This window comes from Eleutherodactylus coqui, chromosome 11 (assembly GCF_035609145.1).
Source record: "Eleutherodactylus coqui strain aEleCoq1 chromosome 11, aEleCoq1.hap1, whole genome shotgun sequence".
NCBI classification, from domain to species: Eukaryota; Metazoa; Chordata; class Amphibia; order Anura; family Eleutherodactylidae; genus Eleutherodactylus; species Eleutherodactylus coqui.
In genome coordinates, this window is record NC_089847.1 from 77,964,545 (window position 1) to 78,019,148 (window position 54,604).

A 54,604-nucleotide genomic window follows, 5' to 3' on the forward strand; every position below is an offset into this window, starting at 1 on the left:
GAGATGTCCCGCGCCGAAACGGGTTTTTTTTTTTTTTAAACCCCCCCCCCCGTTCGGCGCGAGACAACCCCGATGCAGGGGTTAAAAAACCCACCCGCACAGCGCTTACCTGAATCCCGGCGGTCCGGCGTCTTCATACTCACCTGCTGAAGATGGCCGCCGGGATCCTCTGTCTTCATGGACCGCAGGGCTTCTGTGCGGTCCATTGCCGATTCCAGCCTCCTGATTGGCTGGAATCGGCACGTGACGGGGCGGAGCTACACGGAGCTACACGGAGCCCCATAGAGAAGAGGAGAAGACCCGGACTGCGCAAGCGCGGCTAATTTGGCCATCGGAGGGCGAAAATTAGTCGGCACCATGGAGACGAGGACGCCAGCAACGGAGCAGGTAAGTATAAAACTTTTTATAACTTCTGTATGGCTCATAATTAATGCACAATGTACATTACAAAGTGCATTATTATGGCCATGCAGAAGTGTATAGACCCACTTGCTGCCTCGGGACAACCCCTTTAACACAGAGACTTCTGTATAGTACTTCGGGTCCCCAGGACTTAACAATAAACTTCTTACAAAAGGTAATGCACGTACAATTCACTTTAGAACGTTAGCAGGCTAGAGCTCAGAGGTAGGGAGGAAACACAGGATAAATATAGTCCAACAGTTCACGTTATCTGTATTTCACCGGTCCTGGATTGGGAGCACTCCAGAGGAGGAAGGGGGAAGGGGTCACTCTGCAGACTCTCTGGCAGACAATTATTAAAGAAGGCTTAGCCAATAAACACCCCACATGGCAGGCATGTGGGTGTCACAATAAAGTACCTCTGTGCGGTGATCCTAACTATGGGTGGCCGCACAGGAAAAGCCTGTAGTGTGAACTGGTACCTTGATTAGAACTTTGGTAGGGCTCTCTCTACCGATGGGACTCCTTCACATCCACACTCCAAACAATACAGGATATCGCTCCTCTTCCTCCATCTTTCACCTACATGGAAGCTAAAGGTGCTTCCATTTGGCTCTGTGTTAGCACTCTCTCCCCTTGAAGATGGACTTCTTCTCCCACTCTCAAGCACTCACATTTATAGGCTCACCTGTACCACATGACAAGACAAACTGATACATCTACATGCAGGCAATGATTTTATTACTGTTAACCTCTCAAGCACCGCAGCTGTGCAACACACACACTGGATATGACAGGACAAGCTTTGCACAGTGCATCTACATAGGACAAATATATATGACATTTATGGAGGGGTCCAGGATGGTGTTCTGGGCCACTAAACGGGTTCAGCGGCTATCCCCTGGATTTAGCAGGAAATACCGCCCATAGCCTCCTATGAAGACCCGCTGTTTCCTGCACACGAGCAGAAATTTCAATTCGTGGCAAAAAAATCGCACCATGCTCCATTCTGTGTGGATTTCCGTACTGACGGCTTCCATTGATGGCCTAGCCACAGAGCGGCTTTATTTGTTCTGCGCATGCGCGCCAGCACGACAGCTGGGCTCCTGCAGTACAGAAGAAGATGAATCTGGACAGGTGAGCAGGGTCACCAGCTGGGCACTGGGTCAAATTCTGCTGCGGGATCCTGCAGGACCCTGTAGTGTGCAGGAGGCCTTACATTTCTCTGGTCCATTTTTGGATGGTACTTACGACCACATACTGGAAACACCGCACAAGACCTGCTGTTTTAAAGATGCCCTGACCCAGCTAGCTAGCCATCACAATTTGTCCATTGTCAAAGTTGCTCTGACCCTTTCGTGTGCCCATTTTTCTAGCTTCTAACACATCAAATTCAGGAACTGACTGGTATATTCCACCGTTTTCCAACTGCCATTGTAATGAGATAATGAGTGCTATTCTTCTCACCTGTTAGTGGTTTTAATTTTATGACTGATCAGTATATATGCAAAACTCATAAATGTGACTATATTATTTGCTTATGATTTTCAGGTAGATAAAAAGCATGTGTTTATAAGCAAAGGCAGCTGCTGCTCAGAGTCAGGAGTTAAGCACACATGAGTTTATCACACAGCCAAGGTTGCCATGTAGCCTTAGCCTTACAGGCAAGTCCAGGTTTAGTCTTCGGTGTTTCATTCATCATCTGGAGAAAACATTGAAGTAGGTATAGTCTTCAAACATTCTTTAACCCCTTCCGACAGTGCAATTAATGTACTGCACAATAGTTTGCCTCACAAAGATACAGCAGTGCTCAGTGTATCACTCCACCATTTGTGGTTGGGGTATTGGCACTCGTGACAAATGTCACTGGTGCCAATCACGTGACCATCTCTTTTGACCGGAGGAGAGGCATTGTCTATCCCCTCACGCCAATAAACAACCACAAACAGCGGAGTAATACACTCAATGCCACCGCTATCAGTCTTCTTGAGACAGGCTATAGCAGTTTATAGCAGTTTAGCCTTGGCACCATACATTTCTGGCATTGTGACCACAGGAGCACAAGTACTTGTGCCAACATGATCTGTTACAATGTTTTTGCTAGCAATGCCTGCAGGCATATGAACTCTCTATATACATTAGCTGCAGAGGAATCCAAAATACATGTCATTCCATTAGCAGGTCTTCTTTCCTTAAGGAGAGCACCTAGAAGGTGTGTGAGGAGACACCTAGGAAGCTGAGTGAGGATGCTTATAGGGCCATATACCTGGGAAATATATGCAAATAAGGAAGATGGAACAATGCCTCTGCAGCGCCACCTTTTGGAAACCTACTGCACACTGATGAGAAGCAAAAACCCCGAAACACCTGTCTGTGTATGGTTTTTTGGCTTGGGTTTTTAATTCCCAATCATTGCTACGAAGATTTGTTTAAAGGGTCTGACATTGATTTGTAGTAATACTGCCATCAAATAGGTGGCGCTTTAGAGGTATTGTTCCATCTTCGTTATTTGCATCCCATTAGCAGACACACTCCTACGTTGTTTAAATGGGAAAAGGGGAAATGTAGATATACATATAGCAACCACAATGCTCCTGCTGTCAGCCAAAATGTACCTATAACAAAGACAACTGAAAACTCCCCAAATCAGCTACAGCCAATGTTTTGTGGTGGTTTATTGCCATAATATTGTGGGGAAAATGACACAAATTCTCTTTTACCATGGCCTATAATTTGTGTTCTATGGTTTTTCTTTCTTCCACATCAATTAAAATAGACAAGGCTTAGTGCTCTTGACTTGCAGTGCTATTGTCCTGGGTTAAAATCTATCCAAGGGCAAGAACTGCATGGAGTTTGTGTGTTCTACCCGTTTTTCTGTAGGTTTCCTTCCCAAAATACATACTTATATATAAGATTGGAATTTATATTGTGATCGCCAATAGCAGGAACCAATGTAAGTGAAAGCACAGGAGCGATCATCGCTGGGACGGCTAGCGGGAGCTTTAGTGCCCGACGGTTGTCCTGTCTGCAAGGGCCTTTCAATGTGAGTTGGATAACAATCAGACTACATTTTATATGTAATCAATGCAAATATCTAGATAATTCCAACAAATTTACATACTTTTTTTGAAACTGTGTATGTGACAATTACCTAATGTCCATGTTTTTCTCAATGGCGGTTTTATTTCTTTATTTTATAATTATTTTGCCCTTACTGTAATAGAAATCACCTCTCCATGCACATGGTGAACTTGTGGTGGGTAGTGTTGCTTGTCTTGATTGGCTGGGAGATAAAATCATCCTGACTTTTACCAAACCGGATAGGGTAATTCTGAACCAATGTTTGGCGAAAATCACGGGAAAATTGTATTTCCCATAATGCTTACTACAGGGGTCAGAGTGCAGGACACCTTGCTGATATCACCAAATGTGTCCTCCATCTTGCATATGAGCAGCAATTTCATTGGACGCCTGTATCACATGACCTAATCATCTATAACATAGGCCAGTGGCTGCTCACCATGGTAGTGAATACCGGCTAGGGAGCCGCAGCTCCCCTGCCGGTATTCACTCAGCAGTGCTGATCCCAAGTGCACACTGTGACGTCAGTGTGCACCTGGGATCCTTCTCCCCTGTCATCTCCTCCTTGGTTCCGTGAGAGCAGAGGGGAGGAGGCATCTGGACGCACACACTGACGTCACAGTGCGCACCAGGGATCATCGCCACTAACAGCGCCGAGCAGAGAAGCAGCAGCGCTTCGATGAGGAGTAGGTAAGTATATGGGTCTCCGGGGGAAGCGATTACTACTGGGGCTGATATAGGGGATACTATTAGTAATAGTGACCCCCACAATGGCCTCAGCAGTAATATTGACCACCACAGTGGTCTCCGCAGCAACACTGACCCCCACAGTAGTCTCCGCAGCAGCCACGTGTAAACATACCCCAGCAGTAATAGTGTCCCGCACAAGAGCCCTAGCAACAATAGTGTCCCTCACAATGGTGCCAGCAGTAATAGTGACCCCATCAGTGGCCCCAGCAGTAATAGTGACCCCCCACTACGTCCACAGCAGTAATAGTGACCTCCACAGCCGCCCCAGTAGTAATAGTGACCCCCACAGCAGCCTCAGTAGTAATAGTGATCCCCACAGCAGCCCCAGTATTAATTGTGACCTACACAGTAGCCCCAGCAGTAATAGTGACCCCGCACAGCAGCCCCAGTAGTAATAGTGACCCCCACAGTGGGCCCAGTAGTAATAGTGACCCCCACAGCGGCCTGGGTATTCCAGTTCTCGCATTCCGTTTATTAATTTAGTTGCCCTTCTTTGAAGCCCCTCAAGCACAGCAGCAAATCTGAGGAGGCAGAGCTGCAGGGGAAGAGAGAAAGCTGTAGCCTGGTACAATGATGACGCAGGAAGAGTATCTTCTTGAACCAATGAGCCTCAGACTATCCCAAACTCCCTGTAGGTACTGTAGCTAAACTGTAATCATACATCACAACTGTTTTCTAATGCAGCACAGCTAAAAAGCAGCCAAGCAACATTTTATGCAACTACGGTTGGAATAGAACTAGTTTATCAATGATTTTATGCTGAAATCCTAAAGAACATAATTTGGGAGGGAGAGTATGGACTCATTGCTTCTACTAGGTAGTTGTGCCAAGAATTGGACTAGTTTAAATTTCACAACATCGCAAATTACATGAGGATTTAATCATAAAAATAGTATTGTGTCGGAAGGGGTAGACTTTTTATAGCTTTTTTGTAACTTGTATATGATATGCGCTACATCCACAAGTTTTGCATGTGAATTCTGGAACAGTTTGTACGCATACGTACTAGTTTATTACACTCATTCTATTAACTCCTCTGATTCAACTGCAGAAATATTAAGAGTGTACAGACATTTTTTGTAGTCAGGTACATTGCTGTATTAATGACAGTTATGGAGAGTTCTCTTAGGTGGCACACAGGTAGAAGGATGCAGTGAAAGTGACATAGGTTAAGGAGAGAAAGCGGCAATCACAGGGTGTGGTGGAGATAGGTGTGAAATGTGCAAGCTGCTAACAGGGTCATTATGGTATTAGAGAGCTGGCATCTGTTAACAAGATTGTGTCTGCGGTAATCAGGGAGGAGATACCTGTCAGACAAGTGCAGGATACTTATAATAGGATGACTGTGAGATGAAAGGCCTAAGAACTGCATGCATGCACAGTAAAGTCAAATGCAAATACTATGCCAGTCTCTTCAATGCATTTACTCACAGTTGTGTCATTACTGAAGCTATTGTCCAGGGTGCAAAAGAACAAAACTGTACACACAGATGGTTAATGTCAACTTGTTCCTATTTAGCTCTAGTTATTGGGCTAGATACAACCGACAATCTCCAAATTTGATTTGTAGTGTTGGATTTGGTGGCCATAGACAGAGGTTTGTGCTACAATGCGCTGATCAACTAAGTAGTTATTCATTCATCTCATCTCTGTGGCCAGAACAAGGGATACAGTTGCACAAAAAATACTTAGGATCTTTTACCCCAAGGCCTTAAATTGATAGCTGTTGATGAATGAAACTACTGCATAACTGTATTAGTTGTTCATTTCTATAGGCTTGGGATAGAAATGTCACATAAACATACAAAGGCCACAAACTGGACAAGATAGATTTCAGAGAGGTTGACAAAGACACAGCAGGGCAGGAGGGGAGAGCTCTAATAAGTGATTGGCAGTAGAAACAGCTGAGTGCTGGATTATGAACTAGCTAATCGGATTCTCTTTCCACCTCGGACTCTTCCTGCTCCCTTGTCTGATACTGGGAACCTGCAGGTCTCTGTCTCTCTCACCCCCCCAAATCCAACCCCTCTAGGGGTAATACAAAGGGGCTCTTGAATCCCCTTTTCCCTGATCCCATCTTCAGGATGGTCCTCTTCAAGACTAAATTTACCTTTCAGAAGCGGGTTAAACTAGCTCAAACTCTATGGCTTCTATCATGGATCAGTGTTCTGATAGGGTGTGTGACCTTTGGATTGGGGATCTTCCTGAAGGTGCAACTATGGATACACAACGAGGTGATGGACAACACTGTGGCCCATGCAGTTCCCAACACAGTTATAACAGCTGGAATTGTTGGAGCCATTCTTGGTTTGTTGGCAGGGAAAATCAGTCAAGATTCGCTTGATATGGCAAAATATCCACGCTGGAAGTCTTACATGCTACCTTACTTTTTCATATCTATGCTGAGCTGTTTGCTTTGTGTAGCTGCTTTGCTACTCAGTGTCATATTGAGAGGAAGTCTGGAGGAATCTCTGAAGTTAGGTTTAAGAAATGGGATCAGGTTCTACAAGGACACTGACACTCCAGGCCGTTGCTACCAGAAGAGGACAATGGACAAATTACAAATGGACTTCCAATGCTGTGGTAACAACCACTATAAAGATTGGTTCGAGGTGCAATGGATCAGCAATCGCTACCTGGACTTCTCCTCCAAAGAAGTTAAAGAGTGAGTCACAATTTCATTAAAGTTAAACTTTACTATTTTCAGCAGTAGAAAAGTGGTATATATAATGTGGTTGTCCTAAAAAATACAATTTACCAAAAAATGACTGCCTCTTTCCAATGGACAGTTGTGTCATTAATGAAGCTATTGTTCAGGGCACAAAGGAGCAAAATGGTACAGACAGATGGTTAATGTCAACGTTTTCCTATTTAGCTCTAGTTATTGGGCTAGTTCCAACTGACAATCTCCTAATTTGATTGAGATGCAGGGCTTATTTATCTGCAGAGCTGTTGAAAATAGAATACTTTGAATACTTCTCAACAGGTTGCACTAGAAACAGCTATAAAAAGTGATAAAATATTGTGCTTTTCGGCCAATATAACTGATGAGCAGAGCAAGAATATTGGTAGGTGTATCTGTTACATGTATATTTGCCTTCCTTATGAAATTTGTAACCACACTGACTTTCAAAGTTCCTCATTTTACTGTTAATTCCATTAGAAGCGTCGTTTGCCAGGAACACCAAGTCTGCTTTGTCTGGCAGCATTAGACATGTAAATTCAGCCCTGTTATTTCAATATAAGTTAGATCTGAAGCACTCTGACATTTGAGAGCATGTCAATTTTAACCATGTCTGTTACTAAAATTTGCAAATGAGGAAGTGGAAAAATGGCTAGCCTGACTATCTGGCAGAAGAACTATTGTGCAATTAGTCAATATTTGCAGACTGTTGCTGTAGGAACTAAGGCAGAAATTGAACACACATAATTTGCTTTCATTTTATGCTGTTCCCCCTTTCAACTCCCTTTATCTTTTTCTTCATTGTGCAGCCGCATTAAGAGCAATGTGGATGGCAGATACCTGATGGACAGTGTCCCATTTAGCTGTTGTAACCCCAGCTCTCCCAGACCTTGTATCCAATTGCAGATCACCAATAACTCAGCCCATTACAGCTACAACTACCAGTCAGATGAACTAAATATTTGGGTGAAGGGCTGCCGGGAAGTCTTATTAAGCTACTACACTGGAATTATGGCCACAAATGGGGCGTGTGTAACTTTATTTTTCCTTATACAGGTAAGGACAAACTTTTCAGGAGCATATATGAATGTCGAAACAATATTTCCTTACAGTGAAATACATTCCCAAAGGTAGATACAGAATTTCACACTATAATATAAACTAGATGGCACTATATGCAACAGAAAGGGACGAGTTTATTTCTATCCTCTTGTCTGTTTTACTTTTTCTTGCTCAGATAGCGACATCTAGTTTTAGGGTATGTTCACAGATAGTGAAAATGCTGTGGAAATTCCGAATTTTGGCAAAAGAAACAAGAGTCAAAATCTGCACCAGGTTGAGGTGGGGCGGTCCTTCATCTGACGGGCGGACATGCTTTCTCGACTCGGCTTGCGTTCTGGCTGAAACTGGATTTGGCCTGAGGCTGGAACGCGAGTCCCCTGTTAACTATGTTCCCACCCCGACTAAAAGGTTGCATATGTGTGATTCACTTCGCTATCTAAACCCATTCTATATTCCCCAGCCTTACCCCCCTCCCTCACACCCCCTCCTTCCGTCCTTAATGTCTTTGTCTGTTTCGTTCTAACTTTGTTAAGTAAAGTTTTAAGGTAATGTTACTCGGTTAGACTGCACGGGCTTGGGGATACCAACCCGAGCCAGTAATATCTTGCTCTTCATACGAGTTTATTGAACTACTTGTATGTATACTCAGTATTATATTAGTGATGAAAATCTTAATAAAAACAGATTTGAAAAAAAAATATAAAAATCTGCACCAGATACTATTGTATCTTGTCACCACCAGAAGTAGTGGTGGAGACAAGATTGACAGGCCATTGATGGCCCCTGTTCCTGATTGGCTGCACAGCTGCCTCCCCTTTCTCGGCCTCACAGGTCCTGGCACTCACCACTCCAGTCTCCAATGAGAGTGTCCCACTGCCTTTCAGACAAGCCGCAGATGTGAGTGTGCCGCTGCCATCTGCTCCTGCCTCCGCTCTGACTGTAGCCGCGGGCTGTGTCCTCCCAGCAGCGCTGCTGTGACTGCATCTCCCCTTACCATCTCCCCTTACCGGCCCCGCTGTCACTCTCGTCTCAGCGCCAGTCACCCACCTCCACTCCCCGTACCTGCCACCCCACTGTAACTCTCCTCCGGTGGCAATCTCCCACCTCCGCTACCCTTACCGACCCCACTGTCAGTCTCCTCGGCGGCAGTCTCCCACCTCCGCTTCCCTTACTGGCCACCCCACGGTCAGTTTTCCCGGCGGCAGTCTTCCACCTCCACTCCCCTTACCGGCCACCCCGCTGTCACTCTCGTCCCAGCGGCAGTCTCCTACCTCCGCTCCCAGAGTGGGCAATGATTTATTGCTGCGATAGAGGGTTACGGTTAGGGTTAGTTTCTGTGTAAGGCTTACATTATTTGCTGTGTATACTTTGAAGTTACTGCAGCCATACGGCTAATAATGTAAGCCTAACACTGAAAATAACCCTAACCCTAAACCTCCATACCCAGTCTTTGGGGGCATACCCTAGCCCTTAACTGTCAGTGTAGGTCTCCACCCATTATTGTGGTGGTGACAAGAGTAGTACCTCTGTACTATTGGTGCGGATTTTGTCTTTGAATCAACTGTGGATACGCAGTCACGGCGTTCTGCCTCACCTCTGAAGTCTTTGCGCTGTCAGAGCTCCCTTTTGCTTGGCACCCTCTAGTTAGCGCAGCTGGTCAAGTGATGCGGAAGTGCCATCAGCTGTCCACTGGCGTGGCGCTTACTAGAGGTTGCTGGGTACCAGGTGAAGGGGTGTGCTGACAGAATAAAGACTTCAGAGATGAGGAGGGAATTCTATGGTTGCTGAAATCAGCTGTACAAACGTAGCTGATTTTGAGACAAAATCCTCTTTGTTTTTTTTAACCAGAATTATGCAGAAAATTCACAGCATTTTCGTTATGTGTGAACATACCCTTAACGTTTGCAGTGATTAGAGGTAACATTAATTTGTATTTTTTATTATGTGACACTTAAAATGGGCCACTCCTGACATTACTAGCTTCAGTAAATGCTTGCACTGCTTATGAAGTAACCATTCTGGAGTATCGCTGTTTTACACTGTTCCACTTTTCCTCATTATTTATGACTAATTTGAGAACTGGAAGCAATCACTCCCCTTGTCAATCAGGTGTGTCACTACACAATATTGCAGTGTCAGCACTTATTGGACAATATAAGATTGTGTAAGAAGACACACCCAACTGGTAATGGCCTATTGTCAATGTATTCATACATTTCTAGGAGGAATAGCAGAGGAACAGCACAACACAGAGTTTTAAGAACAGCTGTTCCACAATTGTTACTTCATGAAAAATTTATTTTGACAAAAAATACACTCTTTCAAAAAAAAAAAAATCCAGCCCCTAGAAGGAGATGTCGTTTTGCTACAAAACTTGGCATGCAGTCCCATCTCTGGCAAATATGAAATGATTAAAATTGTGGTGTGATTAGATGAACGGTCTTGCCACCAGAGGCCCTGAAAGTGGTTCCACCGTTGGCCTATAAAAAGGTTCTCAGAGGTTACTTGTATGTAATGACCTCTTTTTCCACTTGTGTAGAGCCTGTTGACGACGCAGAGAAGAGATTTCACCCCGTTATCAGAGTTTGAGAGGGGCACTTTATTGTTATGTGAGAAGCTGGATGATTGTATCAACGAATTGCCTGCCATCTGGGCCGTTCTGACTAGACTGTTATGTGTTGGGACCAGTGGATGCATGAGGGTACGCAGACATGGTGACAGGATTCAGGCCCTTGACAGACCACCAGTAGCGAGAATCATCTTACCAGCATGAGCAGCTCCAACTGTTTCGTTGTCCGCCACCTTGAGACAGGTGGCACCATCGTTACAGGCCCCTTTTACACTTGCCCACTGTTGCTTCTGTTTCCGGTGGTGTCGTGAATGACGAAACTGGACTGCTATAGAATTGAACTGGGCTATCTTCAGTGACGAATCCAGGTTTAATTTGGGCCGAAGACAGACGAGTTCGTGTCTGGAGACCTAGGGGAGAGCGCCTAAATCCTGCCATTGCTCTGGAGCCGCACACTGCCTCAACTGCTGTTGTGATAGTCTGGGGAGCAATCGTATATGGCAGTCGATTTCCCCTACTAGTGGTTCGAGGGATAATGATATCCTGCAGCCACATGTGTTCCCCTCATGGCAGGGCTTCCAAAAGACATTTTCCAGAAGACATTACCATGCTTCTGTGGGCTGCCCAGTTGCCAGATTTAACGCCAATAGAACCTGTTGAGGACCATCTGGGACACCACCTTCAACAGGCTATGAATTTGCATGAGCTAGAGGCTCAGTTACAGCAAATGTGGACCAACATGCTGCTGGATACCATACGGAACCTGTATTCCTCCGTACCCGCCTGTATCACACCTTGTATCTAAGCTAGAGGTGGTACAGCAGGATACTAGAGCCTGCATGCCCAACCGTATCACAGCTAAAAGATAATTTACTGTGGAAAACTGAACACTTGAAGGGAGACTTGAGCACCGTGTTGGGCCGCCTCTAGCTTGGATGCAAGATGTTCCGTATGCTGTCCTGCAGCATATCGGTCCATATTTGCTGTAACTGAGCCTCTAGATCGTGCAAAATTGAAACCTGTGGAAGGTGGTGTCCCAAGCGATGTGAGCCTGGTCGCCTTGTGTCCATGTCCTCATAGATCCACTGGTCCCAACACCTCCCAACAGTCTGGTTAGAATGACCTAGGTGGTGAGAAATTCATCGATCTGACCATGCAGCTTCTAGCATTCCAATAATGCTCCCCCTCTCAAACTCTGTGAAATCTCTTCAATTGCATCATAGAAGCGTCTAGTGGTCAACAAGGTCTACACAAGCAGAAAAAGAGGTCCACTAGTCACAAATAGTCTTTTTATAGGCCAAGAGTGGAACCACTTTTAGGGCCTCAGGTAACAAGACTGTTCTGTATATCTGCCTGAAATGTAACTGCATGACCTGCTTTGCAGCAAATTGACAACTTCTAGGTGCTGGATTTTTTTAAAACAAAGAGTGTATTTTCTATAACAAAAGTAGCATATTGAGAAAAAAATTGGGACAACTTGGGCTATGTTCACATTTGCAGTTGTGGCTTGCAGTAAATTTTGTCAGACCTGTCTAGAAGAATAAAGCTGCATGCAATGGGCTTTGTCAACTCCTGGAGGTATACAGCATTGTGCTATGGCTTCCATCATAAATGGAAGCCATCCTGCAGATGTGAACAGAACCTTAGGCATGCTGCAGATTTAGGATCTGCAGCGCATTTCAAATATGCTGCAGAGTATGTGCAGACATTTTCCACAGCATTTATAGGCTGTAAGAAGGTGGCCTAAGGGTGCAGTCCCAATTGCAAGTTTTGATGGTGTTTTTATGTAGTGGATTTGCATTGTGAAATCCAGAACGGGCGTCCGGTTCCGCAGCAAATACTGTCCACACCCTGCTATGGGAAAGTAATTTTTCCTGTACACAAACGGAAACCAATTGCAACTTGCAGGGGGAAAATCGCAGCAATCTCCATTTTTGCGCGGATTCCGTGCGGACGGTTTCCATTAAAGTCAATGGAAGCCGTCCAATCCGCGGCTTCTCAGCAATTGACATAGCGGAAAGGTTATGGATTCCGCGTCATCGCCTAAAGCAGGAGTTTAAAAAAACTGTTCTGTGAATGTCCGACGGCGAGCCCTGCGGGCCATCCGTAGTGCAAATGAAAAAAAAAGAAAGGCAGGTATGTGCAGACGCCACTGCTGCCAGGGCCGGATTACACTACGGGATTCTGCATGCAGAATCCAACCCGCCCGTGTGCAGGCAGCCTAACAGAGAAAGCATAAAGGACATAAACCACTTCTCTTTTTTGAATACACTCATGGTTTTGGCTTCAAAAAACGCATTTAAAAATCTGAACAAAACCTAAATATGAGACCGCACACAAAAGCTGCAGAGCCAATGTTCTGTTCGTCAGGACTGGAAAATCACCAATGGTCACTAGCTATTTAGTGTAACGTTCTTGCCATAAAACTCCCCGGATATCAACTTCCTGCCCTTCTGTGAACATGATTTTTCAGCTCAAGTTAGATATTGATTACCAGTGTGTTGGTGAACATGGCAATGATCAGATTAAGGATAAATTTACAGTGCATTGCAGGAATCATGTGCTAAGAGTTACTTGGCAGCATTGTTGAAAAGTTTACTTGGATTGAGCAATCACTCCCCCATCTGTAATGTCTACAGAAACCACATCCTACAGATTTAGGACTTTGTCCAAAATGTCACTTTATCCGTTTAAAAAGAAAACCAACAACACACAAACACACATAAATTAAAGAAATCAACCTACAAAATACAGCGTACCAATTATTTTGCTGAGTATAATAAAAAAAAAATTGTGATCTCGGGTTTTCAGGCTGTTAGCTTGCTAAGGGCTTATTCACACCGGCATATATCGGCCAGGTTTTCACGCCCGGCTGATATACGCTACCCCTCTGATGCATTGGCTTACAATGCATCAGTGCACAGGAGTGTACTTCTGCGGCGCTTTCACGCTGGCGGCAGCTTCACAGATTCCAATGGGAGCCTATGCTAGCTGCCGGAGAAGGGAGTTGGGAGGGAGTTTAGCAGTGCTCAACTCCCTCCCCCTTCTTCTCTCCACCCCTTGCAATGGGAGGAGTGAGATGTAGGTGGAGCTAAGCTCCACCCCTCCCACTGCTGGCTGCAGACAAGGGGCAGGGCTTATCCCCACCCCCTCACATTGCAAACAACCCAGAAGGGAGGATAGAGGAGGTGAGCCGGCAAGGGGGAGAGAAGGGGGAATGTCTCCCCAGGCCTCACGGCATTGCAGCCTTGGCGTATATGTAGCGGGCCCTTTGCTGTGCAGTCGTTTATACAGCGCCAGCGGGCACGCGTAAACCGCCTACGGCTGTGTAAATGGGCCCTAAGGGGGTATTCATATGGGAGATGTTCCCATGCAAGTTCTATCCGATTCTCAGAACCCATCTATTTGAATAGGTTCATTCATAAGCGATTTTTCACCTGGATCGATAGTCTGAGCTTGAGCTGTTGCTTCATGTTCTATTTTTGAATCAGCCATTATTTTCTATAGGAGCATTAAAAAAAAGCATCATACCTGTATTCTATGTGAATTGCGCACATTTTGTAATGCCAACATGCATCATACATGCATAGAAATCACTGTGAAATCGCAGGGAAAACTATTAGTTTTTCACCGACCTACATCACACTCGTCCACGTGAAAACAGCTTAAGGCCTTATTCACATGGCTCTGTATACGCAGCTGGTTTAGCTGCGTCAAAAAATCGTGACCAGCTGAAGCATTGGTTTCTAATGTATTCATTAAGATGAGCGATTCTTGAAAAGATAGGTCTTGTCCTATCTTTTGCCAAGATACGCTGGAAGCTCCCATGGACTTCTATAGGAGATGAAAAAGAGAGGGAGGGGGAATTTAGCTACCTTCAACGCTGGGAAAAGATTACAACTGGCTCTATTTAAAGGAGTTCTGTCATTAGAAAATAAAAATCAATACTCACCTATTCCTACCCAGCCAGTCTTCTTACCACATCTTCTCCTGGCTCTTTCAGTCCCCCGGATCACATCACCTCCAGCTGGCAGGATCCTCTTCTTCCTGTGACATTATGGATATTCTCGGCAGTCTCTTTCCTGCAGGTCAGTGTACGCTATCCCATGCTATTGCCGTGAGATAGCGCGCATGCGCAGTCATGGCAATGGCCCAACATTGGATTCAGCATTACCTGCCAGGCAGTGAACGCTACATCACTAATGACGTAGCGTACACTGACCTGCAGGAAAGAGACTGCCGAGAATGTCCGTAATGTCATAGGAAGAAGAGTATCCAGCCCGCTGTAGGTGACATGACCCGGGGGACTGAAGGAGCCAGGAGAAGATCAGCATGGGGAAGACGCGTTAAGGAGACTGCCTGGGGAGGAATAGGTCAAGTACTGTTTTTTTTTTCCTAATGACAGGACCCCTTTAAGCATTTGAAGTCATACAGAGGATCTCTGCCGATCAAGGGATTTCTGCGCTGCAGGGTCTATAGGTTTACAGGGGAGAGCAATGACAAGTATTCTCGCTCTCCTGTACTCACACTGCTGCTCCTCACGCTCTGCAGTAGCTGTAGCACAGTGTCAGGTTTGCTGAGAGCTCCTTTAATTTAGCAAGTAGCTCAGCCTCCCTGTGACCTGGAGACGTCACCCACCAGGCATTAGTTCTACTTTCCCCCTGTAACAATAGGTGGCACACATCCAGGCTAAAGAGAAGTTCATGAAACGGTATTGCAAGTACATGTTGTTCCAATCAATTGAATGATTGGCCAAATAGAGCAAGTGTCCTTTCACTAACGTACAAGTTCCAACACTTATTCCAGTTAGGAAGGCTGTGCAAACATCCTGGGACAAATACTGGCTATTGCCATGCACAGCACTAGTCTGCCAGCTCTGTGAGTTAGGAAGAACACTTAAAGAGAAATATCGGAGTCCTAGGCTATAGTCATACAGGCAAGTGCAATTGGTCAGTGAAAAACTGACCAATATCACTGAGTATACATGCGTTTCACATCAGTTTTCGCATTTTTATTGTACGAGTCATCCATTTTTCAAGCACGTAAAAAAAAAAAAAAAAGAAAATAAAAAACTGGTCCAGCTGCTGTCATTTAAAATTCCCATGGACATAAATAGGTCCGTAAAAAAAAAAAAAAGGGGAGGCGCACGCATGGCATGCATGGGTGGTTCTAGTCCAAGAATTGCACCAGATTAGAACGTGTTCGGAATCTTTTTCACATGGACCATTCGTCCATGGAGAGACGGGAGAAAAAAAATACATGCAATGATTTAATGAGTGAGTTCTGTCCGTTTCAAACCCTCAGACGTTAAACATCACCCATTCGATAACACTCTACTGGTACACTACCATTATGATACCGAGGGTTCTAACTCTACTCCTTGTATACACTGAACATTATTGTATAGAATGTCTATTGGTTATCATGTCTGCGTCTCTCTTTTGCAGGTGTCTGTCCTAGTAAGCATACGTTTACTCCAAACATCCATGGATAAGATTACTGGTGTGGAGGACGTGGAGACCGATTCGGAAGGATTTCTTCTGGAGAAAGGTGTAGGGGAGACCATCAATAGTAGTCTGGAGAAAACCAAAGCCCTCTTCAAGTCCGGTTCTGGGGAGGCAGGAGGCGGAGAGGCAGCCAGCTAAAGGGAGGTGTAGGCGGGGCAGAGTTTGTATAGACTGTAGAGATAACCCAAGGCTGCTTGTATAATTACTTATCCCATGTACAGAAGACCCTCTTATGTCTGCACCAGCCCCCCCCCGAGATGTGGGAGGTATAACATTGTATGTGAAGGGTTATAAGGAGGTGTCCACCAAAATGTAGATGCAACAGAGATGAACATAATAAAAAATGACTGCAATACAGTGTGTTGTGCAGTGGAGGGTTGTGACGACCACAGACGGCAGACAATTCCTCTCATGAGGATTAGCAATGGAAATGAAACCTCCAAGGGGGTAGAAGGAAAAAGAAAAAAAAAAAAAAAAGGTTGAAAGTTTCCACAGCAAATCTGTATCCTTCTCCCCTCTATAGGATCTGTTCATTGTAGTATTTACAAAAAGGCAACGTGCAAACTGTAAACCACGTAAAATGTGATGTGTGAATCTGACCTCAAACACATATGCAGCGCAATATGCTAGCATGCATGCTGGAAATAAATAAAAGCCAAAGATTATATGTTGTAAAATGTTTATTTGTTGGGTTAACCCACAAATCCCACATAAAGTTATAAAGACTCTGAAAAAAAAGTGATAAAACACACATGTATACAAAAGTAACATGGAACAAGAAGGCTTTGGAGAACATATATGTTTAAATAACATTAATATTGCATGCATGACAAGTGTCCTCATTTTATTCCTAATTCAGATGGAGAGCATTATTAAAACATGGTTTGCTGAGAAGGTGCCACCAAGACATACCCCTTAACAGTAGCAGCTGTAGGTTGTCCTAGTGCCCCTGCACCCACTAGACATCCACCAAATAGTGGACGGTACTGAAGAGCATCACACGTGGGAAATCAGATGCCAAATCATGGCAGGCAACAATCGCTGAGGAGTGAGATTACTACATGGGACACACTTGATAGGGGTTGTCTCACGATTAACTTTAATTACCTATCCCATAGGATAAGTGATAGAGCCTAAGCAGTACTGGGGAGGGTCTCACATCAACTGCTTCTGCACCCCCTATAGTGAGGAGGCGGTAGCACAGTGCCACTCCCATTCATTCTCAACGGAACTGCCAGAGATAGGCGAGCGCTTGTACTCTGCCATTTCTGTTAGCCCCCCCTGAAATGAGCGGAGCAGTGAAACGCATGCGACACCGCCAGTTCATTCAATCTTACATCACTGAGAGAGACCCCTGTTGCTGGGATTGATCAGACTTATTACCTATTCTACGGAGAGGTGATAAAAATCAATTGTGAGACAACCCCTTTAAGTTCAGTATCAGCCACTATTTCAGGGGGATCATACAGTAAATGCAATTTAATCCACTACTTTGTGTAAATCATGGCGTCTTAGAGATGCCTTAACTTATAGCAGATCTATGAGGTAACAGACTTCCTTTACCATTACATATCCCTTTTTAAAATATAACAGGTTGAGACTCAATATAATCCCCTTCCTCCCCATTTTCTTCTGTCAGCATGGCATCAGAACGTAGTTCAGTTTATGGAAACAAGGCATATGAGGTCACATCAGGACAAGCAAGGAAACCACTTAAAGGGGTTGTTAGGATGAGGACGCAAGCTGTTCATGATGTATCCAAAAGGACAGGTCATCAATACTTTTTTACCCCAAGAACCCTTTTATTAATAATCATTTAAACCATAAAATCAAAAACTTCTCCATAAAAGACAAAAAAAAAAAAAAAAGAGGATTAAAAAAATAGAAATGATTGTAACACATAAAAACCGCAAGAGACATTCATTAAAACTACTCTGGCAAGGGACATTTTCCAATATCTCCCAACAACTAAATGTGATGGATGGGTGTGGGCATCAACATATTCTATGGACTGACCCATGTGAAACAGTGATATGTACTGTATATACAGCCTTCAATGTTGTTTTGCTCATTGTCACACTATCCCTTTTTTATAGCAGTACCGGCTCATAGTGTATAAAGTACTTTTACAAGCTGTGAAGTCTGCATTATTTTTTGCTACAACCCTCCATACCATGTCAGAACACTAGAAAGTCATCAAAAGTTTGTACGGAGCCGTAATAAGGCCTCCATAGAAGTACACAGGGCGCCCATTATACCTATATATGCCTCAAACTTCATACAAAGGTTTTATTGTTGGATTAATGCACGATCAGCATATTCTAGTCAATGACCAACCATGCAGCCTCTGCAAAAAGCAAGTGGAGGCGATACTTTGTTCTAACCATTGGCAGTGGTAACAAAAATTGAATCCCTCACCAGACACTGATGGCATAGAACAGTGTCATGTTCCGAAAGTGTAGCGAGAGCCCTCCTTAAAATGAAAACCCTAAAAGCATTTACCTAGACATTGTGAATATCTTCAGCATCTCCTTTAGTGGTAGAGTCAGGGTACATTTACACGGGATGACTGTGGGCGTTTATGGGCCTTACAGCCGCCGCAGTGATTATCGCCCATTGAACGAAAGCGGAAGGTGCCAGAGATCTCTTCCGGCCACCCGCCTCCATTCACAAACAGGCAGTCATTCATAAATGGACTGCCTGTTTAAACGGGCCGATAGTCACTTGGTTTATAGCTCAGCTAAATCTGAGTGACAAGGATAAGTGAGAGATTCTTGGTCACTTGTCTGGTCTCCTGTAAACACAGGAACCGACAACAGTCACCCGTAATCGCTAATTTCAGCCATTACTCAGGCGACTATTGACCTGCGTAAAAGAACCTTTACGGTCCATGTATAAATCTCTCCCTGTACAGGGATGTTATGAAGAAATTCGGCTCTTCTAGATGATGTGAAATGCTGAGAGAGTCTAATAGAAACAATACAGTAATTAATATTCCCAGTGAGCATTTTAGTGTAAACAACTGGTATGTACAACTTCCGTTGCCCGTATTTTCACCCCTTCAGCACATTCCAGGAAGCCCCATTTTAAATTGTGACAGTAGCTATATAGCTTGTCCAATAATAGTTTTGGACAATAATATTTGGATATTGATTGTAGTTCATGTGAGGATCATATTGAAAACCTTCCAGAAATACATTGGAGTGCCTTGCTGCCTTCCATGCGCTGGCTCAGCTCTATCTGATGTTCTCTTTTAGAATTTGGGCCTGATGTAGTTCTGGGTTCTCTGCAGTCCTTGATGTCTCGACTCTCTCTTGCAATAGTTGAAGTTGGCCTCACGCTGTTCCATGGTCTTGATGCCGCTGATACACCGGCTCTTCCCCTGTTTTTTGAATTTGAGCCTCTTGCTGTTCCAAGGTCTCTGCAGCACTTGATGTCCTAGCTCTTTCCTGCTCATTCTTAAAGGGGCTTTTCTGGCAGGACCGTCTGGCAGTGCCAGGATGCACTGGAGTTCGAGCAAAAGCCGCTGCTCCGACCTCGTGTTGTGGCTGGTGCTTGAAATTGCATATGCAGCGCTCATTGAGATCAATGGGAGCTGCGCCTGCAATTATGAGCACCAGTCGCTACACAGGGATCGGAGCAGCCCAAGTCATTGGTCACATTGTTCGCTTATCTCACTCACAGTAAGTTTACTTTCAGCTGGGCCTGTCCGATGGATTTCCTTTTCCTTTGGAGGCATTCCAGGTCCACCACTCTGGATCACAAAGCATCTTATTTTGCCATAGATTATACAATAGGCTCGTATGTTGCACATCGCAACCAATCATCATTCCTTAGTAAAATAAAGCTGTGATGTGATTGGGTGCTATAAGCAACAAAGAGTTGAAACCACCCCAGTTTTTTTAGTCGGATCTGGAAGAGTATGAGTACCAAGTTTGCTTGAGATTCATCAAGGCATGGAGGAGCCTATAAAGAACAAACCAATAATACAAATTTTCACATAAATATAATTAGTTGATATTTGGGGATCTGAGAGAAATAATCACATAAGAGTCCATGAAGCACTGATCCTCCTGTTACAGTGACAGCTTGTAGAGCGGACATTTGTATAAAACACAGTCCCGCATTCCGGCTTACATTACACTAGAATTTTGGGGTCCGATCCCTTCCCCTGCTTCTCCAGTAAGTCTTCTTGCTTGAGCTTAGGTTTTTCAGTTCTTGTGTGCCACACCCAGATCTGTGATGGCAAGAACAGAAGTTATATACAGGATATCAGTAGAAGTACCATTTATATTGATACACCTCTCCTAAGGAAAGACTGAGACCACACAGATTTAGTACCGGTGATTAGGGTGTAGATATATTCAATATAGCAACTTGTCTATACCAAACGGGCAGATAGGCTGTGCCTGGTTCCTGCTCACTGAAACTAATGGGAAGTCTAAGAAAACTAAAGCACCATAACTGATAGGCAGGATCATGGTTAATATGGACTTTCAACTACTCCAATTCATCATGCCAGATGTCACACGCAGAATGCGATGAGTTAAAGGGGTTATCTGTTAGTAGAAAAATGTCAGTCAAGAATTAGAAAGCAGCGTACATATTAAATAACTGAGATATGTCCAAGTCACAAATCCTGCCCCCCTTCCACCCATTCAATCATTTAACTCCTGGCTTAATTTCTTCTTGAACTTGGGGCATTTAAAAGCCATCAAGGGTCTAGTTAACTCTGTTTTTTTGGTTACTGCATTAATAAACTCCATGCTCAGAAGATCTGCAGCCCATCACTTCTATGGAATCATAGCTTAGAGGGAGTTTGTCAACATAGTCATGGCTGCCAAAGGACTTCCAGTGCTTGCTAGGGTACTTATACACATGCTATCATATATCTTTGTGTCCTTTCATAGATTCTTGATTTCAGGGAAAGTGAATTCAACTGCGGTATGCAGATCAGATGACAAGCGCCATGAGGTCAGTCCCAATCTTGGTAAGGGCTTCTTGTCTAGCTTGCTAACCCTTTCCAATGACAGCGCCAGCTTTTTCTGATGATAGCTGCAGTACATGCCCAGCACATCTGTGAGGTTGTTGGCCAACGGCAGGAAATGTACCACGCATGCACCAGGCTGGGAATGAATGGAAACCAGTGGTGGCAGAAAAGGCCAGTTCTGCCATGCAGTGTAAAGGTGGAGGGATTAGGTGCTTGGCGGAATCGGATCACCTTCGTGGTACTAGCCACCTAATTTGCATCTCTCAAAGTTCATTTGCTCTGCAATCAAGAGGCTATGAAAAAAAACGTGTCCACGTGCTCAAAAGTAACCCATTAAGAGCTAGAAATGTCGGTAGGCATAAATCTGCTAACAGACTCCCTTTAACACAACTGTTACCAATTGACATTCCAGTTAGTTTAAAACATCACAGCTAGAGTTAATAATTAAAAAATATATTGGCCTAAGGAGTCAATGGTTGTTCCTCTAAGTGCACATACAAACCTTAGTGCAATTATCTGCTTTGGGCTCCAATTCCTCAACAGCCACCAATGGCGCCAGAAGGCTGCTCTCCAGAAAGCCTCTCTCTGCTGTTAGGTCAAATTGTGCCTTTGGATGACTTAGAAGTAGTTGTAAGGAAACTGCAAAGCCAGCCATGTCTATGGGGAATGGTCTGTGTGTCTTCCAGGCTGTATGAAAGCCTACTACTTTGCCTCCAGTGACCAGAGGACCTTCATATCGAAGACCTCCAACCAGCCCAACTGGCCAGACAGATACTTTCTGTGTGTTACGCATCTATAAAAGAAGAGAGAAGAAAGGTCACATAACTGTCTGGCAACAGAAACAAAATCTATTTTCTATATAAGCAGGTAAGAGAGAGATGCGAGTTAACCCCCTTCCCCCTGCAGACAGTTTTGGTCTTCCTGACCAGGCCCCATTTTTCAAATCTAATATCGGATATCAAATCTGTCACTTCAAGTGGTAACTTTGGAATGCTTTCACTTATCAAAGTGATTCGGACAATCTTTGTGAAAAATTGTACTTTAGGTCAGTGGTGAGTTTTGGTCAAAATGTTTTGATTTAACTAAATAATCCTAAAATTTACAGAAAAAGTTGCCATTTTTAAACTTACGATTAACCATCTTCCAAGCAGAAAAATTCTATCATGCAAAACAGCCAATAAATAATGCGCTGTAGGTTGGTACCATTTTAAAAACATCATTTTTTATTTATTTTAGACGTCAAAAAGTGTGTAAATATTGGGGCAATTTTTCTAATTTTTAAGAAAATATCCAAAAATCTGGTGACTCTTGAGGTGTTTCAGAGCAACTAATGCAAAGGGGAGGATACATTTTAACATTTGATTTTTCTTGCAAATCTTTGATTTTAGTCATTTTTTTCTGTAACACAACAGAAGCTATCAGAAAAAAATTAAATATTTATTACCCTGAATTTGCAGTCTTTAAAAATATTTCACACGTGGCCATAGTGTGCAACATGATTCAAACACAGGCCTCAGAAATCAAGGAGCACCTCGTGGATTTTGGGTCTCCCTTTTAATGGGCCAATATTTCTTCGATATTCTCAGAAAGCCATAATTTTTCTATTTTTCCCATCTAGGACGCTGTGTGAGGGCTTGCTTTTTTTGCAGGAAAAGATGGGGTTTTCATTGGTATCATTTTGAGGTGCAGAAACATTTTTCATTGCATTTTTAAACAGACAAGCCATCAAAAAACAAAAACGCAATTCTTTTTTTAGAATCTGTTCCCCGTGCAGTGTTAGTGCTAGGTTATCCTTATTCTGCAGGTCAGTGCATTTGCAGCAATACCAAATTTATACACACACACACAAACAAAAAAAAAATAAAAAAAATCAAGCAAGCATGCAAAAGGAGTTCGTTTTTTTTCAATTCAAACTTTCTACATGTGATTGTAACATTGATACAAGTAAGGGATTAGAATATCAGAGCAAAATCATAATTTATTGTAAAAAAACTGAACTAAAGGAAGGCTCTAGCACCCTGTTGTACCGCCTCTCGCTTGGATACAAGATGTGATACGGGCAGGCATGGAGGCTTTAGTACCCTGTTGTACAGCCTCTAGCTTGGATAAAAGATGTGATATGGGCAGGCATGGAGGCTCTAGTACCCTGTTGTACCGCCTCTAGCTTGGATACAAGATGTGATATAGACAGGCATGGAGTCTCTTGTACCGCCTCTAGCTTGGATACAAGATATGATATAGGCAGGCATGGAGGCTCTTGTACCCTGTTGTACCAGCTCTAGCTTGGATACAATATGTGATTTAGGCGGGCATGGGGGGGGGGGCAATACAGGTTTTGTATAGTATCCTGTGACATATCGCTCCATATTAGCTGTAACTGCACCTCTAGATTGGGCAGACTTGTAGGCTGTCAAGGTTGGCATCCCAGATGGTCCTATACATGTTCTATTGCTGATAAATTTGGTGAACAGGCAAGTCATAAAAGTGTGACATTGTTGTGGAGGCTTCCTGCGATCCCCTTGTGTGTGCGACCGAACATTATCCTACTGGAAAATGCCATGAGAGGAACTCATGTGGCTGCAGGATGTCCTGAACATATCACTGAGCTGTCATTGTTCCTCATACCACTACTAGGGGTGACCAATTGTTGTATGCGATGGCCCCCCCCAGACCATCACACTAGCAGTGAGGTGGGAAGGGAAACGTGCCACTTCACAAAAAGGCAGGTTTGAGGTACATACCCCAAGCTCTCCAGCCACGAACACGGCCATCGTCAGTATGCAAACTAAACCCGATTCGTCACTGAAGACAATAAAGTATTGTGGTTCATGACACCACTGCAAAAGCAAGCGATGGTGGATGTCAAAGCCAGTAGACATAATGGTGCTGTAAGACCAAATGTCCTTCAGGCACATGCCTGGAAGTGGTTCCAACAGACACAGGGGCCTCTAACAATAGCGACACCCATCTCTGGATTGCGGACAATGAAACAGTTGGAGCTGCTTGCGCTTGTCGAGCAATCAGATGATCCTCCCTGCTGGTGGTCTCCTGACGACATCCTGAGCCTGGTCGCCTAACGTGCATGACCTCAGACATCTACTGGTCCTGACACCTCCTAACAGTCTGGCTAGATAGGCACGCGTGGCAATTCATCGATACAACATCCAACTTTTAGTATTCCAATAATGCATTCCCACCCCACCCCCCCCCCAATTAAATTCTCTTAACTGAGCGATATCTCTTCAATTGCCTTGTAGGAGGTGTCTAGTGGTCAACAAGCTCTACACTAGTGGAAAAATAGGTTCACCACACACAAGTAGCCTCTGAGAGCCTTTTTATAGGCCATGGGGAGGAACCTCTTTTAGGGCTTCATGTGGCAAGACCGTTCATCTAATCACACCACAACTCTAATCATTTGTATATCTGTCTGAGATGTAACTGTATGCCAAGTTTTGCAACAAAAAGACAACTCCTCCTAGGCGACTGATATTTTTTAACTCTTTCCATCCATCTAACACACACACACACACACACACACACACACACACACACACACACACACACAAACTCCCCCCTCCCCTACCACTTTTGCCAATGTAAGCATTTTTCACAGAATTTTATCTTGCATTGCCATATTTAGAGGCATACACCTTTTCTATTTTTTCATCTGCTGAGCTGTACAAGGGCTTGATTTTTGTGGACAAGTTGACGTTTTCATTTGGATGAATGTGACTTTCTGATCATTCTTTATTGTGCGTTTTGGAGCTGAGGTGTACACAAAATCATAACGGACAGGGTTTTTTTTTGCATGCTGTTGATTATGCAGTATAAATTATATATTATTCTTATTCTGTGGATTATTATGATTCCAACCATACCAAGTATATACATACACATTATATATAATCAGTAGGGGCTCAGCTTCCGAGTTCCCTGTGATCAGTGCAGCACATGTACGGTACAATGCGGGAACTGCTGGCCCACTGCGCCATACATGTTGGGTCGGGTGTCGCAAAGGGACTAATAAATATCCGATTTGGGAAGGAGTGGGGGAGGGGTGTGGGGGCTGACTGCAGGGACCCCAACCAAATCACAAGAATGGGGGTCCTGTGTAAGCCCAAACGGATGCAGTAGTGGTCATGTAAGCAAGTTGTAAACCAATAATTTCTATGGGACTGAAAAAGCTAAGTACAGCACTTGTCAAGCACCATCACTCCCATAGAGACGAAGGGAGCGGCACTGTGCAAGCTTGACCATCACACTCCATTCATTCGGGTGTACATGGGATCCCATTCTCATGATCGGTGGGGGTCCCAGTTGCTGCCCCCCCATTGATCAGACACTTCTCATCTATCTTGTTAATAGAGAATGAATTTTAAACTTGGCACAACCCCTTTTCTCATTAGAAATGTCCCTGGTTCTGGCAAACTGGGTGTCATCGACAATGGCTTCCATACCATTTGGAGATGCTATGCAGTCATCTAGCCATCACAATTTGGCCCTTGTTAGAAGTCGTTCAGATGTTTACTTTGCCCATTTTTTCTACTACCAGAACATCAACTTCCAGAAGTGACTATTCACTTGCTGCCTGGTATGCCATGCTAATCAAGGCTTGTAGTAAATGTACTGTATTAGTAAATACATTTGGAAGATCAGGGGATTTTTAATTTTCAGCATTACAAGGGAAAAAAAATAAAAAAAATAAAATTTAAAATCGAAAAGGATCGGCTCACGACTCACCTCCTTAAAGATATTAATACTGTATGTGTTGTCATCATCAGCAAAGTATACAACCCCTTGGTCCTTGGCCGATCTGTTCTCACGCAGCCAACGTAAAGCTTCATTTCTCTGCTCCACTCCCCGTGGCTTCAACCAGTTGGGGTCCGAGTCCTTCAGTTTCATTGGTGGTGGGGTCAGCATATGTAGATGGGTATACTGTAATTCGCTCTTGGCCAACAGATCAGCCACTAAAGTAGTGCGCTCTGCTGCGTCCTCCACCAGAATCCAATGAAGAGCAGGGACAAGAAGCAAAGTCTGGGACAAGCGAGTGAGTTCAGCCCGCTGATGAGGTCTGATCAGGACAAATAAAAAGCCCAATAGTTACTATTATTCAGTAAAGTGCTAATGCATTCTTATGTACAGATAAAGCTCCTATCAATGTGCAAATTAGTTCACAAGTTGTTCGTATACAAATGACTGACTTTACACAAGACAACTTCTAATCAAATTAGCAACTATCACTAGAATGCAAGTGATCACTCACCACCCTGTTGGTGGCCATGTTTACACAAAATGACTGTTTGCAATCGCTCTTTTGAGGGATTATTCAGATGAGAGTCAAAGCCACCTTAACACTATATAATCGTTAGACAGTACAAACTTATGGGCCATTTACATGGGAAGATTATTACTTAAAATTTGTTCAAATGAATTTGAGAGATAATCGTGCAGTATGAATACACAAGAAAAAAAACAAACAAAAAGGCTCACTTTTCATTCAGAGGTTATTGCTGACTTTCAGTCACAAAAAAAAACAACAAAAAAACAAACAGAAAAAAAAAAAAAAACGCTGGATGGCGGGCTTGGCGTTCAGTGTAAGTTCTACCCACTCAGCATTTCACATAGAAGATGAAGTGCAGAGCAAGAATCCCGCGATCCAGTGAGAAGTCTATTCGGGTAAATTCTATGCATGAGCGCTAATGTTCTTAGCGGTGACGTCAGCACTCGTGCAGTCATTTACCCAACTGTCGGCCCCTGTAAAAGTGCCACTGGACATAACAGTCTTGAAATGCACCAGATTTATCATAGTGTTTATGCTGGATGATAACTCTAGCATATCTTTAGACTGTCTGGTCCACTTTTACACCACTCATTAGCTGGTTATTAGTTTAACAACAATTTTATGTCAAAATTATTATTCTGCATTTTTGGTGAAAAAAAAGATGTATTTCTGTCACTTTCAAATGAAGCCACACTCCTTTTTATGACTTTTCAAACAGCCAGGGATTTGAGCTCCAGGGGGATAATTTGCACATTTCCAACGCATTCTGGGAAGAGTCACTGTGAGCGGGACGATCGCTGGGTTTAGCCAGGTCTAGCTGCTTGGAAGAGTCCACCAGAATTTTTACACTTTATAAAGGCCCATTTACACGGATCGATGATCGCTCAGGACAGTTTGAGTGACAGCTTTGAGCGATCATTTTGCATAAACTATTAAGTAGCTACTCAGCTACTTAAGAGCAATTAAGTGTGCAAATGAAGCCTTCACTGAAGGCAGTTAATAGCCCGGGGGCTCTTATCTGCTTTCAGTTCTTTTGTTCTCCAGCGGGAAACAATGCTATCAGCACTACCAGCGGAGAACTGCTGATAAGAGTGAAGGAAGATTTTTAGGTTGGACTGAATTTAACGATCAGCTAGCATTTAGACACAATGATTATCGCTCAAACTATCGCTTTTTAGCAATTTTTGAGCGATCATCGCTCAGTTTAAATGGGCCCTAACAGCTTACATGTTAAATATTATTACGAGAATTCTTGGATGTGGACATCAACTGACTGTATGCAACATGGAGGGGAAAAGTAGCCATAAGGTGAGCTGCAACGTATGCTATATGTTTACAGACCTACCAGAGGAAAAGCCAAACTTCACCTGCCAGAAATACAAGCTCGTGTCTCTACTGGAGGAAAAGGTGCAAAGTCTTCAGGAGAGAATAGTTACATGGAAACTCAATAAGGAAGATGAGAATTTCCTTGATAGAGCAGGAGGATCAGGAGTCACTCAGTCCCATACTGCTCAGGAACCTGTACCAGGCTCTCATGACTGAACAACAAAAGAAGTACATCAAGAAATTACTTTTCCACAAAGAACTGTGTAGTAAGAACCTAGAATCCTCTTAGATAGAGGAAAAGAAGTGTTGTGAAGAGAGAAAAAAAAAAAAAAGGAGAGAAGGAGAGTGGTGGCTGTGGGGGATTCCCTATGTACATGTGATGTGCTGCAATATAGCAGAAAACTCGGTGAGAACAGAATTGTATATGGTCTATCTAAAATCTGCAATGCACTAAAGCAGAAATCATTGAACCACGATATAGCGAAGGATCACTGTATAGCTAAAGAATATAATACGGTGTCCAGAAACTACAGGGCAAGTGACAGAAAAGCTGATAATGAATTGAGATTTGCAAGAGAGGCCAAAATCAATAGAAAAGCATTTTGGGGGTACGTCAAAAGCAAAAGGAAAGTCAAATGTGCTATAGGATGTTTACGGGATGAAAATGGTGAATTGCTTCAAAATGATATTGAGAAGGCTGAAATTTTACATTTCTGTTTTGTATCCGTTTTCTCGCAGAAAGTAAATTTAACATCAACTGATCTTCCTTCTGATATTGAAGGAATAAAAGACTGCACTCTACCTATAAGCAGACAGATGGTGATGGAACACTTGGCTAACAAATGAATTTAAGTCTCAAGGTCCAGATGAATACCATCCTAGGATACTAAAGAAAGCAGTGGAAGTAATTGCTGAACCACTCGCCATAATCTTCGAAAATTCCTGGAGAACAGGAGAAGTCCCAGAAGATTGGAAAAGGGCAAATGTTGTTCTCATCTTCAAAAAAACGTAAGAAGGTGGATTCAGGAAACTGCAGGCCTGTGAGCCTGACTTCTATCTTCGGAAAGATCTTTGAACAAATTATTAAACACCATGTATGCAAGTACCAGGATGAGAGTGGATTAATGAATCAAAGCCAGCATGGGTTTGTAACAAACAAGTCATGCCAGACTAATCCAATTTCCTTCTATGACAGAATCATCGACTGGGTCAATCAGGGAAATGCAGTGGATATAGTATATCTTGATTTTAGTAAAGCATTTCACAAAGTATCTCATACCATACTGACTGAAAAATGCCCAAATATGGGATCGTCAAGGCAACTGTCAGGTGGTTTCACAACTGCATTAGTGATTGTAATCAAATAGTGGTCATAAATGGCAGCACATCCAATTGGAAGAATGTGTCAAGTGGGGTACCACAAAGCTCTGTCCTAGGCCCAGTGTTGTTCAACTTTTTTAAATAAATGATCTAAGTGAGGAAATTGAGGGGAAACCGATCAAATTTGTTGACGACACAAAGCTAGGAGAAATAGCCAACACTAGAGAAAAGAAAAAAAAAAAAAAGATTCAGAAAGATCTAAATAAGCTAATAGTGAACCATGACTAACAAAAAAGTATTTAACAGGAAAAAATGAAAAACATACAAAAATGGGAGGATTAGGGCTAAGCAGCACATGCGAAAAAAACTTGGTTATACTAATAGATCACAGACTGAACATGAGCCAACAGTGTGATGCAGCAGCAAAAAGGGCAAACACAATTCTGGGATGTATTAAGAGAAGTCTTAATAGCGGTCTACATATATCTGAAGGGCTGTCACAGTGCAGAGGGATCAGCCCTATTCTCATTTACACAAGGAAAGACTAGAAGCAATGGGATGAAACTGAAAGGGAGGAGACACAGATTAGATATTAGAAAAAAAACTTTCTGACAGTGAGGGTGATCAATGAGTGAAACAGGTTACCATGGGAGGTGGTGAGTTCTACTTCAATGGAAGTGTTCAAACAGAGACTAGACAGATATAGGTTATGAATGATTTAGTGATCCTGCATTGAGTATGGGGTTGGACCCGTTGACCCTGGAAGTCCCTTCCAACTCTATCATTCTAAGGGTAGTTCCACACGGGCGATTTTGTTCCCCGCAATTTTTGAACGTCAGCGATGCTTTTTTTCCCCAGAATAATCTTGCATCACACTGCTGCCGCCTGCGATAAAAAAAAACAAAAAACGCACACAATTTTTTACTGTGTAAGTCAATAGGACTTTCTAATGTTTAAAAGAAAGAAGAAAAATAAAGATGCTCCATAGGGAAACATGGTAAATTTAAAAGAAAAAAAAATGCGTTACAGAAGATAGAGCATGCCACGATTTTTTGTTCTAGCAACAGTGAAAATATCGCTAATGGGAAGGAAACCATTGAAAATCATTGGTTTCATAAATCTACTGTTTAACTCACTGTCACATCGCGCCAAAAAGCGTGCGATTTTATCGCTTGTGTGAAACCAACTTAAGTGTCAAAAAACAAGTTGTAGCGCAAAGCATATCAAACAGTTTTCTGGCACAATTTGTGTCAGAAAACTGGTTAATTTTCAATAATCAGGTTATTTCAGAAGGGTTGTTGATCCAGGGATTTATTCTGATTGCCACATTTGGAGTCAGGAAGCAATTTTTCCCCAAAATGAGGAAAATTAGCTTCAACCTCATGGAGGGTTTTGTTTTTGCTTTTCTCAAGATCAACACTGCAGAATAACAGACTGTACTGGATGAACAAATGTCTTTTTCAACCTTATTTAGGCCGCCTGCAGACGAGCGGGTCGGATCCGGTGGCGAGAATTCTCGCTGCGGGACCCGACCCGAGCGCCTGCAGGGATGAGCGCGTACTCACCCGCGCCCGGCGGCCCCGGCTCTTTCATGTGCCGGCTGCCGGCGCATGCGCAGACCGGAGCCGCCGACTGCGTGAGTGACGTTTCTGTGCAAGGCTCTGCGAGCCCCGCACAAAAATAGGACATGCCGTGGTTTGTTTGCAGCGCAAGCTTTCGCGCGGCCAAACCGCGGCCGTCTGTATAGGATTGCGTTTGTTAACGCAATCCTATGCAGACTTCCAGCGGCGGAAATCCCGTGGGAAATCCCGCCGCGGGATTTCCGCTCGTCTGCAGGCGGCCTTACAGTCACTATGTAAATCTTTCCAGAAACACTGCAGGAAAAAAAACAAAAAAAAAAAACAAAACAAACACAACTGCATTTCACATTACTTTGCCCATTAGGGCTCATGCCCACGGCCGTGACGGACTCCGCTAGTTGAAATTTCGCAGCAGAGTCCGCCAAAACCTCCATACTTACCACTCAGAAACCTCCGTACGCGTCCCACATGGAGGGCCGGCGCATGCTCAGTACAGCGCATGAAGCGCCAGCAGTGTCAGATGACATGGTGGGCGGGGCTGCGTATTCACACGATACTTCCGCTATTTCTGTGGTATTTAGAACATGCCGCGGTATATTTCACGCTGCAGAATTCCACAGTGGAATTCCGCAGCGTGAACATTGAGCTATTAGGTTCAATAGAATTTAATAGCTGCGGACAACGCCGGGGAAATCCGGCCGTGGGCATTAGCCCATAACTGAGAAACCTTAAGTAATGGAGACTAAGGCCTCCCTCACACAGACGTTTTTTTACAGCGTTTAGTGTTGTTTTTCAGCACAGCTCTAAATGCTGCACACCGCTCCCATTCATTTCAATGGGGCTGTTCACACAAGCGTCAAAACGCAGTCTTCAACCCTGCGCTTTGACAGGGATGCATGTTCTATTCCTTGGCCATTTTCAGCCGTGCGTCGCCCATTGGTGCCGCGTTTTGGGCAGCATGAAACGCAGCACTAGTTGCACTACCAACCGATGCTGATGCTGTCTGGGTCCCTGGCGTTGCTTTCCAGTGCTCTGGCCACTTGTCAGGGGATCTTTTGCTAGTGACTGGGTTTGAAGACCCCGCCTCCAGCAAGAGATTGCTCTGATTGGCTAATCCAGTGCCAATCACAGTCAGCGCTGGATACACCAATCACAGCCATTCAAGGAATGAATGGCTCGCGGCTCATCCAATCAGAGCAATCTCTTGCTTGAGGCATAGTCTTGAAATCCCGTTACCAGCAAGAGATGCTCTGCAGGCACAGACAAGTGCCTGAAAGCCTGCAGAGGCGGTGGATGTCGCCTACTAGGCGAGTATTTGATTTTTTTACAGCTGTGCTGTAAACGCTGCCAAAATGATGGCATAGTGCATGCCAGCGCTGCTGCGCTGCTGATATTGCAGTAAACACAGCATTTAACCCCTTAATGACATGGCCTATTTTGGCGTTGAGGACCAAGCGATTTTTGGTATTTTTCCATCTCCATTTTTTATAAGCCATAACTTTTTTATTTTTCCGTTGACGCGGAAAAACTTTATTTTTTTATGTACGGAGCTTTATGGGGGCTTATTTTTTGAGACACAAGCTGTAGTTTTTATTGGTACCATTTTGGGGAATGTACAGCTTTTTTGATCACTTTTATTGCATTTTTTGGGAGGCAAAATGCTAAAAATCAGCATTTTGCCTCTGTTTTTTAGCGTTTTTTTAAACGCTTTTTGCCGTACAAAATAAAAAGCGTGTTCAACTTTTTGTGCACGTCATTATGGATGCGTCAATTCCAAATATGTGGGTTTTTAATTTTTTTATGCTAATATTTTTTTAAAAAGCACAAAAAAAAGGGTTTTTTTTTTCACATTTTGTTTTACATTTTTCAAATCTTTTTTTTTAACTTCATTTGAGTCCCTCTGAGGGACTTACAACACTTTACCTATGATCGCTGTGATAAGGCATGGCAGAGCTACTGCCATGCCTTATCGCTTATACAGCGATCATAGGCTATGGCAGTACAGGACGCCAGTATCCGGCATCCTGTTGCCATGGCGACAGGCTGGGCTCTCGCGATAATATCGCAAGAGCCGGCCGGAGGCACAGAGGGAGGGCGCTCCCTCTGTGAGCTCTTTCCCTGGTGCAATCTACTTAGATCGCGGCAGGGAAGGGGTTAACGGGGGGGGGGGGGGGGGACGCATCTCCGATGCCGCCCTCCCCCCGCTGTTGCAGTGGAACGCCGGCTGTGACTGACAGCCGGCTCCTGCTGCAGGATAGCGCGAGGTCAGTCATGATCTCGCGCTATCCCGATGATGTACCGGTACTTTCTGTTGCGGGAAGTACCAGGCTCCCAGGACGTACCGGTACGTCCTGGGGAGGGAAGGGGTTAAAGACGCTGCGTTTACTGCAAACGCCTGTGTGAAGGAGGCTTAAGCCCTTATTTACACAAGTGTGTCATTTTGGTTATTGAAAAGCTGACTGCTTTCAATCTGTGTTGCATCGGTATGCGTTGTGTGTTAGTTTCTCTTTTTCGTGTGTCATCTGTGTCCCAATTTTGTCACTTTTGTACTAAACCTCTGAAACCCCACAGGAAGTTCATGTGACCATACAGATGCTATTTATCTTTTAGGGCATAGAAAGCGTTTTCGGTTCTCTCTGGTTCTTCTGGAACCTGCAGCTAGCCGTGGACTCTGTTCTGTTGGCCTAGCTCATCTCTTGGAGAGCAACGTCAGAAGCTGTAGGCGGAAGAAGAGGCTATAGGTTCATCCTACAGTCTCAGTATGGGAATGCTAAGGCCACTTCAACCCCCTAATACTCTGACGTACGGCAGCATCCCCACAGATTTTCTGCCTTCAGCTGCCTCTCCAAACCATATTGTTGAATGCGTAGTGTTTTTTGTGCACGCATTGGCATATTTTACTGTACTTTTCCATGCACCAAATGAAATGGCTAATTTGTCTAACGAGTTCCAGATGTGTTCTTTTTCCTGCGCAATTACTCAGTGTTTAAATACATTTGCTAGCGTATATTGCAGGCATCTGGGCATACCCATTGACTTCTATGGGGACTTTATGTATGCTCTGCTTTCCTGCACACCACAGTGGGTTTTCTTTGAGCAACTGAAATGTGGAGGAAAAATAAGCACATGTGAACGACCCATTGACATCTAAGGGTTCTATTCTCTGGATATTCCGTGCGCGCAAATACCTTACCTTCCTGAACACCAATAAGAGACACTGTATTTTTCCTGAGGACCGCCGCAGCCTTCAGTAAGAACACATACTGCCACAGTTTCCAATGCTGCCCTAATCTAGCTTGCTGTAATGCTCCCTTCACCCCATGTCCAAGTGACCCAGACGGAGCTCGGATATAGTATACCTGGCCCCTTAGAGATCATGACACTCGCTCCAAGTACCTACATGAACATGGTTGTGATGGGTGGCCTGGCTGTGTAGCTTACCTGGTGTGTGTTGGGGTGACCACGTATATAACAGGCATGTTCTCTACACCACGATGGTGCGGGGCTTTCCTTCTGCGAACATCGTTGATGGGGTTCATCTGATGTGTGCAGTCACACTGCTGGCCTACAGAGAATCAGAAGAAAAGAAGGCAATTTATAAAGACGCTTTCCTTTTCTACTAGGACAGTCTAACCTGAACTAATAATGTTGTTCTAAGGGCGCGATCACACGGGCGTAGTTGCGTCACATTTTTGTGTGCGCAATACATAGAGAATAGGATCCATTGATTTCAATGGGTTTGTTCACATGAACGTATATTTACACACAATGTGTGATCATGTAAAATAATACATGGCATGTCCTATCCTGGTGCGTGGTACACACCGTAGCAGCACACTGAAATCAACGGGCACGCGTAAATACGCAGGAAATCTGCATATCTGCTGCGTGTTTACACGCTAAATCAATGTGATTTTGTGTGGGGTTTTCTATGAGCGTAAATACGCAGTGCATTTGCGCACACAAACACACCAGAGTAGGAAAAATATAGAGGCATAAGCGATTTGCAGTCACGTAAATACACACCATGTTTATGCAGCCGAAATGCGTTTAATACTTTCCAATCCACTGTCTGACGTCTGAAGACATTATGATTTAAGGCTATACAGCTCCGATGTTGGAAGACGTCCGTCGGGGTTCTCTTACTGTATATTGCCAGCCTCTCTGCTGTCAGAGCCTATCCAACGTGTCACCTCATGCAGTACTGGCTTTAGCCAGCAGATAGCGCCGTTGTATAACAGCAGAAAAAGAGTAAGCCCCCTAGGAAAACCAGAATACAAATTGGATTGGAAAGGGTTAAACCTATGTAATCGGCCCTTGGGCTGTATACACTTCTGTGTCCAATGCAGATCCAGCACAAAACGCCAAACAAACTGCACGCCATCATGCTGGGGAAAGGGTCAGGCAACATGACAGCAGCCCGATGATCCCATAACAGATAGTGGAGTCCACAAGGCGCCGTTCGTTACAGTCACATGACAGATCCATCCCTGACTGGTAATCTGTTTTCTAGTTCCTATGAATGAACATGCAGATGTATATGAAGCATAAGAGAGACCTAAAATAATACTCTAAATGTGGATGACATTATGAGGCCACAATCAGGTTGGCCCCTTTCACATCAGTCTTGTGCCTCCATTGAGCCTTTACATTCCATCCTGTATTTTGGAGCAAAGAAACGGAATTAAAACAGAAATAAAACGTATCAGTTAATTCTCCACTGATTTCAGTGGGTTTTCAAAAAAATGAAAGCTTTCAGTTTGCTTCACTGGAACAAATAGCACAGCAGACTGCGTTAGCTACATGCACATGACTGCAAAACCTGCGTGGGTTTTGTGTGTTCGAGACACACAAAATGTGCGCGAATATGAACTCCATTCTTTTGATTGGGGTCATACAGATGAATGACGTTTCCCTCACTCAATGCTGCGAGGGGAGAAAAGAGAATGCGATTGCTGCTTGTCCTATTTTTTTCACATTCTTTGGAATGCGTCGCCCATTGACTGCAATGGGACCTTAAAGACATCACATGGCACTTGCATGCTGTACGATGCGCACTTGGGCGCGATGTGATGTGCCGTTTCCTATTGGAATCAATGAGAAGCACTTGCGATCCTCTACTGTGCGTGAATCATGCGTTGGAGGATCACAATCTCATTGAAGCAATGAGGGGCATTTTTTGACTTAGAAACGTCTTGCATCCAAGAGTAAAACACACGTTTACCGGTGCGATATCTGGACGAGTTTCTCAGCCCAATATTGCACTGACCCGTGTGAATTTAGCCCGAGGCCAAGTTCTATCCAGCTGTTCCATTGTGGAGCCGCTAAACGAAAAGAGAGCAAAACTAAAAAACAGAAGCAAATGGATGGCTTTCAATTTTCACTGACACAAACGTTAAGAAAACGAAATCATTACAATGTGATTTGGCTCCGTTTTTTAAAGTGCAAACAATAGCGCAGAAATCTGAACTTTAGTTCCAGTTTGAAAAATGGCTTGGAGACAGAAAATGCAGAAGCGGATGGAAACTAAGAGGTCTTCGTACCCATACAGTTAATGGGCTGGAAAACGGAAACATTTTTTTTTCTGTTTTGCTGTTCGAACGACACGGCGGCTAAACAGAAGGCAAAACGCGAGGCTGAAAAGGCCCGTATTTGTTATGGGGGAAAAACCTGGAACAGAGCGAACTGAAAGTATTCTGGGGTGTTTTGCAAACCCATTGAAATCATTAAGAAAAACAAAAAAACGAAGTGTTTCTTGCAGTTTTAATTCCATTTCTCTGCAAAACCCCGGTGTGAGAGCCGGCCTAGTTATGGGTATGAGCAGCGAGCACACACGTGGCACGGCCGAGCGCGGTGCTGCCCCCTGTCTGACTCTAGAGCGGGTGCAAGGCTACGATTCCCTGCAGCCAATCAGGGCATGCTGGGTGTAGTAGTAGTTTAACAGTGGTAAAAGTACAGTTTGGGGGACTAACAGTCACGCTGGGACTTGTAGTTCCACCATCCTCGCGCAGGGTCCATATACAGTAGATCAGGGTATATACGCACCGAGCTGCAGTAATGCATACAGGAGACCAGCGCTGGACACCACAAAATACACCAGGAAGATGTTGCGCAGTTTTAGCCTCATGGTAAAGAGATGTCGGACATGAAGATCTGGGAACGGAAGAACAAGAGAGACTTTAGGAGGCAGCGTCAACAACAAGCAACTATACATAGTGATGCACATCCCTGGTTATAGGCTCTGCAGCCGGGGCCTCCAGAAACTACAACTCCCAGAAGGCACTATCCAATGTCCTATGGGGAGGGCTTCAATGACCTGTCACACGTCACTGGGGGAACCACAGCAGCCAGGCACACAGCACGAGTGACTGTCAGACGTTATTTAACCCATTAATCTTCTACCAGCTAAACCTGATTGCTTCCAATGCTCCTGTGAGGGCATGCTGGGAGTTGTAGTTCGGAGAGGACAAGGCTCATATTATAAAATATATATAAAGATGCATGCCATAATTACCATAAACAGTTCATCAGAGCCGGGGCAGGACGTGAAGAGCAGAGCCGCCACTGCTCCCCATCTCTCGGTAACACCGCTACACCTGTGCAAGGACTAGAACAGCAGCGCTGCCTGATGACGTCACCGCCGGGGCGCCACGTGGTCTGTGTGTTGTGGGAGCGGTCAGCTGATCTGTGGAGGGAGGAGGGGCCTCTCTGTACACGTGGCCAGCCCCAGACTAGTCATTAGTATAGCAGGAGCATGTAGAATAGGAGTGTGTAAGGACACCCCCGGGCAGCAGGAGAGGGATGGGCCCCTCTACATGTATACACCAGTGTATACAGCTAACACACAGGACAATACATATATATCCTATGTCACTTTCAGCATACAATATGTTAAATGTATGCATCAGGCTACATTCACACCAGTGTATTTTCACCACATATATCGCGTGTGTAATACACGGAGAATAGAGTCAACGGAAGTAAATGGATTTTCATTGATCCATTCGCACTTGTGTATAGTCATCGAATATGTTACGTGCGGAAGAAAAATCACAGCATGCTCTATTTTATCACATAAGGGCCCTATTGTTCTCTATGGGTGCGTGCGATACACAATGTCAACGCAAGTACTAACGTAGCAGTTGCGGTTTTCCACGTACTTAACAGGGAAACATGCTAATGAATTTAAAAAAATAACAGGAATATCATTCTAGGCTTTTTTCCTGTTTGCGTTTTTTTGCACGTGTACCATGCACAGGTATATACACTCATACGCAAGGAAAATTGAAGAGATACACAAATGCAACACTGCGATATTTGCGCAGCATTTTACACATGTGCCTGGGTGCACGAGCCCTCGAACAGATGGCCATAGGTTTGTATCCGTTCTTATGTTAATAAAGTTTTATTGTTGAACACTATTTTTTCCTTTTAAGGCAAGAAACATGAACCCTCGATGGGGGTTGTGAGCGCAGTATAAGGTATTGGATAATATTTTGGCCAAATGAGGAAATCTTGCAGTTTGGCCGCAGTGAAAAAACGCGAGATTTCCACCTGGAGAAGCGCTGCTTCAAAACCCGCGGCACTTAGCCACAGGTTTTGAAGCGGCCTGGCCGCTCGCTGTTCCGCTGCGGCCAGCGCTACCATAGAGGAGAGTGCAGCCGCAGCGGAAGAAGAAAAAAAATGAGCGTGCTGCGGCTAGCAAATCTGCGCCGCAGCGCCGGCTTTGCCGTGGCAGATTTGCCGTCCCATGTGGACAAGATTTCTGAGAAATCTCGTCCACAGGGCTTGCGGCCGCAGGTGGATTTGCCGCGGCGAAACTCCGGACAGAATTCCCACGGCAAATCCGCCCAGTGTGAACCCAGCCTAAAGGTTTATGGCCCGTCACAGGGCCATAGATTCTGTTTAAAATGCTTTTCTATGAAATTGTCCTCTGTCTCTATGCAATACTGCTTTAAAGAACCATATTACACCACCATAAGGCTAATTTCATACGAGTGATTGTGATTTTGCTGCAAGAAAATTGCGGCAAAATCGTGTCTTTGTTCCCACGACTTTGGGGCGTCAAAAATTTTCTTTAGAATAAACTCGCACTGCATTGCTATCAGCTTCAATAAAAACGCGTGATTTTTTATCGTGAACATCAGGGCTCCTTCACACTGGCATTCCCAATATTGCTGTAGGAAAATGGCGGCAAAAATCGCAAATTTTTTCCCGCGATTTTTGAGTGTCAGCGCTGCTTTTTCTCGCAACAACATTGCTGCCACTTGCCATTTTCTCACGCTTTTTTTAGCGCAATTTTGCCATGATTTTTTAGCGTGAAAGTCAATAGGACTTTCTAATGTTAAAATCACATCGCGCGAAAATCGCAAGTTCATGCTTTGCGATGCGATAAAAAGGAGGCTCCATAGGGAAACATGGAGGATAAAAAAAAGGAAAACATAGAAAGGCTGCGATTTTTTTTTGCACTCCACATCACATGATTTAAAACATCGCAAATGTGAAGGAAACCATTGAAAATCATTGGTTGCTTAATTCTGCGTTTTCACTCACTCTCGCATTGCATGAAAATCATGCTATTTTATCGCAAGTGTTAAGTCCCCCTAAGGTTGTATTTACATGAGAGAGTGCGATACTAGGGCAAGAAACTCAGACAGATATTACACACATGAACCTGTGATTCTTTTCTGTGATTGTGATGCATTTTCCAAGAAAAATGTATTGATGCCTTGCAATTTTCACATGCACGAAAATGCACAGCCTAAATATATCATCGAAGTCAGGATGCGCTATACAGAACATGCGCAATAAAATGGCCAAATAAAAATAACGGAAAAAGAAATGCATGTAAGATACCGTATATAAGCACATCACAAATCAAAGAGATGGGCTAAAAAATAAAATTATAGATTTTAGACAGAACCCACAAATATATTAAAATCAATTAAAATACATGTAAACACAAGAGTAACCATCAAAAGCTACTGTTGTATCTTGTCTCCACCAGGATTATGGATGGAGACGTCCTGAGGTAAAGGGAATGCCCCAAGGTTCTCATTGGCAGCCGGACACACCCTCACCGGTCTGCCCATAGCTACCATAGGTGGAAGCTTCTGATTCACCCCCGCTGATAGCCACAGGTCAGCTCCCCCTGTTTCCTCCCTCTAATAGCCGCACGCCGGCTCCCGCTGTTCACCCCCAGTGATAGCCACAGGCTGGCTCCCGCTGTTCACCCTCACTGTTTACCCCCGTTGATAACTGCAGGTCGGCTCCCGCTGTTCACCCCCGCTGTTTACCTCCGTTGATAGCCGCAGGCCGGCTCCGGCTGTTCACCCCCGCTGTTTACCTCCGTTGATAGCCGCAGGCCGGCTCCGGCTGTTCACCCCCACTGTTCCCTCCCGCTGATAGCAGCAGGCCGGCTCCCGCAGTTCACCCCCGCTGTTTACCCCCGTTGATAGTCGCAGGCTGGCTCCCGCTGTTCACCCCCGCTGTTTACCCATGTTGATAGCCACAGGCCGGCTCCCGCTGTTCACCCCCACTGAGATATAGCCACCGATTTCGATTCACTGCCGGAGCTCCTGAATGGCAAGGTAAGCTCCTGTAGCTGGCGTGCTGTTGTCATGACAACCGGGCAACTACACAACAGAGGGAGCTCCCTCTTTGCGAAGTCTTTGCACGTCTCCACCGAGCTGCTGCTGCTCTCGAAAGCTTGCTGTAGGTGTGTATATGGCAGCCAATCAGAAGCTTCCACCTAGCTATGGGCAGATCGGTGAGGGTGTATATCCGGCTGCCAATGAGCACCTTGGGGCGTTCCCTTTACTTCAGTTACCAATAGATCAGGGGTGCCCAACATGTGGCCCACTATGCCATTCTGAATGTCCCCAATCATCTGCACACAGATATATATCTATGCATGGCTGCTCACATGTAGTTTCCGTATGCAGCACACAAAAGGTTATTTGACAGAAGCACTCCACAGTGTTTCGGGTAAGAGGAGGAAGCACACCACCTGGGCTGAGATGCACGCTCCAGATAGGATGTGGACTATTCATCCATAAGGCTGGGTTCTCACATGCCGGATTCCTGGCAAAAATCTCGCGGTTTGGCCGCAGCGAAAAACCGCGGGATTTCCGCCTGGAAAAGCGCTGCTTCAAAACCCGCGGCACTTAGCCGCGGGTTTTGAAGCGGCCTGGACACTTGCTCTTCCGCTGCGGCCAGCGCTCCCATAGAGGAGAGCGCGGCCGCAGTGGAAGAAGAAAAAAAAATGAACATGCTGCGGCTGGTGAATCCGAGAAATCTTGTCCACATGGCTGGCTAATACCGGGATTAGTGGCTGCAGACGGATGTGCCGCTGCAAAATTCCGGACGGAATTTCCGCGGTAAATCCGCCCTGTGTGAACCCAGCCTAACACTCTAGACCAACCTTAAAAGATGGAGCAGCAATTGGGCTGTGAAAAGGTAGAAGTTTCCTTAAAAGGACATATTTCTTTTATTCATTCCATAGAAAGAGACATGTAGTTTCCATATCAGGGTGAAGAGGAGTGACACATAGCAGGGAAACAGGTACGGACAAGTACAAAGGGTGCCCTGTGTAGTCATGTCTGGGTCCCCTATATATTAGGGCAAGTACTAAGGGTGCCCTGTGCAGTCATGTCTGGTCACCTATATATCAGGACAAGTACTAAGGGTGCACTGTGTAGCCATGTCTGGGTCCCCTATATTTTAGGATAAATACTAAGGGCGCACTGTGTAGTCATGTCTGAGTCCCCTATATATCAAGATAAGTACTAAGGGTACACTGTGTAGTCATGTGTGGGTCCCCTATATATCAGGACAAGTACTAAGGGTACACTGTGCAGTCATGTCTGGTCACCTATATATCAGGACAAGTACTAAGGGTGCACTGTGTAGCCATGTCTGGGTCCCCTATATTTTAGGATAAATACTAAGGGCGCACTGTGTAGTCATGTCTGAGTCCCCTATATATCAAGATAAGTACTAAGGGTACACTGTGTAGTCATGTGTGGGTCCTCTATATATCAGGACAAGTACTAAGGGTGCACTGTGTAGCCATGTCTGGGTCTCCCATATATTAGGACAAGTACTAAGGGTGCACTGTGTAGCCATGTCTGGGTCTCCCATATATTAGGACAAGTACTAAGGGTGCACTGTGTAGTCATGTGTGGGTCCCCTATATATCAGGACAAGTACTAAGGGTGCACTGTGTAGCCATGTCTGGTCCCCTATATATTAGGACAAGCACTAAGGGTGCACTGTGTAGTCATGTCTGGGATCCCTATGTATTAGAAGAATAAAGTCTCTTGACACGTTTAGCACTCCAGAAATGAGTATATAAGTTAGAGACATCATATATGAGTGCACTTTCCTCCATTGTAATTTATTGGACTCATGAAATGCCTCAACATCCATCATCTACAATGGAGATATCCACATGCAGTGTCTCCTCCTCTCTGGAGTGCTGATTGGGGGGTCGGAAGTGACCCCCATACTCCCAATAGCTGGGAGTCCTGGAGGTGGAACTTACTTTGATTTATTATGGCATATACTGTAAATATACCCTAAATATCTCAGATGGGAATACCTTTGCAGCCCTTGGAAGTGGTTCAGTACAGGAATGTGGTCCTCAGACAACAAAAAGTTGTGCACTTGATACCTGTCAATACATAAATAGTAAAATAATATAATTGTTATATTTAAATATGGAAACATATGTATCCACAAAAGAATTCAATGTATAAAATGATTCAATCACAAAAGAAAAAATAGTCCATGAAGAAGGGAAAGATATACACATGCTACCTTGGATTCCCACCAATGGGCAGCAGAGGAGAAATGATTCATCCAACATTAACCAATCCAAGGAAGAACCACAAGTTCCAGGATGCTTGAAGACCAAAGAAACTAGGCCATACTTGACATACTCTAATCCCAGCAATAGACAGAAAAGCAGCTTCTAGAACAAAAAGAGCAATTTACATAAACTTACTGTTTGTAAAAACCAGTATGGCGTAGTTCCTTATTTAAGGCGAAGGGGGACAAACAGCCAAGGTGTCCGCTTAGATACACAATGTAAAAGAGGCATAGTGATATTACGACCCCGAATGGTGGGTTACCCACATCCAGCCCCACCACCTGGAGACCCCCAACCTTACCTTCACGATAATGAGAAAAAATGGGCAGCTACTGATGTAAAATCTTTCCTCTACTCAAATCACATTTGTCCGAAGCCGCTGTTGAAAGATGCTGCTGAATGCGCTTACGCTATTCCTGTGTATTCTGTCCTATCTAGACTTTAGTACATGGAGAAGTCACTGCATAAACAACATTCTTAGTATGACAATTTATGTAATTTTTTTAATACATGAGATAGCCATAAATTGGCAGATTGTGCAATCCCCACAAGGATAAGAGTCCACCAATTTAGCCCCCCTACATAAGTGGGAAACTGGTTGCGTGAAGTGAGTTGTCAGCAAGTTATTTAGATTCTGCAACTTATGAGTAATGAATCCTACTAAGTGAGGATCAGAAAGCAAAATATTCCAATTTCTATCTATTCTGTACAGATCCTACCTCTGATTGTTACATGTAGTAACTAGTCTAGATTAAATAGTCACTGCACAAATCTTAGGTTTCAGAGTCTCATGTAAGTTTGTGTCTCTTGCACACATGTAACCATGTTATTAATCTTGGAAATTACCTTCTTTGGATAGCCTCTGCCGTTGAATCTTGAAGTAAGATACCACGTAAGTTACTAACTAAGAATTAATAACTTTTCACTTAGCCAGAGTTTTGTTGTTGGCTTAACTTTCCTGTTTTAGCATACTGTGCTTTGTCTTTGAATGTGATCTTGGGTTGGTTCATCTTCAGCATTTAACATTAGTGGGCATGCACAATGCTAAAAAAGAAAAGTTAAGCCAACTACAATACTCTGGCTAAATGAAAAGTTACTAACCCTTAGTTAATAACTTACGTGGTATCTGCATAGAAATAAGGCAGCAGAATTGCAGTCCTAAACTCACGCTCATTACCTGAAGGTTGTGAGTTCAATCCCTGCGTGGTTCAGGTAGCTAGCTCAAAGTTGACTCAGCCTTCCATCCTCTTGAGGTCGGTAAAATGAGTACCTAGCTCGGTGGAGGGTAATAAATTGCTTGAAAGCGCTGTGGAGTAAGTTGGCGCTATACAAATAACAAGATTTAAATGACACTTTGAAGTGCTCTCCCATTTAACAGAACAATAAAAAGGGGAGGCTGCCCATATTGCGTCACACTTGATTGTGACAGGTGTCTGTGTTGTTTACTTTGTGTGTTCTCCTTTTGCCAATGCTGATATCCTTAATTTAGGGTATTTCCAAAACCACACTGTTTTCTACATTCTGAGCCTCTCCCACACTCTTCGCATATATCTGCTTCTGCAATCCTTCAAATGGTGTACAATCATATACACATGCAGCAGCCATGATGTGTCTCAAAAAACCCATGTTGCCAAAGTTTTTGGTCACACAGTGGCTGCAGTTTGGGTCAATACACTTATTTACTTGCAGCAATCTGTCCAGAGCAGAGGCAAGAAGTATCTTAAGTGAATTTTGTTACAACTTGTCACAGTGCTAATGAGATTTTATCAGATCTACACGTTTTATTGGATTAAGAAACTCCAGTTTGTTTTACAGAAGTTCCAGCATTAGTCCGACAATCTTTTTGTGCCCTTCACCCACAAGAAACCACATTGCTCCTCTGAGATTTGAACCACACAATGGCAGTTACGTCAGTCGAACATTACTGCTTCCTTTGCATACATTCCTCCCTCCGCCTTCAGAATTCCCTTTTGAGTCTTCACCTGCTTGCTGGATAATGGCAGCAGACTACTATGCCTTTCCTCTGAATCTTTCTGGAATCCCCTGCAAAGGTTGGGTAATGACTCACCTAATTCTTGTTTTTGGACAACTCTGGCAAAAAAATCACGCTTTATTTACAAAAATGGACTGCAAAGTGTTTCCAGAGATCAACTTGTGACTTGACTCTTGCACTCACTGCACTTCTCCCGACACAATTATTAGGCACACCCACCATCAGGCATGGCCTCCTCTACAGCCCTGCTCTGCTGCCTACAGTACCACTAGGGTAGTTGCTGAGAGTTTGCATGCCTTTTACCCCAGATGGAAGCGGTAAAAACCACCAACAACAGTACTGCTAAGTTTTATGATCCCATCTGCTGCCTTTCCTGAGCAGCATTGTGTGGCCCACCTGCCCTTAGGCGTGACATCCACTACAGCCCTGCTCTACCGCATATAGTGGTACCGCCAGGTGCTGAGAGTCTGTGTGGTAGCTTTTACCCTAATGGAGTAGCCCTTGTAACTCTTATTTCTGCCTCTAACAGCACTGCCGCTGAGCCCTGTGTTTTCGAATGCTGCCTCTTGTCCAAGACAGTGCTAAGATACCACCCCAGGGTCCTCTTGAACAATAGAAAATCAAGAATCAAGATTCGCATTGCATATTGTTATGAGTTGGTGGGTATTTTTTACTGTGTCCTGCTGAGAAGTGACTTCCTTTCCCCTGCGCTACCTTTCCTTATACCCAGGTAAAGGTCTGCCTCTTTTTGTCACCCTTTCTTCTCCAGCACTCTGGCCACCCACCCCATCCGCCATTTACCTCTGCTCTACACAAAGGGTTATAAATTGTGTCCCCACCTTGCCTACTTTAATGGCCCTTTTACATGGGACAAACTGTCAGGCAAACAATGCCCAACAGCACTGTGCTGTTACACAGAAGCAAGTATCATTGGCATCGCTCACAGTGCTGCCAGAATGGAGGCGGATCGGGCCGGAGAGCATTCTTCTCCCACCCACCACAATTGTCAGTAAGCAGACAGTCATTCAAAACTGAACGACTGCTGTTTACTGTCCTGTTCACTTCTGATGGACTGCTGCCATGATAGTAGGCTATTCATAAGGACATTGTTGGAAGTATATAACTGTATGTCAGATAGGTGTATCCCATTAGGTCTGTGGAGACTATGACATTTCAAGTGAATTAGATTATGGTTGACAACCGAACCCCATCTTATCTTACAAACTCTTGTATGGCTTTGTTTACCTTTTTCCCAGTTCTTTCTATGGACTAGGTGGAATTAGCAAATTTTCAATACCATCTTTGTATAATTGGGGATCATATTGGCTTTAATTCTGCCAATTAGGCAGCCAGGAGTTAATGTCTGCTGGATGAGCTGAATTGACATTGTAGATAACCCTTCTATATAGGGGGGTCTCCAAGGAGGGGACCTCCCACACAATTAAATAATCTGAACTGAGATTTTCTAAAGTACCACACCTTTGCCCTTTGTAAGAAACGCAGGACCTCCCTTTATATTATATTCTCCACTGGATGAGTTGTAGGGATTTGGTGGCTGTCAAATCATTACCGCCAGCATAGATCACCATGATATCCGCTGGGGGGGCTTTGTTTTGATGCATGTTATGTGAGATCCAGCACTTGGCTCTATTTGTGAACCATCGTATGGTCCAGTCCTGTTCAAGGAGGCCTAGTTGGAGCTTGTAAGGTCTGGAACTGAGGCCAATTCGATAAAATAATGTTGTGACCTATGAAAACATGGTGAAAGTGTAAAATAAACATTAAACAGAATGTTTAGCATCTATCTATCTATCTATGTAATTTGCAAAAGCCCCCACCGATTCACTGACTGACTCATCACTAATTCTCTAATTCCCTATGTCGTACAACTTTGAAATTTGGCAAGACCATTCTTTAGGTCTTAAATAGGAAAAGTAAAGGGGTCACAACTCGATTATTCAATTCTAAGCCCGAAAATCTGCAAAAGACTGTGATAACATGAGATAATTATTTTATCATAAACCATAAAGCCTAGGGAAATTATTTTTTGCACAAACTACCTTCTGATGTGGAGGCGTGCTAAGCAGGCCTTTTTGAGAAATTCATTGTCCAACCATTACAATTTGTGATCAAAATGCGAACCCTGGAAATTTGGTATGTACTGTAAATAGGGGAAGTAAAGGAGTCACAACTTGATTATCTACCTCACCTCTATGTGTATAAACTGAGGACAATCCAGCTCATGTCTCTGTATATTTACTTAGTATATACACACAGAGTTGTGTATATACTGAGGAGAATCTACCTCACCTCCATGTGTGTATATACTGAGGGGAATCTACCTCACCACTCTGTGTATACGAGTATACTAAGGAGAATCTACCTCACCTCACTTTGTAGATACTGAGGAGAATCTACCTCACCTCACTGTGTATATACTGAGGAGAACCTACCTCACCTCACTGTGTATATACTGAATAGAACCTACCTCACCTCACTGTGTATATACTGAGGAGAATCTACCTCACCTCACTGTGTATATACTGAGGAAAATCTATTTCACCTCACTGTGTATATACTGAATAGAATCTACTTCACCTCACTATGTATATACTGAAGAGAATCTACCTCAGCTCACTGTATATATACTGAGGAAAATCTACCTCACCTTGCAGTGTATATACTGAGGAGAATCTACCTCACCTCACTGTGTATATACTGAGGAGAATCTACCTCACCTCACTGTGTATATACTGAGGAGACTTTACTGCACCTCACTGTGTATATACTGAAGAGAATCTACTTCACCTTACTGTGTATATACTGAGGAGAATCTACCTCACCTCACTGTGTATATACTGAGGAAAATCTATTTCACCTCACTGTGTATATACTAAAAAGAATCTACTTCACCTCACTGTTTATATACTGAAGAGAATCTACCTCAGCTCACTGTATATATACTGAGGAGAATCTACCTCACCTCGCAGTGTATATACTGAGGAGAATCTACCTCACCTCCATGTGTGTATATACTGAGAATTTACTTCACCTCACTGTGTATATACTAAAGAGAATCTACCTCAGCTCAATGTGTATATACTGAGGAGAATCTACCTCGCCTCCATGCGTGTATATACTGAGAGGAATCTACCTCACCACTGTGTATACGAGTATACTAAGGAGAATCTAGCTCACCTCACTTTGTAGATACTGAGGAGAATCTAGCTCACCTTACTTTGTAGATACTGAGGAGAATCTACCTCACCTCACTGTGTATATACTGAGGAGAATCTACCTCACCTCACTGTGTATATACTGAGGAAAATCTATTTCACCTCACTGTGTATATACTGAAAAGAATCTACTTAACCTCACTGTTTATATACTGAAGAGAATCTACCTCAGCTCACTGTATATATACTGAGGGGAATCTACCGCAGCTCACTGTATATATACTGAGGGGAATCTACCTCACCTCGCAGTGTATATACTGAGGGGAATCTACCCCACCTCACTGTGTATATACTGAGGAGAATCTACCTCACCTCACTGTGTATATACTGAGGAGAATTTACTTCACCTCACTGTGTATATACTGAAGAGAATCTACTTCACCTCACTGTGTATATACTGAAGAGAATCTACTTCAGCTGACTGTATATATACTGAGGAGAATCTACCTTACCTCGCAGTGTATATACTGAGGAGAATCTACCTCACCTCACTGTGTATATACTGAGGAGAATCTAGCTCACCTCACTTTGTAGATACTGAGGAGAATCTAGCTCATCTTACTTTGTAGATACTGAGGATAATCTACCTCACCTCACTGTGTATATACTGAGGAGAATCTACCTCACCTCACTGTGTATATACTGAGGAAAATCTATTTCACCTCACTGTGTATATACTGAAAAGAATCTACTTCACCTCACTGTTTATATACTGAAGAGAATCTACCTCAGCTCACTGTATATATACTGAGGGGAATCTACCTCACCTCGCAGTGTATATACTGAGGAGAATCCACCTCACCTCACTGTGTATATACTGAGGAGAATCTACCTCACCTCACTGTGTATATACTGAAAAGAATTTACTTCATCTCACTGTATATATACTCTGAGGAGAATCTACCTCACGTCACAGTGTATATACTGAGGGGAATTTACCTCACCTCACTGTGTATATATTGAGAAGAATCTACCTCACCTCACTGTGTATATACTGAGGAGAATCTACCTCATCACTCTGTGTATATACTGAGGAGAATCTACCTCACCACTGTATATATGCTAAGGAGAATCTACCTTACATCACTGGCAATATACTAAGAAGAATTTACCTTACCTCACTCTGTATATACTAAAGAGAATCTACCTCACCTCTATGTGCATATACTGAGAAGAATCTACCTCATCTTACAGTGTATATACTGAAGAGAATCTACCTCACCTCGCTGTGTATATACTGAAGAGAATCTACCTCTTCTCGCTGTGTATATACTGAGGAGAATCTACCTCTCCTCGCTGTGTATATACTGAGGAGAATCTACCTCACCTCTCTGTGTATATACGGAGGAGAATCTACCTCACCTCACTGTGTAAATACTGAGGAGAATTTACTTCACATCACTGTGTATATACTGAAGAGAATCTACCTCACCTCCATGTGTGTATATACTGAGGGGAATCTACCTCACCACTCTGTGTATACGAATATACTAAGGAGAATCTACCTCACCTCACTTTGTAGATACTGAGGAGAATCTACCTCACCTCACTGTGTATATACTGAGGAAAATCTATTTCACCTCACTGTGTATATACTGGAGAATCTACTTCACCCTACTGTGTATATACTGAGGAGAATCTACCTCACCTCTCTGTGAATATACTGAGGAGAATCTACCTCACCTCACTGTGTATATACTAAGGAGAATCTACCTCACCTCTGTGTGTGTATGTACTGAGGAGAATCTAACGTGGGTGCGTGCATGCGTGTACTGAGAAGAATCTAACTCACCTTCCATGTGGTGTTTCCTGGGTAATGCAAAGAGCCATGCAAAATGGTGAACATATTTTATTCCTTGGTTCCTCTGAAGTAGCCACAACTTCAAAACATTATTTATTATTTTCTGTCTTATTCCCAGACCTACAATAGACACACTTTAGCTGGCTTATCCATCTTTCAATGCATATGTAATACTGTCGTATGTGGAACTGGGATTATCACCAAACTATACTCTAATTTTATTACACCTACCGCTAAATTCTCTTACATGCTGATCTGAGGAATAGACCTGGATGAGGAGTTATAACCACTTTGACTGCTAAGCTTTCAATTAATGTATCAATCATGGAAGCAGGTTACAAATTTTTAATGCGCTGGTATCTGACCCCCACCCCCAAAGATTAGCCTGTATGCTCCCTTCGGTTTTGTGTCTTTGTTTTAGGGGTTGTAAGGAAAAACTTTTTTACACATTTGTGGAACTGCCCCAGACTTTGTTGTTTCTGGATTCAAGTATATACTCAGATGGATCTTTTCATGTTTCCTGTCCGTCATATAGCTATTTCTCACTCCTGGATGAAAACATTGGCTAGTATTGACTAAATCAAACTGTCCAGCATCAAGGCCCATTTAGAGACAACGATTCTCGCTCAAAAGACATCTTTTGAGCGATAATCGGGTATATTTACACGGCAAGATGATCGCTCAAAATTCGCTCAAACGGCAGTTTGAGTGACAGTTTTGAGCGTTCACTTTGCATAAGTGTGTAAATGAAGGCTCACGCTGTATGCAGAAGACAAGCGGGACCGCTATCTTCTGCTTACAGCTGTTGTCTTCTCGGAGCGCTCAGCTGTTATACAGCTGAGCGCTCCGAGCAGGGTATACAGAAGACAGCTGGAGCGATTGTCTTCTGAATACTCTTGCTGTGTTCCAGGAGCGCTCAGCTGGTATACAGCTGAGTGCTCCGAGCGGGGTATGCAGAACATAGCTGGAGCGCTGTCTTCTTCATTCTCCGGCTGTGTTCTCCGAGCGGGATGCCAGCTGAAACAATAGTATCAGCACTGATAAGGCTCATCGTTCTCTTTCTGATTGCTGAAAGACAACGATGAACGACTCGTTAACGAAAACTGCATGATGTCCGTGCAGTTAGATCAAACGATTCTCGCTCATAAGATGGCTTTGAGCGAATTTTGAGTGGGAATCATGGGTCTAAATGGGCCCTAATGATTAAAGAAAAATGTTAGATTTGTGCGTCCGTTCACGAGTTTTTACTTCTCAGATCATAGCGTTTATCAACCGGCCATGAAAACGGCAGCCGATATATGCTTGTGTGAAAGAGCCCTCAGGCCGGACCTATATGGAAACATTTTGTAACCTTTTGTAGTACAAGGGGATGCTATGAGCTGCATGCAACTAAGCGCCTTCCTGTGAACTGCTGCTGGTACTTAGTTAAAATTGAAAAGTTGCACTACAAAATTCTCCAGGTAGCCCCAGCCGTATTACCTGGGTGAGTGACCAACTAGTACTCGTGAAGCATTACTTTGCCCTCTCCAGACAGAGAGCTCCTGTTTCCTCTAGCTTTTTGCTAAAAAAAACCCTTTGAAAGGCATTTGCTATCACAGTTGATATGCCACAAATGTTTGTTCAGCAGTACCCTAACCAATGAGAAGAAGCGGTGTGCCCAGTACATGTTCCCTGTAAGGAAATGGCTACACATTTTCTCAGCATTAAAGCACCCCACCCCCAGTTTCAGGACAAAACTTGGTCCTGTGACAGTATAGGGCAGTTATATTATCTCTTGGCCTTCTATAAGGATGTCCCTTTGATTTGCTGGTTCTGGATCCCATTTTCAGCCATCCAAAATGGCCCAATCAATCTTCAGATTAACTAATCTCTGCAGTGCATTGGTAGTGTTACACAATATGCAGTGCACAATGTAAATTAGGTAGCTAGAAAATTGCAGTGGCCTGCTGATATGTGTTATCTTCCCTGAGCGCTGGTATACTTTTTTTTTATTATTTCTTCTGGTGCTTTACCCGTCTGTGACCAAGCCCTCAGGGCTCTTTGATATTGGACTAGCACCCTCCTGTGTGGCTGCCCTTTAGGATGGGGGAAGACCATCCTGTAACCACAGTGTGATATATTTAAGGCCTCCCTGAGACACTAGGTGTGTCAGTGTACCCCTTTAGGGGTCTCGCCACCAGACCAAGGGAGTCCATTTTCCTCTGCTTTCGAATCATTGTTTATTTTGAGGATGGTCCATTTTTTGATATATCAGTGATGTGAAGAAGCAGAATATACATTTATTTAGACTGATGTATAGAGGCCAGTTTAATTAAAGGGGTTGTCTCGCGGCAGCAAGTGGGGTTATACACTTCTGTATGGCCATATTAATGCACTTTGTAATGTACATCGTGCATTAAATATGAGCCATACAGAAGTTATACACTTACCTGCTCCGTTGCTAGCGTCCCCGTCGCCATGGATCCGTCTAATTCTGATGTCTTCTTGCTTTTTTAAACGCTCTTGCGCTGTGCGGTCTTCTCCCCTTCTGCTCGGTCCAGGCACGAGTGGTGTTCTGGCTCTGCCCACTTCTACGTGTCATCGCGTAGCTCCACCCCGTCACGTGTGCCGATTCCAGCCAATCAGGAGGCTGGAATCAGCAATGGAACGCACAGAGCCCATGGTGCACCATGGGAGAAGACCCGCGGTGCACCATGGGAGAAAACCGCAGTGCATCCCTGGGAAAGGACCGGCGGCCATCTTGAGAGATTTTTTAAAGTCCTTATTTCGTTGGATCGGTAAGTAGCAAGCGGCTTAAAAACCGCTTTACTTTGCTATTTTATGCCAGGGGGGTGACGGGGGGAATGGGGTAAGGTAAAATTTTGAGGTTTGCCGCGAGACAACCCCTTTAAATATGCCTCATTATCTAAATTCTCAAAGAGCAGAGTCTCAGCTGTTGCACTCACCCTAAAAGTAGGTGGTGCAGGTAAACGGGATGTGAATCTCTCATGTATCTAATAAAGACAAACTAATTCCTTTCACACAAACCTGAATATCCTACAGATACAGGACAGTAAGAGGTTCTCATCAGGGCGCTGCTCAGACATTAACAAAATAAATACAGATGAGAGCTGTCCTCTATTGAAAGGTGCCCGTACCCCTTCAATACAGCTTTTTCTCTCCACTTTCCATACAAATGAACACTTGGTTGGCCAAGACTGCATGGGTAGAAAAATAAGCCGCTGCCAAACCTATGAACACCATTGTAAATGGAGGCATCTGTGCAGAGTTAGGATAGCGGTTACCAAGTACGAAGCACCACCACAGTGGATTTGCAGGGTGCTGTTTGTGGTACTGGTGCAATATGTTGACATCGGATGTATGGGTGGAGAAATGGGTTGGCCGGCCTGACTTACAGGGTACACCCAGATCACACCTATCTTGCAGCTGCTGTTACAGCCTTCATCCGGACTCGAGTGAGCCCCAGCTGTGTGGAGCCGGTGAGCATCGGCATGGATGCTGACAGCGGGGTTGGAAGTGGAGGGCTGCGACGACCCTAAGAGTGAGGTTGGGAGTAGACAGCAGTAACAATGGTGCTCGGAACGAACACATGGACGGTGACAGCGAGGTTTGGCTGCAGCAACACGAACAGTGAGAGCTGTCAGGGGGATAGCCACTACATGGTTTTCTAGGGAGGTGTGTCTGCAGCACCCAATCTGCAGTTGTGGCCATCACATAGGCATTCCCTGTACGTCAGGCTGGCCAACCCATGTCTCCACCCATACATCCGGTGGAGACATATTGCACCACCTGAACACCCTAAATTATTCTCCCTCTTTGAATTATATGGGCAAACGAAAATCTTTAAACTCGCTAAAGTTTTCCCAAAGGCCATATTTACACAAAATTAGCACGAAAATAGAACCCATTGTATGTGGATACATGTAGTTGGATGCAGCTTTGTCTCCGTATTTCATACACACATAGGTACTATGAGGCGGTTTTTCCCCATGTTTCTAATGTGTACTAGTGTGCAGGTCTGTATGGCAATTGGTTAAGGATATTGGGTCCTGTACATGAATGCTCTGTTCATGTTTGTATGCTTGACTAAGGCCATTCACACCTGTCAGCAAAATGCGATTTCGGTGTTTTGCCGCCATTTTGGACGCAGGTTACTGCCTCTGAGAGGTGTTTAACACAGTCCATCAACGTGGTGGGTGATGAGGTGTGTTAAATCATGGTAAAATAGAAAAGATAGCGCTCAAAAATCAAGGCATTAGAGAACGCAGCGATCGCGCGCAGGTCTGCAAGGCTCCAATGAAATCAATGGAAGCCTTGTACCATAATTACCATGGCATTCAAAATGCTGCGCTAAACGTAGTTAGAAAAAAAAACTGATGTGTGAGAGTGGCCTTAGGCTAGATGGCAGCTGAAATGTTTTCTATACAAAATAAAATATGGTTTTGGCCTAATGTCCACTAGCAAAATTGAATTGCGGATTCTACGGGTGAAATTTTGCCCATAGAAAATCATTGGCCATCTGCAGGTCAATTAAATTGAATTTTGCACTGGCATTTTAATTGATTTGCGTTTTTCACACACTGGAAAAAAAACCTCAGCATGCTCCATTTTAGTGCGGATTCCGCGCAGATCGGCCACATTGCTATCAATAGGTGCGGCTATCCCCATGAAGAAAAAAAATTAGCATATAAAGCAAATCCGTGTGGATTCTGCACGGATTGTATTTTTCTAGTGGACATGAGACCTTTGTTTTACCTTATTTAAAAACACCCTCTAACATGCAGAATATATGCGTTACACTACAATATGGCCACACCAGTATCATGTCATGTTATCAGTCCTCTCTTTAGATGAGTATATCACTAAAAGAATTTTCTTAAAAAAAAAAAGCAGCACTGCTGATTGGAGGAAAGCTAAGGAACAGGACCCGCCGCCTCAAGTGTTGCTGCACACTGTGTTCCAGGACACAATGGAAGCTATAAACAGCACCCTCTAATTCCAGTTTGGTGGTGCTATACCCTGGGCACTTGGCAGCTGCTGTCCTACAATTGTAATCAAAATTATGCAACCTCCATTGCAAATTCAGTTTATTTGCCAAATTTACAAACGTTCAGCTATTTAGAAAAAAAAAAGTTGTTTTTTTTAAATACA

At 43.9% G+C, this 54,604-nt stretch overlaps 2 protein-coding genes across 3 annotated transcripts; one reads left to right on the forward strand and one right to left on the reverse strand.

The window, feature by feature from the left end:
* The first annotated feature begins 6,317 nt into the window (after positions 1-6,317).
* Positions 6,318-16,445, forward strand: ROM1 (retinal outer segment membrane protein 1). The gene is made up of 3 exons (XM_066583964.1): positions 6,318-6,898; positions 7,726-7,972; positions 15,995-16,445. Exons 1-3 carry the CDS (start codon positions 6,318-6,320, stop codon positions 16,190-16,192), a joined length of 1,026 nt encoding a protein of 341 aa, XP_066440061.1. The 3' UTR covers positions 16,193-16,445.
* A 277-nt stretch (positions 16,446-16,722) lies between these two features.
* Positions 16,723-37,212, reverse strand: B3GAT3 (beta-1,3-glucuronyltransferase 3). Of its 2 annotated transcripts, XM_066582705.1 has the most exons (6): positions 37,066-37,212; positions 36,597-36,704; positions 33,993-34,116; positions 25,785-26,115; positions 21,547-21,837; positions 16,723-20,291 (listed from the first exon to the last, which is right to left on the reverse strand). In XM_066582705.1, exons 2-6 carry the CDS (start codon positions 36,676-36,678, stop codon positions 20,193-20,195), a joined length of 927 nt encoding a protein of 308 aa, XP_066438802.1. In that variant the 5' UTR covers positions 36,679-36,704; positions 37,066-37,212; the 3' UTR covers positions 16,723-20,192. The 2 variants fall into 2 exon arrangements, with proteins under 2 accessions (XP_066438802.1, XP_066438803.1); XM_066582706.1 differs by lacking the exons at positions 36,597-36,704; positions 37,066-37,212 and adding an exon at positions 34,578-34,717.
* Between the last annotated feature and the right edge of the window lie 17,392 nt (positions 37,213-54,604).

Bases quoted from the DNA above. Each gene is read 5' to 3' on its own strand.
- ROM1 (XM_066583964.1), top strand. From the start codon at position 6,318: ATGGTCCTCTTCAAGACTAAATTTACCTTTCAGAAGCGGGTTAAACTA. The intron at 6,899-7,725 runs GTGAGTCACAAT...TTCATTGTGCAG, and splicing joins TCCTCCAAAGAAGTTAAAGA to CCGCATTAAGAGCAATGTGG. The intron at 7,973-15,994 runs GTAAGGACAAAC...TCTCTTTTGCAG, and splicing joins CTTTATTTTTCCTTATACAG to GTGTCTGTCCTAGTAAGCAT.
- B3GAT3 (XM_066582705.1), bottom strand. From the start codon at position 36,678: ATGAGGCTAAAACTGCGCAACATCTTCCTGGTGTATTTTGTGGTGTCC. The intron at 26,116-33,992 runs GTAAGCTACACA...TGTCCTGATCAG, and splicing joins GTCACCCCAACACACACCAG to ACCTCATCAGCGGGCTGAAC. The intron at 20,292-21,546 runs GTTTGTATGTGC...TTGCCATCACAG, and splicing joins AAGCAGATAATTGCACTAAG to ATCTGGGTGTGGCACACAAG.